Consider the following 70387-nt stretch of genomic DNA (forward strand, 5'->3'; position numbering starts at 1 on the left):
CTGCTGCCACGTCCAAACCACTTTATTGCACTGCCAACACAGCTAAGTTCCCAACGGGGGTGGGGGGGAAATGAAAACAATTTCATGTCTGGGAGACGGAGCTGATGTGGTTCTACATGTAGAACATGCTTACATATGAGCCTGCCAACAGCGATATGAGGCAAATGTTCTTGTAGAGTACAGATATGAGTCAGTGCACACATATACATATATAAATATATATATATGTGTGTAGCTCTGAAAAAAATTGAGAGCACTGCTCTGTACCCCATTGAATACTAATGTTTTCCTGTGTTAAAACATGAGTATTGCTGTTTATAAATGAATATTAACTTGTTTTCTTTGCATCATTTGAGGTCTGAAAACACTTTTTTGTTATTTTGACCATTTCTGCAAATAAATACTAAATTTTTGCTTGTATTTTCAGAGACATATTGTCAGTAGTTCATAGAATGAAATAACAATGTTCCTTTTACTCAAACATAAACCTATAAAAAGTCAAATCAAAGAAACTGATCATTTTAAGTGGTCTCTTAGTTTTTCCCAGAGGTGCATGTATGCGCTTGCTGTTTGCCTCAAGCCTCTAAAACAGGATGACATACAGAGGACTCATTTGTACCACACAAACAAAGAATGTTACATTGTACTGTCAAAAAAAGAGGAAGTAAAAAGTTGGATGTAAAGGACATCAGTGTTTCAGGATTTTTGCAGTTGTTCAGACAGAGGATCATTGAATTTTATGCTGTTTTTCCATGTTTGGTTCTGATTCTGGGGATGCAGAGCAGACATAAACCTGAAGACCTGAGTGGTCTGGAGGGTTAGTACGACAACAACTCAGCCAATACGTAGCAACTAACGTATTTTAAAGTATATTCTCAGAACTAGAAGCTCTATCTTTTAGTGAGAATATGAGTTGCGTCGTTATGGATCAACTGCAATTTTCTGATTGCAGTTTGTTATAAAAGCATGAATGAGTTTCTCAAGATACTGGTGGAACATTAGTCTTTTACTTTTGGAAATGCTCTGCGGGTGATAGAAGGCCGACTTTGTAACTTTCCTTATGTGTCTCCAAAGCTTCATGTTTCTGGCCTAATCACTAGTTTCTGGCTGTAATAATTAAAGCTGAGTGCTAACTCTTGATTGTTTCTCTTTAGGTCAGAAGATAGTTATTATTTATTCACATGGATAAAGATACATTCACATATCACTTCCTTTAATTGCTTTATGCATCTTGTCAACGCTTGAATGTGTTCATAGTCACCTGCTGACATTTTAATGTAGAGCTTTACATCATCTGCAAAGTTAAAGCAACTTCAATTATTTGCAATAACCTAAACTAGAGAAACAGAAGTATTAAATAGGAGGAACCCCCATAGACCTTTTTCACGCTTCCGGGTTTGAAAGCGGATGTGGGGTTGGACAACTTCCGGTGGCTATAACGTTAGCATTAAAAGGCTAGGAAAATGGCTCAGTCTCGGCGCAGTTGTTTTTGTTCAGTCCCTGGTTGTTCATGTAGAGCAAGAAAACAGCCTTATCTGTCATATCATGCGTTCCCGACGGACCCGGACCAACGGAGGCAGTGGATCCAGGCGATCGAAGAGATGAAGGTCCGGACTTTTGCATAAAGACGGGGAGGACTTTCTATGTAGCCGCCACTTCACACCAGAGGTTTTGTTAGCGGATCCACCACGAGCCGCCTTAAAAGTGGAGCTGTTCCTTCCCTGTTTGCCTGGAATAACTTCACTGCACCGGCAATGAGAGAGTCTGCTTTGGAGAGGACTAAGAAACGTCAGTTTGTCCTCTCAGAAAGCTAGACAGGCTGAAGATGCTACTGCGGACCATCACTACACACCTACGTGAAGCTGACACCCGCAGGTAAAAGATAGTATATTGTATATATTTTCCATGTAAGATAATTTCAGTAAAATATAACTGTTATTATATTAATATTATTATTATTATGATCACATAATAATTATGAGATTATGTGGTTATGTATTTTGTGGAAAGATTAAGTCAATGGCTGTATACATGCATGCTCCGACTCACAACATGTATTGATCTTCCCAGAAGTAATGTTTCAAATATATAATTAAAACTTATTGCTAACTGTATGTTTTGCTATTTTATTTTGTGGTTTTACAGGAGCACTTGATGAAGCTCTGGATTATATCAAGGAGTTGGAGGCCAGACTTCAAAAAGTGGATTTGTCTGCCACACTTTTTAGCCGCTACTGTGCCTCTGATGACCAGATCTGGTTCTACACCAAATTTCCATCTGAATGTGTGTTCTGGACGTTGGTTGGTGGATGAATTAGCCGCTGTGATTTCCTCCACAGCAGCGAAAGAAAGGGCTGGCAAATTAAGTAAGGACTATGAAATGGACCGGAGGAGGAGAGCCATTTTCAGAGTACTTGAATTACAGTCACCAAAACAGGAAGTGCCCAGCCCTATCAGATACAGCTTCTGGTTTCCGTGAAAAAGGTCTATTGTCAATGAAAAGTTATCTAGCCATTAACACAAAGAACTTAAATTCCAAGATGATTCCCCTGTTTGGTTTTGGTGTGTTTTTGTGTTTTTAGGGGTATCTCAAAATCCATGCAGGAAGGCAGCCTGGAAGAACATTAGTGCCCACATCTGAAAAGAAGTCTTGTGTGCAAAATGAGAGAAAATAAAATCCATTATCAGCTGGCAGGGAAAGTGGATGCCCACACTTTGCCTGCAGCAAAACATAGTAAACAAGAGCCATCCAAGTCTGGAGTGATGATGCTATGATCTGCAGCCATGGCAGCATGAATATGACTGTAATGAGTCATCAGTTAAAGTTAAACACATCCCTATGTCCAAATCACAAATGTAGAGTTTCCAAATGATTGGGATGAAGTTTGACGGATACTTCAAACTTTTTGCTTTTTTCGTGTTAACTGATAAAAGGACAAGCTATGAAGCGTAAGTGTCTAGTTTTCTGGATTTGTTGACAGCAGGTCCAGTTGCTCAAAACTGAGTTATTTTGTATATGCAGAACAAAGACGTTATTTCAACATAACTTGACATTTTCACCTTTTTATAGAAGAAAGTCATGCTTTTTAATTACTTAAAGGTTACAAAACAAAGTAAAAGAAGAAACTGACTTCATCAGATAATTTTGGGTACTTGTCTTTCATGCTGATACTAAATCATCTGTAAGTCATCTGCTGTGACCACCCTTAACTGGAGTAGCCGAAAAAAGAAGAAGAAACCTTTTCACATTTTGTGCATTGAAGCCACAAACTGTATGTGTTTTACAGAGATCTTAGACCAACACATAAGATTTTTTTATTAAAACAAATATTAAAAAATGTGGTGCGCGTTTGAATTAGGCCCACCAGAGGGACGTTTGTAGCACCACCTTTTGCTGCAATTACAGCTGAGGGTAACAGATTCTCAGTAGTATTGTTTTGCCACTGGGAAGTTCTTGCACATAAATATGCTTTAAGTTAAACATTTTCATTGCAGTTCTGGTTGCACTGCAATGAAAATGTTTCTTTGCATGTTGGCTAAAAAGTTGAATTTTGATCTGATTTGTACCGATCAGCTTCTTCCACATGTTTCCTGTGACTAGTTTTATGGCAAACAAAAAACCTGATTTCTTCATCATGTCAGTTTTGGATTGAACATGATGGATTGAACAGTGCTTGGGATTTTGCTTTGTGATCTAACTCTAAACATGTCAGCATCTTTCTCTCTGATCTGTCTGCTGTGTTCCTCTGTTTCCATGTTATTGTTTGTTCACCAACAAACCCCTCAGGCCTTCATAGATCATCTGGATTAATGCAGAGATTAAACATCTGAACTATTTTGTTGTGCTTATTTATGAATTGTGGATTCTGTTTTGGGGTTCCATAGTAATGGGAACCAGAATTAGAAATGCATGATACCCTTTTTATGTTTCATTGGTAATTTTGTGTTTTGTGGTTGTAACATGACAAAATGCCAAAAAGATTAAGCAGTAGGAATACTTGGTCTTAAAGGTTTGAAAGATGGAATCATTTAATTTCTACATGCAGCCTTTAAACCTCAAAGTTACAATAAAGAAAACTTTGTGGGGTTTTCTACCACAACACAAGATGTCACTAGAGGACAGTCTGCAGACACCTATTTGTTATCTCACAATGTTGCAATCCAGACATTGTCCCTAATATGTGTAGAAATAATGTTTTAGCTCATTTTGCAGGGATGTACATTTAATTTTGTACTATTTGCAACACATTTAAGAACAGTTAGGTAAAATGGAAATGCTGCCACAGCATAAAAATCCTGACTCATGTTAGGTTTCAATGCTGAAACCTTAAAAATACTTTTTCTTCATGAAAATGTATTGCTGTTGTAAAACAGAAGGAACATGTGATCTGATTGAGGTTGCACTTACAGTACTCGATATAACTTGGCTCAAGAGCTGGCCTGCGAGCCAGAGTCTAATCTTAGCCTGACCTTTAATTCCCCTCTTTGACCTTAAGCTGTTAAAGCACCGGCCAAGACTGGCATGCAGGCACTCAGGGTAGTGGTTGTTCAGCAATGCCAGGACACTGGACAGCTGCCACGAAACCCACAAAAGGTGTCCAGTTTTAAAGGCGAGTAGTAGTTTGGAAACTTCTGCAGAGCTCTGCATGAAGATGTAGAATACAAGTTGTCAAATATGATTATTTTATGTATTTTTTTCCCCACTTACATTAAAGTGTGCAGTGGTTGCAAGACGCCACACTGCTTTTGAAGGTTTCAACTCAGACCTGGCTTAAACTCACATGGTTATGATTCAGGTTTGACATTTTCTAATCTCCTCTGCAGAGCTTTCTTTTCTGATGTCAACAATGTTGCCAGGAAAGAGAGTCAAAAATAGATGTGGAAGCAGCAGCTGACATGGCTGAGCCTTGTCATGTCTTTGTGTGCAGGGGAAGAGAAGTGAAGCAGTTAATCTGGGAGCAGAAGGCACGAACCCCCTGCACACACCTCCACAGTGCCTCTGCATAATGACTTTAAAAGAAAATAAAAGCACAACTTTCTTCCATTGCATCCTTTCAGGTATTTCTAAACAGCCTCAAAAAAAGCCACAGTTCAACTGAGTAAATGGACTCAAGCACGCTCTTGTGCGCTTATGTGAGCGAAATTGAGCAATCAGGTTTCAACTTTTGACTTCTGCAGAGCGGATTGGAGCTGCAGGAAAAGAATAGCAGCAACAGAGTCAGTCAAGTGAAGGGTCATGGTCTTTGGACATTAAATGTCACAGTCAGTAAGACAGAGATTTGATCTCCCTCCCCACCTATTCGTTCACTGCATTCACTGAGAAGGTCAGCAGGGGACCCCTGTCTTTTTTCAGACCACGATGTGAGGTCTTTAAGGTGTGGCTGTCTAAATCAGGACTTCTGAGACTTCACAACACCTTACGCAAATTAAATCACGTCAATATTTAGGCTTATAATGAGCAGGAGGACAGGGACGAGATGGTAGTAACTTAGATAAACGTGAAGTTTCAAACTGTGCAGTTAACGACCTTGACATTCAGGAGGAGGCGTTGGAGGGATCGTTCGAAAGGGGGCGTGGCTTCAGGGCCTGGTCAATCATAAAAACTCAGAGTTAAACTTTGCTCTTCCCCACTCACACCCAGAGTCAAGACAGACTGAGTCATCTCACAAACGGTAAATACCTCCAAACAAACAAGTTATTAAGATGTTTTTGTCAGGAAACTGCAGGAATTTAGCAGGTTGCAGGTTTGATTCAAATCACCTGTTGACGGCATGCATGACTCGGTTAAATGCGTCTAAAAACATGTGGGCATGACATTGTTTGAAATTTGACCTTTTGGGGCTATTAAATATTTAAACTATAATTTTGTTCACCCCAATGTGTTCTTGCAGAAACTCTTTGTTCTTGGTTCATTTAAATAAAAACTTTCCCAGAGTATTCAGCTAGATTGATTGATTTGTCTATTGTTTGTTCAATTTTTAATTTTTTTTTTCTTATGCAAACAATTACAAAAATGCTTCTCTTTAGAATATTACAGTGTGAATTAGATATTTGTGGATTAAATTGCTATTTCTGTTTCTTCTTTCAGAGGACTAGATCCACTCAGGCAAAATGGTGAAAGTCGGTATCAATGGGTAAGAGCACTTTTAAACTTGTCTGTATGAAATCACACCATTTGGCACTTTTAATTAAAACTGCTTTAAACAGGAGTTCACATAAATATGTCAGGAGTTATTAGTGGACAGAGATGTTTGTATCGATACAAAGGTTTGTGCAAACTAAGGAAGAAAGTGAAAGATAAGTTCTAGGGCTTCTAGTGGGTTGCAAAATAATTGATTTGCGTTCATACTCTGGACAGGAAAGTGTCTATTTCATAAAAATGAAATGTAGGAAAGAGCAGAAGGGTCACTGAAAGAATTTTGCATGCATGTCATTTTTGTTTTTGTTTTTAATGAGGTCCACTTTTAAATTGCTTAAGTCTGCAGGGAAAATTGCTCTAGATGTGATTCACTGTTCTGATTACATCTGATTCATAAATCCTGACAGTTCGGTTTTGTTTTAACATCATGCTGAGAGGCCAGAGCCCTTGTGGCAGATTAAAATCAATGATTTGCAGCAGCTGAAGCCACAAGTTTTTTTTCCAATGGAAGACATGCACAGGTGCTCGTTTTAAAACCGACCATTGAGTAACTGCTCAGCATGCTTTTCTTGATCTTTGAACTTTGGCCTTCAGCAGATAACATTGTGGGCAGTAATTTCATCAATAGATGGGTTGTTCAACAGGAGGCTGTTTTTTTTTCCTGCTGATGGAAGCAAACTCAAACGTCGCAAAGCACACAGTCTGACGTTGGATCACGAATCTGCTCTTTTTCCTCTACGTGCTTGACTTCCTGTTCCCTGCAGCTGCAGTGTTTAAGCATGGCATATCGGGCCGGATTCTTGGACCCGGAGGGTTAAAAATTAACCTGGCCATTGATAATGGCCAGGTCATTTCTCAAATGTGGTAATCCTTGTGACGCCAGTCACATTTGAGAAACATTTTGACTTTCATCGACAGAATGCGGTCAGAGTCCCTGCAACACACCTCCTCCTGCCCCTCCTCCTGAACTCTGGCCTTTCTTTGACTGCAGTTTCATGTCTCCTGGGGTGTTATCTATATTCCCACATGGAAGAAAGAGCTACACTAGTAGAGTGAACCAGATCCCTCCAGGGTTTTTACTGAATGTCAAACTGAATCTCACGGACTCATTTCTGCATTTATATGAAGGTTTTCACCTTTAATTTCACTGAAACCAAAGCAAAACTGGGCAGATTGAGGCGGCATCATGTTGCCATCTAGAGGCCAGTCTCAGAAGTGCATTTTTGTTCACCTTTTTACAGATTTGGCCGCATCGGTCGTCTGGTGACCCGTGCTGGTTTCACCTCCAAGAAGGTTGAGATTGTGGCCATCAATGACCCATTCATCGACCTGGAGTACATGGTAGGTCAAAAATATGATCCAGGTCACATCATCATGAACACATGCTTAAGATTTACAAAGTAGAGGTAATATTTGTGATAAGCAGTGGTTATTTTCGATATGGCTGACTATGACTCCCTGCTCAGGCTGCATTGGCCTTGGGGGAGTCAAAACAACTTAACCAGATGCAGGGAACAACCACATTTATGCAATAACAGCATAAATGTAGTAGTGATTACGGGAAAATGAAGAGAATGGACAGGCAAAACTGACACTTTAGTGGATTAAAAATTTAATACATAAACACACCCATCAAAGAAATTAGAATATTATTAAAAAGTCCATATATTTCAGGAACGTTAACACAATAAGCACATTTTATAGATGAATGTTTGAAAATGTTGTTTTCCACTTGCAGATCATAACATTTAAAATTAGAATATTGCATCAGAAATGTCTTGATGGAAAGTATATCTGCAAGTACTTCTAATCTTGAATGCATATTCTAATTTACTGAATATGACTCGAGTTAAATTCTGTCCCTTCTGGTCTTTTCAGGTTTACATGTTCCAGTATGATTCCACCCACGGCCGCTTCAAAGGTGAGGTCAAGGCCGAGGGAGACAAGCTGGTCATTGACGGACACAAAATCACAGTCTTCCACGAGTGAGTTCACCTCACAATTTCATTGTTTGCTTAGTACAATTAGGTACACACCAAAAAAAATGTTCTAAAATCAGCTTGAAGACGTGAGTGGCTGAACTTTTGTTTTGTTTTTCTTTCTATAGGAGGGACCCAACCAACATCAAATGGGGTGAGGCTGGTGCGGAGTACGTTGTGGAGTCCACTGGTGTGTTCACCACCATTGAGAAGGCCTCCGTAAGTGCTAACCCCTCTTGAGTGCCATGCTGCTTTAAAGATGAAAAATATTTTAAGGATAGTCGATCACTATGCTTGAAACATGCATGGATAAAATAAAACAAAATTGAGAATCTCATTGGTACTGGCCAAATACTGTTGTTTCTGCCACATTAAGTAGCATTGCTAGAGTTTCATGGGGAAAAAATGAAGGAAAATTTTGCACATTTGGATGAACTCATGACATGTCCAGGGTGTATCCCACCTCTGGCCAGCACAGATGAGCTGGTGTAGCTGATAGATGTTTTATAAAGCGCTCTACTGCAGCAAGCCAGATTCAGGGTCACATTTACTGGATGTAGTGTGATGGGCTAAAGCTGATTTTGGTGCCCCCTCTTGATCTAGTTTATTGCATGTGCAACAGGACATGTAGGTAAACTTCCTGTCTCCATGAAAATGGATTTTTCCAAAATAATCTTCATATTAGTAGGTTCTTTTTCATTAATTTTTTTTTCTCAAAAAACAGAATTTGCAAAGCAGAGTTATTTACACAAATCAACAAATTAAGCTCTCTTGGCACAAAACATTATTTCAAAATGAGAAAATATAAACAATCTATTAATTGACAATTTGATGACCCCAAAACCTAAAAGTCTTAGACTATTGAGGTACTCATTGCTAAAATCTACCCAGTTGCATTTTCTTTCTCAACATGCCATTTTACATTCTCCAGTTCATTTTTGGGGACTTCTGTTGGTTTAAAAAAAAATGCATATTAGCTATTTTCTCCCTGACCAACCAGCCTCTGACAGTAGAGGCTGCATGGCTCTTGGCAGCGTCGCTTGTTAGTCTTGATTTCTTACACATTATTTAACAGCTGTCAGTAAATGAGTCGTTTCAAAGACATTATTGCAGTCTCAGTTGGAATAGGAAGCCCACTGTCTTTTATGCTCAGATTTTTGTCTGTGGTTAAATTTTTGCATATTTTGATTAAATCGTAGTAATCACTAATCTAAGGCTATATAAACACCTTTTGAAATGCTTTTAAAAAAGGATGAATTCCTAATAAACATGACTACAAAATTGTTTAAGATGAAAAACATTTTTGCAGGGCCATCAGTCCTTGATAGTTGCTTGGGCTAGCTTGGTGTGAAATGCCTTTTCTTCTTTCCACACTCCCAACACTTTACTTTAGGCTCACTTGAAGGGTGGTGCCAAGAGGGTAATAATTTCTGCCCCCAGCGCTGATGCCCCAATGTTCGTCATGGGCGTCAACCATGAGAAGTATGACAAATCCCTCCAGGTGGTCAGGTGAGGATCCATGTGAACAGTAAAATAACTTTTACCAGTCGCCACTACTCCTTAACCAGACTGATTGTTCTTAAAATGTTTCCTTTCGATAGCAACGCCTCTTGCACAACCAACTGCTTGGCACCACTAGCCAAAGTCATCAATGACAACTTTGGCATCATTGAGGGCCTAATGGTGAGAATTTGACTTTATCTCTGAACAGTTTGGCTGACAGAGCTGCTTTAAGCCGCTTCCTGTTTTAAATAGAGCACAGTCCACGCCATCACTGCCACACAGAAGACTGTGGACGGCCCCTCCGGCAAGCTGTGGAGGGATGGTCGCGGTGCCAGCCAGAACATCATCCCCGCCTCCACTGGCGCAGCCAAGGCTGTTGGCAAGGTCATCCCTGAGCTCAACGGGTCAGTCTCCAAAATAATCTTGCCGTTTAATATAGTGTGCACCTGCAGCAAATGTATTTATATGCTTAAGTGCATCTATTGTGACTTTGTCATTTTCCAGTAAGCTGACTGGCATGGCTTTCCGTGTCCCCACTCCCAACGTGTCAGTGGTTGATCTGACCGTCCGTCTGGAGAAACCAGTAAGTTGTAGCAAATGGAAATTTCTCCTTTTCAATTTTTTTATTCTTCAACATAAAAGGAATAGTGATGAACAAAAATGACCTATTGAGTCATTTTACTGCTAAATATTTTTGTTTAAAGAAATCATTTGATTTACATTAAAATTAATAAATGAATGCACTTTGCTCAACCATAATAAATTTTCATTTAGGCACCAAAAGGCTTTAAGTTACTCGTCTTTTACAGGCAAAGTACGATGACATCAAGAAGGTTGTGAAAGCCGCAGCTGAGGGTCCAATGAAGGGCATTCTGGGATACACTGAGCACCAGGTCGGCACTCTTTTCTCTTTTTGTTGGAATCTTGACTTTTGACGAAGTACAGTGAACCTGATTACCTTATAATGTTGGATCAGATTTGCTCAATAAATTAGGAAACATGGCTGATCTCTTTGTGCAGTTTTAACTGACAAGGCCAATGGGTCATAAATCCCAAAAGAGCAAAATATGAGCTAAATGTTCTTACTGCACCCAAAGGAATATCCTCTAAATGTAATTAAAATGTGTCTTAATCTTGCTGATGGGAGTTAATTGGCTCACTTTGTTCTCGTTGCTCTCCTGCAGGTCGTCTCCACAGACTTCAACGGCGATTCTCACTCCTCTATCTTTGATGCTGGTGCCGGCATCGCCCTCAATGACAACTTTGTCAAGCTCGTTTCATGGTGCGCTTTTAGCAATACTTGACTAACCTGCATCTCTACTACCGACAATGCTTATGACTCCTTTCCCTCTGCTTTAAGGTACGACAACGAGTTCGGCTACAGCAACCGCGTCTGCGACCTCATGGCCCACATGGCCTCTAAGGAGTAAAACAACCAGCTGATGGACCGTCACAGTGTTGCTTTCATTCTCCTTTCTATACAGAGTTACAGATGTATGATCTGTGACTCTGCCTAGTTCCATCAGATGGTCGACCCTTACCATCATCACGTGCCTGAGGAAACGTCCCACATGACAAACGAGTTAATCTGTTGACCAATTCTTTCTTTTTTATTTGGTAAACTCCCTGTTCTGTTCTTGTGTTGAATGGAGTAGAGGTGTGGAAGTTCTCCTGTCTGCAGTGGACTAGAGCTGCAGTCAGTGGTGAAATAAAGTCCTTTGTTTGTGAGATTTAAGGCTCTCTGTGTCCTTTCTTGTTGCAACGAAGTTTAAAATGATCCTCCACCTCCAACTTAACTCTGTTTCTCCCACAATTAATGTACTTTTTGTTCAAATTCAAGATGAGATGGTTATTTCCACAAGGCCATCCACCAGCTCTTTAGTGTGGTGAGGAAACGATCATAATCTTGAATGTGACTCATCTAAAAATCTCTGGATTAGCAGGACTTGCAATTATGTGTTTAGTGTCAAATGTATTCTTTCTGTACTACTCTCATGCAATAGTGTAGGAGGATTATGAATATGCAAATTATGTGCAGCAGGGTTTTCATTTCTTGTGTAAAAATATGCAAATTGTGAGTCTTGCACTGATTTCAAAAAGCACATTGTTTCGGCATCTATTGGACATTTTTTTACTTTTCTGACTTTGCATACAAGTTTGTTAAAAATATTGAATTTGGTGTTCAATGTCCTTTCTGAAGCCTTCGAGTGTTTTTGTAATGAAAAAGCTCAACCAGAAACTGGACCAGATCTACAGAACATCAGCTGAATGTGTAATTTCACAAACTGTCCTACTTCACTACAGCTCAAAATTAGATCATATTTTCCTTTTTTGAAAAGAAACCACATTTTCCCACTCTGAAAAAATGAAATGGTTGTTCAGACTTATTGCTGCTATGAGAAATGTATCCAAATTTTCAAAATGATGCAGTTAATCAGATTAAGTAAAAACTCACAAACCAAATTTGACAAGTTATGTGTTGCACAAAAGGGACTGCTCGTCCCTGGCCCATCATAACTCCAAAGCATACTTGGTTCATCTATTCAATTTTTTTCATGCTTATGAAACCAATATTCATTTTACAAGATCCTTAAAATAAGTTGACTAAATTGGTGACAACTGTCTAAAAAAATGCTAAATAAGATCCATAAAGAAATAGAGCTGTTAAGAATGACTAGAATCAGCTGTAACCAAAATAAAAATAATTTGAGAAAAGGCCTCCAACCAAATTTCTTCTAGCATTGCCCTGATTCACCTACCTTCTAATGAACTCGTTTGCTTCACTGTCTCTGCTCAAGCATCTCCACAGCATGCTCAGTGTGTCACTGTGTGTTTATTTTGGGAAACAAACATATTGTGCTTTGCAGGTTTGTAAAAAAAAACAAAAAACATTCAACTTTGGACTCTTCTGTTCAGAACTGCCAATTTCTCTAGAAATGCCTTTTCCTGCCACTCTACTTTTCCCCATCGATACTATAGAGTTTTGTGAGACGTTCAACACTTTGCATATGTTCAAAATGTTATTTATGGTGTGATGTGAAAGAAACTGATCATAGTGGACTAAAGGGGTCTAGATACAAAAGTACAATCTTTGTTTTGTTTTTTTCTTTTTAAAAAAGGACGTTTCTAAAATCCTGTATCAACAAAATAAAACAAATCTCGTTGAGAAGAAGTTTGTGGTTGTAACGGGCCATCGTGAGGGGCAAAAACATTTTTTGTAGCGTTGTGGACTTCTATTCGTGTATTTACGGTAGGAGGATCCTCCAATCCCGCAGCACTTGCTCCTGCTTGCGGTCGCATCTCCCAGACTGAGCCCCATTAACGCGGAGAAGCTGGATTCGTTTGTTGTTCATTCATCCTCTGCGTGTTTTCCGCTTCACGTCGCTCGGTTTATGTTGCAGCTCATCTCTCTGGTGCTTGGTGGAGTATTCCTCTGCTGGGTTTCGGCTCCATATTTGCTGTAGTTGTGGACCGTCAGAGATCAGGGATCCAGCAGCAGCAGCGGCTCCAGCCACGTTAAGACCTCCGGGCTTTAAGGATCAGGTTTTTATTTATAAACGCTTACATAATCAGGTAAAGCAGTGGTGTTTTACGCTGCTTCTGCTGGCTGCGCGCTGCTGTTAAGTGAAGTTTATCTTGAAATATTATTCTGCTGTCGCAAGACATTTCTCCGCCCGAGTTCATGCCAGATCTGCAGCGCTTTAGTTTTAAATACCATAGCATGAATCCTTTGTTGGGGGCCAACACGCATCTCCAGCAGCACCCCCAGCAGAGCCAGGCCCCCGGACACCCGGACTCCCCCTCCGTCCTCCTTCCCGAAGCCGCGTTCGGCGCACCGGACCCGGCCTCTCTTCTCCTGGGTGATCAGGCCGCCCCGGGGCCCGATCAGCCGGGACATCCGCAGACCTCCTCTTACCTCCACCACACCCACAGCGGCCCCTACCAGCACCGCGCAGCCCCGCAGCAGCAGCAGCAGCAGCAGCAGCAGCAGCCGCACCCCCCTGCAGCCATGGCCCTTAGGAACGACCTGGGCTCCAACATCAGCGTCCTCAAGACCCTCAACCTGCGGTTCCGATGCTTTCTGGCCAAAGTGCACGAACTGGAGCGCAGGAATAAGATACTGGAGAAGCAGCTGCAGCAGGCGCTGGATGCCAACAAGGGCTGTCAGAGTGGATGCTGTGAGAACAAGCTGCACACCCAGGAGGCCGGGGTGCAGACCGGGTTTGTAGGGACCATCCCGCTCAGGCCGGGCTCTCTTCCCTTCCACAACACCAACAACTCAGCAAGGAGGCCCACAAGCCTGTTCCCACCTTCATTTGCAACAACCTACCTACCAGCAGGCTCTGAAAACTCCAGCTCAACCCAAACCAATGGCACCTGTAACCCAGCCATCACCATCAGCCAGGCCTCGCCGTGTGTGGACTCTCCAGGGTCGAATAAAATAACCCAAAGCTGCTCCACCAACCCTCCTCCACGGTTCCTCCCGGGGACCATCTGGTCTTACAACCACACTCGTAAGTTTGGCCCCGGGGCAGAGCGCCTGCCAAGCCCCGGGGTGTCCTGGATGCACCCGGATGGAGTCGGGGTCCAGATCGACACCATCACCCCTGAGATTCGAGCGCTCTACAACGTCCTGGCCAAGGTGAAGCGCGAGAGAGACGAGTACAAACGCAGGTAAACAGATTAAAACACTTTTATTTAACTGTCATACTACAAACCCTCTCATTGCAGAATTATATCTTGAGTGGGTTTTTTTTTCTCATGGTCTTCATTGGATGAGTGAGCAGGACTGCTAAGCAGCTGCAGATCAGCTGTCTTCAGCAGGAGACAGCTGATCTGCAGAGTAAGCACAAAACCTGCCCATCCTGCACCTCCAGCTTGGTCTGCGTTCACCTCATGCTTTCACCACAGAGGCAGGTGCTGCTGCCACAAATGCCCAGGAAAAAATGCACATGTGAGGAGCTAAATATAAATCTGATTGACTGTTAGGACTGCAGAAAGGCCAGGTGGTGGCACTCACTTCCTAAAATGCAGACGAAGTTCATTGTTATTGAGCCTGAGACACAACAGAGGCCGCTTTTGGTTCTTTTTGCTGGTTTGAATTCTTCATCTCTGTTGCTTTAATGTTTTAATCAGCTAAATGTCATCATCATCATTATCAATATGATCATCATCATCATGTGGGCTGGATTTAGGCCACAGCTGTGAGATGACATCACTCTGCAATGTTCCTTTCAGAACAACAGTTTACTGCTGCAATGCGTTCAGTGTGACTTTCCCTTTAAAAGGATAACTCAGGATTTAGCCATATGGGGTTCTGCTGGAAGGGTGTAAGTTGTTAATATCTAACCCACGGTATACAACTCTTAAAGCATCTTGGTTTAGTATAAATTCAGATTAGTGAGAAGTATCAGATGCTGTTCTGTGGACTCACTTAACAATTCAGACATTTGTTTGAGAAGTTGAACTGCATATTTTGCAGAGATGCAGAAAGGAGTTTTAAACTTAGAGTGGTGTTGAGTTTGCAGCTACGTTATGTAAATCTGTTGGTGTCAGAGCCTGAAGGTGAAGTAGCCATAGGCAATATAGACTTAAAGTTTTATCACAATATTTTGCGACAGTAAAAGTGTCAATTAGAACTTTTATTATTTCTTTTTAGATGACTGTGGTTCTGACCGCATGACACGGCAATCAAATCCCCACAAACAACGGTAATAATGCTTCTTTAGAACACCAGTCAGATAAAGACGTGTGACTTGCATCACTAAGCTGCTCACAGTAACTGCATTTAACCATATTTTTAAGATTTGTGATATTCTCATTGAACAAAAGGGGGAAAACGAACAATGTAAATCAAATCGCACAGTTTTGGCGGTGTATAAGCGTCATTACTTAGAATTTGTCATGACAACTATGAATCAAAATTCTTATCATTATAGAAATTTATCACGATAACTGATAAACAATATGAAAACGGCTTCCCTCAGCTGAAGCTAACGGTTAATCTGGGAGGAGCCCAGGCCAAATCAAACTTCTAGTGTCTTAAAACAACTTTTAATAAAAATATTTCTGCAAGTTCTATTTATCTGACCCGTGATGATGAACCTGATGGTCTCCCATCTACTTATTAACGCACATAGTTCTTAGGCTACAGCTTAAACAGCTTCCCTTCCTGTGTGGGTTCAAATCTGTATTTCTCCAGCTGATGTTGGACAGAGGCCAATGATTATTTACACAGGAAATGGACGTAGGAGGAAGTGCATCACCGATTAGCGTTCTGCGTCAAACTCCTACTGATGACTGAGTATGCAAAACATTTCTGGTTGGAGTAACTCAGAGGAAGCAATAAAATGTAATGAAATAGCTTTCATATAGACAACTTCCAGTCGTTGTTTAGGTGAAAGCCACTTTAAATAATATTGTGTTCACATGCTAGTCATGTTTATGTGTCCAGGTGCAGCCGTGGAAAAGATGGTGTCTGGTGCAGGAATGTCAGGCTCCCAAATTTGCTTATTTAAGTTGTTGACCTTCATTGTGCACTGGTTCACCATTAGGTGTTAAGTAGCCAGTCTGAGACCATAAAGTATCGTCTTCTCCCTGTAAGTCGGAGGATTGGTTTGCCGTTGCACCTTCCTAGTATCAGAGTCAGAGCCACGTCATAAAAATAAGTCTCATCCAGTAAATATTTGACCCTCTCCCCGTTTTGTTCTGTGTGTTTATGAAGGGTCACAGTGCATGGTGACAGTCTGAACACGCTAATATCGCTCGTCCCTTTATCTCGGCAAACAAATGCTCTAATAATGTCACCTGAATGTAACACCACTGTTTTAGACACCCAGTGGTGTTTGTGAAGGCTTTAGTATTAACAACACCAATAAAAACCCGGTAGTTTTCAAAACCAAAGGTTTTTATTGACTTAGTGTAAAGTAATCAGCTCTGAGAGCTGCTGTATGCAGAGTATTGACCTACGTAAACTGAGTAATGATGCTAATTTGGCATTTTATTATAAAGCTCTGTAGTCTTGCAGATTTTAGTTGATGGATCAAAAACAAAAATCAACACAATTTGTTTTAGAAATGCTGCTTACATTTGATTGCCGGCCCAATGAAATTGTTTCTTTTCTCTATTCCAGCAGCAAACTAGTGATGGGTTAGTACTGTTCTTTTAGCTATAGCTAGAGTTCATGTTGGTGGAAACGCCAAGAAATGATGCTAAGTAGGTGCATCACCAGTTAATCACTGGATCCTGGTTGGTTTCTGGGAAAAACTCTTGTATATTCCTTCTGCTTGGAAATGCTTTGGAATCCTCCAGTTACCCCATCTGGCAATAGACAATAGATGGATTTGCTTTTTTAACATCACTGGAAATACTTCACTGTACATGTTTCACACAGGAAGGTCGATGGTGATGCACTCATATCCCATGTGAATTATGACTTCTCTGTTATAAATCATCCAGTGTAAATGGGGTGAGAGTTTAAAATTGGGAAAGAGATTGTTAGCATAAACCACTATGATGCCAGAGGCTTTTTAAAAATAATAATAATTTTGGCTGTGTCCCTTGTGCATTTGGGGGTTGGTTTGTTTTGGATTTTTTAGATTCTGAAGAGAAATGTTAATTTTATATTGATTTAATGGACAATAAAATAGCTTAACTTTCAGAGGCTAAAGGTCTGAGCAGCCTGTAGCTTTAGCCTAAAGCAGAGCTAATCTGGATCTATGCTGAATGAAGATGAGAAGAGCCATTACTTTCTGCTTCTAACTTTCTAGCAAGACCTCACTGAAGTATCCCTTTAAGTCGATAAGCTTCATTCTCCAACATGAATGAAAAAGACACAGAATGAAATTCCTTTTTCTGGAGGTAATACACCTTTAAATCCTCGTTTTCAGTAAGGAACACAGTTAGTTATTGTCTTCTCTTAGTGACCTTCAGCAGGCCTCATGTCCCTGCGCATTCATCACCGCATGCCCTCGCATTGTGTCCGAGCGATCAGCACTGCATTCTTCAAAGACCATCCTAACCACGTTATAGTGGCTCTTTGTGGACGAGGCGGAGGGACGACTGCAGCCGCTCAGGAATGCGACGCTGCACTGACTCCTGCTTTCTTTGCAAATTGAGACTAAAGACACTGAATTAACACTTCTCCAGCTGAGACAATAAATGAATCAGTGTCTGTGCATCTGAGGAATCCCTTAAATTTCTCCAATTGTAATAATGTTAGTTGTCATTTCTAAATAGAAGCAAGGTTGCACTGATCAAAGCCTCTGTCACCCATGTCTTTTTGTTTTTCATGTAACTTGTCTTCCACTTTTACTTCTTCTCAGTTGGTGCCCCTCACCTTCCTCCTCTCTGGTAGCCACAGTCTCTATCTCAGCTTACCTTTACTTGAATAACCAGAAGCAGACATCCCACTTCCTCTCCTTTGCTCACACTTTCTTCCATTGCGCAGTAACCCTACACACACACACACACACACACAGTATCTGCAATGCAGCATGCTCTGCAAAGCTGTAGCAGCTAAAAGGAGGGGGCCTCAGCACTCCTCGACTTTGTGCACCTCGCCTATCAAGCAAGCATCCCCCCTTTAGCGACTGGAGCCCCCTGCTTCATGACTCAGATCCTTTCAGATTTAGTATTCCCTGATGGGTTTGGCGTTTTGCAGCGTTCTGCAAGAGTTTTTCGCAGAATGCAGAGCGTGGATTTTCCCCTTATGAGTGGATGGTATAAGGCCACATATTCGTCTCGCAGCTTTTAAGTGTATTAAAGTTAAGATTTAAGAGTCAGTCGTGTGAGCAGCTGCATGAGAATCATCTGTCAGGAAGTCAGCAAAGTGCTTAGTTTAGTTCTCACATGTTTCCCTGCAAATGTTTCAGCTGTTTGCTTTTCTTTCAGCATGAAAGCGAATCAATGATTTTCAAGCATTAGAGTTGTTCCTCTCCTTTTAGAAAACTTTGTATTTCATCTTGAAATTATATTACTTCAATGTCAAAATAAATTGGTCCTTATGAAGAGGTCTGAGGATGGTGTTTTAAAACCACAAGCAGGTACAACTGAAATGAAAAAAATCATACATGTATATTTCTAGCTTTATTTCTTCAGTTTTCTTTCCTTTGTTTCGCCCACACCACAAGTGATGTCTTTCAGACCCTGTAACACATGTAGGAAAAACCTTCTGTTTAAAGTTTTTCCTTCTCAGTAATTTTTTGCCTTTCCTTTACACCTGAGGGACAAAGGAGTCGATTTGAGCCAATTGTAGTATGTAAGTCTAATAATTGCCTTTCAAAATCAAAAATAGTTTGACTTTTACAAATTTTTATATATTACAACTTTAATAAAAAAATATTTCCACTTTTAAAATGCAAAAAAAGGTTAATGGTTTCCACTTTTTTCCATCCGTCTATCGTCCGATTCAAACCCAGGACCTTCTTGTTGCAAGTCAACAGCTGTGCACTGAAACCTTTGTTTTCGTTTCTTCACAAAGCAAATCTTAAAAGTTTTGATTTGTATTCAGTTCTACTGATTCAAACATTTGTAGAACCACCTTTTGCTGCAATTACAGCTGCAAGTCTTTTGAGCACATTTGCAGACGGATGTTTTTACCCATTATTTATTCTGAATTAGCTCAGACTCAGTCAGGTGGGACAGAGAGGAACTCCTAACTCTAGTTTTCAAGCTTTGCCCCAGATTCTCTATTGGATTCAGGTCTTGACTTTGACTAAATGTTCAGGTTTTCCACCAAAAGCAACACTGTAGCTAGTTTCCTCCAGCTACAGCATATTTGCTGTGTTTCCTACATGGATGTATTCTTAAGATGCCATTCTATGAAAAAGGCTGATTTATGGATTTCAGGCTTGCTTGTTCTGCAGAAGCTGCAAGGATAATCTTGTTGATGTTCATATCCTGATATGACCACCAACATCTCTCTTAAAATCCTGGGATGTTGTTTTCTAATCCAACCTTCCTTTTAAAGATATAAACATCTGAGTTCCTTGAGCTTCATGATGCTCTTTTATCTCTGATGTTCTTTAATAAACCAGAACATCTGGATTTACTCACACTCAATTATACAAAGATAAACTGGGCTTAAAAATCAGGAGACTTGTCAAGTTAAGTAGAAACACTGGAATTTATTTATGGTTGCTGAATCAAATGGTTGCCACACTCTTCAGGTTTGTATTTGTAAAAACTGTTGCAAACACTGCATCTTTGTTTTGTTTTATCAAATAAATGTCTAAAGAAACATATTGAAGATGGTGTTTGCAAGAAATTGTTGCTGCTTTTCCAAATTTCTTTGCACTTCACCTTTGGGACGATGTGAACAGTCAGGAATGCTTGTTGAGTATCTCCATCTTCTTCTTTCTATTTGCTATAACTCTTTAGTGTGTCCACAGCGTGTTTTGGTTTATTTTTATTTTTGAATTGAACATCCATCTGGCACCTCTTTGTTCTGCGTTTGGTTCCCATTACTTCTCTCCGCTATACAGCACAACCTGAGCTGCTGCTGAATGACAGTTCTTGATGTGGTGCCATCTGACCACTTGGAGATCATGAGTCTCCATCTCAAGCTTGCATACAGTTTTCTGTCAAGCACAGAAAATGCTCCGTCAGTAACTACATATGGAGTCATTAGCAAATCTTCTGCAAGCTCAGTTTTTAAACATTTATTTCAATATTTGATATTTCTCTGCTCATCTTGCAAAAGAGTGATGTTCATTAAAACTTATTGTAAGCTTGTTAGGACCTTGGACTATGTGCATTGAAGTTAAGTCATTTTAAATCAAATTATCATCACATAATTTATGTAAAAATATATGTTTGACTTGAAAAACCATCTTTTTAAAACAGATTCTTCTTATGTTTGATATTTGTAGAGATGAAGATCATTTTTCAGGTTTACAATGTTGATTGCTTTAGGTTTTTCAGGAGTTTTGTGTCAGCTGGTTCAGAGGCCTCCAGCTGTGCAGCTTTAGGAAATGTTCCCTCTGTTGCATTACATCTGCTATGGCATGTGCTGTAATGTTTCTCATAGCCAAAATTTTGAATTGATGCTCAGCAAATATTTGAGGATTCATAGTTTACGTCAAAGATGGCGCAATGATATGCACTTTGCATTGGTCTGGATTCAGATGCAGAAGGACAGTCTGGCTGAAGCTTCTACTTACCCTGAACATGTGTGTTTTTAGATGGGAGGAAGAATACACCATGAGGATGGACCTGCAGCAGAAGATTGCAGATCTTCAAGAGGTAACACTGTCTGGCAGAAGTTCCTGCATGGACATTTTTTATTTTTTTTACCATGAAAACTTGAACTGAAGGGACTTGGTTGTTGTGGTTACAGGAAATGTAAGGTAAATCCTGGTAAAAGTCGTGTTGGCACCAATCTTCTTTGAAATGCCAGTTTTCTGTTTTGTGAGCTGTAATATAATTAATTTGAATTGATTTATTGAACTGATTTATTGATTGGAGTGATTGCACACAGCTGCAGTATGAACCCGATGAGCAAGAACCTTCACCCTTTTTAAGCCACTCATATTTTCCTTAGTAGTGCTTGATGATGCATGCTGCAGCCATTGATCTCTGCTAATTATTCATTTTTAAATCAGTTAACATCTTTTCCAAAAGAAGGCATTTTCACATAGGAAGTCCTACTACTAAATTAGATACTTACCTCTCTGAGTGTTAGATTGCCTTATTTGTACTTCCTGCAGTTGTGCTTCGATCTACGCACATTATGTCTTTGGTTTCCTGTGTGTGCATGCTTTTTTATACTTACAAGCAGCAAGCATTGCCAGGAATCTCTACCTTGACCCCGTTTGCATGGCAGATTCACATAGCCAGATTGACCGCAAACGGCAAAAAGCACAACTCCAGAGAGATAAGAGCCTGACCATCGTTGCTGCGCACCTAAACAAGTTAGAGGAAAAAGTCATGTAGACTTCCCCAAAACTCAATCTGCGTCTGGAGTGTCACTGAATGCTCTGCAGAAGAAAAGAAGCTGTTTTTAAGTGTTGTGCTTTACAGCCAGACGTCTCTGCAGGTGTTTTCATAAATCTTGTTTCCTGGTTACTGTTTTGTGAGCAGGACCTGCAGGAGAGTGAAGGTTGTCAGGACGAGCTGGCTCTCAGGGTGCAGCAGCTCAAGGCGGAGCTGGTTCTCTTCAAAGGCCTCATGAGCAATGTGAGCAGAGCGAGCGCAGTCACAACATGACCATCTCTTTTATTGTAGCACCAATAAATGCTTCCTCATTTGACAGACTGCAGCTTTTCTTAAAGAAAATGTGCAAATTTATTATTCATTAAGATTTTTAACATGGAAATAAATTCGGTGAATGTTCGCTTAGTGTTCCAAGTTCTTGGCCTTGTAAATATATTTGTACCTCTTTGATTGTTTGATGTTTGTGCATTTGCAAGCTCAGACGTTAATGCATTCTATGTGATAGATCAACAAAAAGGTGGAATACATGGAAAGATTGTTTTAAAAACTTGTTGAAAATACAACCAGTGTGGTATATTTCACTCTGTGAACAACAGTCTTTAAATTTCGCCACCAATTCTGAATTAAACCTGGACTTTGTTTGGATTTCTTATTCTTCATGATCCTGTTTGTCCACTACTGTTTTCTAGCAAACAGTAGTGGACAAAGAGCTGGAAAAGAGCTGCTGATATTAAATTAATATGATTACATACTAACTATGTAAGATGCAATAGATTTTATAAAGCAGTATTGAATTTAGGGCTGGAGAGTTAAACAGTAACAGTATAGAGATCTGGAAAAACAAGTTAAGAGATCACCTCAAAATGATTAGTTTCTCTGATTTTACTCTTTATTGTCTTTTTGTACGAACTACTGACAACATGTCTGAAATTCAAAAGAAAAATTTATTAGCAGAAAATGAGAAATGGTCAAAATAACAAAAAAGTTGCAGCGCTTTTAGACCTCAAATAAATCAAAGAAACAAGTCAATATTCATTTAGAAACAACAATATTAATGTTTTAATTCAGGAAGAATTCAGAAATTAATATTTGATGAAATAACCAGGAGGTTTTCAATGGGGTTCAGTGCAGTGGGGTCTTCATTTTTTTGGATACGTGATCAATATCAATACGTCTGGTACATTGTTCAATAGTTTCATTGAACTCCAATTCAGAACTCCCATCCACTTAACCAAGGTCAGAGGTCAACTGACTCACTCACTCTTTGGTTACCTAGCAACAACTTGTTGAGTGACTCACGCAGCAGCAGCTTCAAGTTTTGCCATTACGCCTCACAACTGCTCAAAAATAAAAGTATAAAGTTGAGGAGTGAAAGGAGAAAATGAGTTAAACAGCATTTTCTGGTGAAACCAGTTTGGCAGTTTAAAACAACAAAACGGATCAATAAATATCAACTAATAAGAAACCCTGACAGTGTGACACGTTTTCCAGCCACACTATCCAGCCACATATGGAGTAAGTGAAGTTAAATATAAATGCACGCCACAGTTTTCAGATCATATTTCTAGAAATTGTTGTAAACCATGTATGACTTAATTTCCACTTCACAGTTATACACTTGTCGTCTTATCACTGAAGAGGCGAAAATATACATTGAAGTTTTTAGTTATAACATGACAAAATGTGGAGAAAAAAAAAGGATGTTTTTAGTTGGCTCTCCTGCTGTCTTTTTTTTTTTTTCATGATTTTGAAACGTGATTCTGTCCTCTGCAGAATTTGTCTGATTTGGACACCAAAATCCAGGAGAAAGCCATGAAAGTGGACATGGACATCTGCAGACGAATCGACATCACTGCTCGACTGTGTGATGTCGCGCAGCAGAGGAACTGTGAAGACGTGATCCAAATGTACCAGGTACTCGGGGTGTTCGCTTTCACTTAACAAACGTCGACTGAGTTTGATCTCCTGAACTTAATCTTGTTAACGCCACTGCAGGTTCCAAACAGCCAATCATCTCTGAGTATCCGGCGCAAGCCGACGCCCCTCTCCTTTAACGGGAGTGAATGTGATGAACCCGTCAGCACCTCCGAAGGCGAAGTGGGCGTGGCTAAAGAAGAGGAGCACTTTGGATCTTCAGCCAATCAGATCAATGAGGAGATGCAGAGGATGCTGACTCAGCTGTTAGTGGTCTGCTTGTAACCACAAAGACATTTATCTGATAAAAGTTCAGTCTTTTTTTAATAACCACTAAGTGCACGTGTGTTTGTGTTGTCGTCACAGACGCGAATGTGAGTTTGAGGATGACTGTGATAGTCTGGCCTGGGAGGAGACTGAGGAGACTCTGCTTCTTTGGGAGGATTTCCCAGGATGCACTCTGCCTCCAGATCCGACCCATCCCCCAGGAGAGGTAAGCTGTACCAATGTGAGTTATTTTTAGAAAGCGATCCTGTGGTGTCGGCCCGAATATGTGGTGCATTGATGAAAAATACCCATTTTCAAAGCACAATCAAAATAACAACGCTCTTTAGTCATGGAGGTTGGGCTGAAAAAGTGCAAATAAAACTTTGACAGACCTTCAGAAATGTTTCATATCTGTACCCATCAAGACTGTTTTTAAATATTACAAGAAAGTCTGCTTAGAAAAAAACAACGAACAAATGACACAGTTGTCAGTTTATGTCTGGCACGCTTAAAATCTATCCTCACATTTTGGTATAAATTTCTCCATATTACAATATTCAAATAGTATTACTTTTTTACGCAGTTTCATTAAACAGTTTTAAGCTCTACTGACACTGAGGAGATGAATTTGTTTTTGTTTAGTATTATAAAAATCATCAGTGCTTTTCTGCGCTCTGCTATTGTCAGATTTTCTTGTGTCGCCAGAAATTCAAAAAGCTTCGTATGTTGAAGTTTTTCATGTTTTTCGAGTTCTGATGTCGTTTGATGACTCTTCTAACACCAGGACTGTTTACAACCTTTCTTGTGTGTTTGTTCCCCATGCAAAAAAAAAATGCATGTAGGTGCTTGATGTCATTCAGCAGCTGCTTCATTGTTGAATAGTCTGTTTGAAACGAACAGCTGCGTTAGTCAGTGAAATCTGAGCATAAAACAACCATGGGCGCTATGGTTGGATTGTTGTCTCTCCTGTGTCGGATTATGCAACAACAGTCTCATTTTATGCTTACTACATTTTATCATCTCTACATATTTATTTTCTTGTTCTCAAACTGTCACTGCTCTGTGTTTGTCTGTGGGAGGAGGACTGTCTGGAAAAGGTGATTAATGACACAGAGTGTCTGTTCAAGTCCCGCGAGAAGGAATACCAAGAGACAATTGACCAGATTGAGGTCAGACATTTTTTAAACTTAAATAAGATTCCTGCCCATGTGTGTTACCTTTCTTCTTTCATTTCTTTTCTTTTTATTTACTTACATTCTCACCTCATCTGAACAGTGATCTAACACAGCTTTCCATATGTTTATGGATGTGTTGCATGCACATTTGGAACTTGCGGTGTAAAATCTTTTTCGGATGTTTAATTTGAATAATGAAGCTGGGTTTTGAATCCTGTATTTTCTAATCTTTTAAAGTTGGACTAAACATTCCTGTCTGTGATTGTATGGATTTGAATCTTTTGGATGTGTTTCCAGCTGGAATTGGCCACAGCCAAGAGCGACATGAACCGACACCTGCATGAGTACATGGAGATGTGCTCGATGAAGAGAGGCCTGGATGTTCAGATGGAGACCTGCAGGAGGCTCATCACTCAGAGTGGAGACAGGTACAAACACACACACAAGCATAAGCAGCATTTCTTCTATTTTTCTAGTTTTAGAACTTTTCAGGTTTTCTTTGTATGATATTTGTTATTTTAGAACAAACATAGAATCCAGAAAAAAATTCTGCCAGAACAGAAACATTTAGTTTTCATTACTACTTAGAAACTCTGGAGTACTCATTACTTTTACAAATTTAGAGCACACTTAGAAAGCCCAGAGAATACTTACACTGATTTAGCAAAACAGAACAGGAATTAGAACTACGAACCTTAGAAACTAATTTTTAAACTCCTATTCTCCCATCCCAGAAAAGGAATTACACCAGAGGATACTTACTTATACTTAACTAGAACAGGAGTATCTAGTTTATTTACTTTGGATCAATATTATTAGCTTTTTATTCTTTGCTCTTTCTTTTGGTTTTGCTATTTTGTTTGTATTTCCTTTCAATTCCTGTAAAGCACTTTATATTGTCTTGTTGCTAAAAATGTGTTATATAAATAAAATTAACTTTACCTTTTACCTTTATTACAATGAAGTTTTAAGCTGTTTGTTTGTTAATCCTGACTGTATAAATATTAACCAATTTGTAGTTTGAGACCTTCATGAATATGAAAACCTGGAAAACAGACATTTATATTTGCATATGTCCATATTTAAAAGCATGTCACATGCATGATTTTGAAAATTGTGATTAATCACATCTCTAGAGTATGATTAATCTGCTTAAATCTTTAAATTGATTAACAACACAAATTTTTATACACATTTGCATAATGTTAGGATGTTTATGTTAGCTATAAAGGTTTTAAAGTAAGTAGACAAAGGAAGACAAAACTCTAAGAGTCTGAGTCTGTTAGTTGTATGTTTAGAAATATTTTATTTTTCAGTTCATGAAACATATCAGCTCAAGAATTACTCTCCTTTATTTTCTGACTTGTTTCTGTTTGTGTGTTTTCTGCATGCAGTAATCCCGTTGTACCGTCAGAGGAGAGCGACCAGAGAGACACCGACAGATCTTCCTGCTCTCCGCCCTCTTCGTCGAGCAATGGGAGATCTTGACACTTCGTCACTCGGCCGTTGAAAGACGCTGCGTTCATATGACCTCTGCGACAAACTGCAACAGTACCACACCGTATACATGTGAAACTACGGCAACACCGTGTTTACATTTGAGGAAATCCATTGAAGATATTCTATAATTAATTGATGATGTGTTGCCCGTACAGATTAGTCTGAGGGGAACCTACAAATCAGACTGATTGATTTCAGACTTTAAGAAAGTTAAGATCCTGAACTGATTGTCAGAAAAACAAGCTGCTGTTAATTATTGTGATGCAGGGAGGTAACAAAAACTATAAACTAACTTATTTAATCTTCAAATCATCATACATTTCATCAGTGATGATATATGAGCAATATTTAAAACTCTTATCCTCAGTAAAGTTTCTATAAAAACTGTAATGTTCACTCCTTGTGTATTTACAGTCTTTTTGCCCATAAATATCCAGCTGGGGATAAGGAAAAGATAACGAGTTGTTTTTCACACCATCAGGTAGTTTCTAATCAATGTTTGTGTTTGAAATATAATTAGATCCCCTGAGGAACAATTTATTTGCCTTCCACACATCCTGATGAATTGAATCTCACAAGGTAATTTTGTCAAATCAAAGAAATAGATAAACACATAAAAGTATCAAAACAGAGTTTGAGTTTGTGCTGAACGTCATACAAAACTACATAAAGTACATACTCAGTACATATCTCATCCATCTGGACAGTTTAAAGTGCAGTCACTCTGAAAAAAGTCATATATATATTTGGACATATTTGTCCACTCATTATTTATAGGCTGTGAATCATGTCATCCTCCCACCCTCCGCTCAGGCTAAAGATGGCTCCTTTCAGCAAGACAGCTGCAAAGAATTAACTCGCAACATCGCTCTTAGTTGCATGTTGATAATTTTGGAGTCAGGCTTTAGGGGAGGAAATCACACTCTGCTTTCAGAGGACTTTAAGCAAGCGTTATTGTTATTGTACAACAGCAGAGCAGCGACATGATCACTGAACGTCCCACATTGTTTCAAAAGAATCAAGGAGGCAATGAAAACTGGATGATTAAATTCTCAGGAGGATTGCCTTTAAGATACAGTTTATGGTCTACAGAGGATGTCAAAGTAAGCAAAAACAAAGGATTGCCTTGTTTCATATAAACACTACACATCTACAGGATCTGGCAGGAATCTACTTTGAAATCCGCTAGCTTGACTATTTGGTAGGAAACAATCTTTACTTCTTCAAACTGAGATAATTGAAACTTATTAATTATAAATCAGGAATTTATTGCTCAAAAACCCTGTCCCAAACAATCTTTGTTTCTCCAAACTCGAGTAGTAGAGTTTTTTCATTGCATATAAGAGATTAAGAAGAAAAAAACATGAATGCAATAAATATTACACAATGAACTCCTCTTAAGAATGCTTAAGGTTTGATGAGCTGGAGAGTAAATAAACGTGAAACAACTCCTCCTTGGACTTGGTTTTACTCTGATTAGCTGTTAGCTTTACTCACCTGCAGGCTTCTCATTGCTCACAGTGTCTCCTCAGAACCCCACTCTAAATAATCCACCTCCATTTTTAAACTTGGAGCTGTTTTGAGGCAACAAAAATCTAATTTGATCCTTTACAATGCAATGACTCACTGCTAGCTTTTCACAAAGGTGGACAAATATCTGTCATCTTTTTGTATTATTTACAGAATTTGATGGTCCAGAAAGCTGCATGAAAGATACTGACAGCTAATTGCATCTCCACAGAATTTCACTTTAAATAATTCAAACTATCAGCTTAAGGTTGAAGTTGTTCTGATCTTTTTCTAACTACTCGTTAGCTGAAATCAATGGTGAAATCTAATCTCTGTTTTTCCAAATTTAGGTTGTTTAGAAAACAGCAGGTGATCTACTGACAGCAATTAATATATATTCAGAACCCCATTTAAATAATCCATGGCAGTGCTTTAAATTAATCTCTGGAAGAAAACGTCTAACATAACAAGCAGCTTGAGCAGCAAAACAAGTGGAAATCAACAGCAAGCATCCCCAGACAAGCCTTTATCCAACTTTTATGGGGTAAACAGAAGTACTAAACACAAATATTGCGCCACTTTAAACACTGAGAGAAAGAAAATGACAAACTTTCAGTTTAGCCATGAAGTCTGCATACATTACAGCAATATTACTCCTAACGCTTGCCTGGAGTTGGGAGTTCAAAACTAAAGATCACAGACACTGAGCTGTTTGATGATGAGTCTTATTGCAGCTTCCTTAATAGCTTAGAGTGAGCAGCTTGTTGAAGCAAAGCTGCATGGTGGAGCAGAACATATGTAAAGACAGCAGAGGAACCAAAATGGTCATAAATTCATGCAAGTTGTTCACCGAGTGCCAAAATAAAAGTCAAGATTATGACTCATTAGGAAATAGCTGAGAAAAAATAAGTGGTTATACAGTAGCTGTGGAAGCTATGTCACAAAGGTGCTTGATGTACACAACTAAACCTATTTTTGAGCCTAGAAGCGTTTGCACATAGAAAGGAAGCAAAACTATATGAATCTTATGAAGCAATCAGCGCTGCTCCTTGTAAAACAGATGACACTTGAAATAGATTTGTTTCCACTTCCTTGACATATTTCAGGTGAACTTATAACACATACCTCATGTTTAATTTATGCTTTTTATGCTGCATTTGAACACCAAATGATACAGGAAAGCATCACTGGCTACCATCACTGTCAGGGGGAGTAAACCCCACATCACTGCTGTACAGTACTATCATGAACTCCTTCTAGTTTCTTTCAGTCGCATTGAACCAGGTGAAATGTCACAATTCTCACTTCGGTGCTTTGTTTCGGTGACGAAAGTCGGCAGCTTTCAGCGTTTGCATGTGAGGCTGTTTGGGTCAGCTGCTTCGAGTGTTTTTTCTGCCATTTGAATCCAGAAGAAAGATGTGAAATTATGTGCCGTGTGAGGCCCAGAAGCCATTTCCTTTTACTTTCAGACACCGAGTGAGTCTCTACTGTATGCATGTGCCGTGTGTCTGTTTTTGAGTCTTTCCAGTGGGTGTTTTTAAAACGACTTTTACTGGCGCAGATGCACAGTGTTGTAGAAAATGAAACAGAATTACTAAAGGGTGACATTTTAGATTAGACTGTCTTTTGTCTGTGGTCACCATGAAATTCAGAAGCAAATGAGCTATTTTCCATTACTAAACTTCCTTTATGAGTCTATGTGTTGGCCAAGTAAAGTCAATTTAAAAACAACTCAAGTTCAGGAAAATGAACCAGTGAAAAACCAATGCTTTTGCAAAATGACTGTACAATGGCTTTGAAATAGTAATAATGAAAAAATAGCTTTGAATATATAGATGAGCTTCGAAGAAGCGGGTCCAGAGTCACACGCCTGAAATGAAAATTAACTTGAAATTTGAATGAAAATCTGTTTCGATTAAATATTTGGCAATCAAAACATAAAAGTGTTTTTACAAAACAAACAAAAAAAAGCAAACAAAAAATAACCTTACCTCAAGAGTTTAATACCAATTTGTGTCACATAACATTTGGAAACTAATCCTGTGGACTTTTTGGGAAATTTAAGTTCCCATTGTGACTTTGTGTCAAAATAAAATATTTTTTTGGCTTAGAAGCTTTTCTGCAGAGCTAAAGTATGTAATGTAAGTAAAGAGAGACTGAATGAATAAAAGATACAACTGATGATCAACATTTTGTCTTTCCTCTTGTAAAACTTTTTATTCTGATGTTTGTACTGAAACTTCTACAGTTCAGAAGATAATTATTCATAACCTGGGCGAGTTTAGGTTGAAAGTAATCTTATACTTTCAGCAACATAATATTTCCTCACTAGTGGAAATATTAAGTGTGTTAGAGTCGCCTTGAGAACTTGTCATATGATTTCTAGCAGCTCATCAAAGATAAATCATCAAAATACCAGTGGAAACACAAAAAAGCTGGTCAGAAATTATAAACAAATACTTGAATTTTCTACTGAGTGAGTTTGAAATGTAATTTTTTTTCTCAAAAATGATGCTTCTTTTAGATTATCTTTTGAAATATGTGTCTCATTTTCTCTGAGAAAATGAATGAATGAGTTTTAAATCAGTAAGTGCGAGGTGTGTGAACCATTAATGACCTGCCTGAGTGTGCTCAAATTTTATTCGATTCGAACTGAGTAATCAGGATAGTGAGTCTGTCACAAAATATCAGGAAGGTTTGCTGAGAGGATCTATGACATTCTTGACACTTCTCTTTTTTACATACACAAAATGGAAGAGATTGGTTCAGTGTCATCCAGAAATTGACATCCACCTTCAGTACCAACATGGAGAACATGTTTTTTTTTTTCTTCCAAATGTCTGGTTTGAATCATTTTTCTTCTGGGTACAAAGTTTTGAGTTTCCAGTATCAAAACTCAAAACCTGCTCAAATATGGACAGATTCCCCCATTATTTGGTTAAATGTCTCTGGTCAGATGTATCTCAACCACATGCTTCTAGTTGACACAATTTTAGTTCTATATTTGAACTGGTAGAGTTCCCTTACATTGGTTTTGGGAAGAGCCTGATTATTCCCCAGGCAGTTTAGATGTGTGTTTGGAAAGCCATTTGGCAGAAAACAACCCCACAGTGCAATGCTGCCACCAACATGCTTTAAAGTGAGAAATGTCCTTGTGGAGAAATAGACATTGTTTTATGTGCGCTATAATGCCCCTCAGCATGATGCAACCACCACCATGCTTTGCAGTTTGTACAGTGATGTTTTTGCCTCACCTCAGTCTTATTAAACTTTTCTTTAGAGGGTGTTTTTCAAGTTTATTTCAAACCTGAAGGTGGGTGTGGCGCTGGGACTTAATTTCCTTATATGCGCACTACTATGGCTTTAATGTGGGCACAACACAAGTTTTCCAGCAGCCTCCAGTTCATGTTAGGTTTGAGTCACCGTGGGTTTTGGGCTGTTTTTGAACAGTTTAATCATTTTCCTGACATCTGATGTCACCAGTTTCAGATTAAATTAAACATTTCAGATGAGTTTACGTACTTCTCACTGGAACTGTGCAGGAAGAGTCTGAAAATAAAGAGCATATTGTTAGACCTGTGCTCACACCCTGTGGGACAGCAGGGTGTGAGCACAGCAGCTTTATTCATGGCGACAGATTTTTATTTTTACATGACTTAAGAAGTTTTTATCTTTGCCAAGAGAAAGATCTCTGACCATACTTTCAGTAAGAGAGATGAATGATTAGAAAAAATATGTATTGTTGTCACTATAATGACTAATTTGTTATGTGTCACTTCTTGGTGAATTCAGGGAACTATCTGAACACTTCTACCTCTTTTTACACCCATCATTGTCTTATTTTTTCCTTGAAATTCTGGGAGTTGGACATTTTGGTTGCTTTCTTTTTTATTTAATAAAGAACTGAACTCAACAAAAAGAAGATGTCTTCTTAGAAAACAACAACCAAGACAGACGTGAAGCTCATGTGGATATTGTGAAGATCAGCTCCTTCTTCATGTTGTGGTTGAATCAGATCTTAGTTTAAACGGAAAGTGATGACACTTTTGAGGCATAAAAACTTAAAGACAGTTGGCTCATGTGAGAGCGCTGAAAGTATAAACACCACAGCAGCAGCAGTGAGGGGCGGAGGAGGCAGGGAGGCAGGAAGACAAAACCAGGTAAGGAAATAATGACACAGATTATGGTTAGAGTCTATGAGAAGACAAACCGAGGCAGACTCGCCTACAGGAAGTTTGACAAAACAATAGAAGCAGAAGACAGGGAGAACTTCACCGAAGGTAAGGTCTTATCATTTTTATTGTGTATCATCAGGAAATAAAGAAAAATATGTATAAATGTTATTGTGCGTTTTTAAAAGTAACAAGAATGAGCAACACATATAGAGCAAAACATTTTCTTCAGTACAATATAGTCACCTGCATATCGTCTAATTTCTCGCCTGCAGAATGGGGACTGTGCAATACTTCATGGCTGTGCTGTTATCTGCACAGTTGGTGCTCAACTTTCCCACGGTAAAAAAAACCATTTCCTCATCTTGTTCACCTTTACTCATGACTGAAAGAACCATTTTTCATACTTAAAAAATATGTCACGTGTATGAAGATATTCTTCTTATTTGTACTTAATAATCAGAGGTTGAAGAGGATGGCAGATAACAACCGTATTGTATGCTCTGCAGGTAAAATTACATTTTTATGTGTAGTAATTTTTTTTTTAATGTCTTCTTTACAAAGTTTTAAACTCACTTTGTGATCATGCATTAATAATGTTTGTTAGATATCTGCATTTTGTTTGTGCCCTCTTGGCAGAATGAAAAAAGTTACACATACTGCGCCCCGCCATCTCCACTCTACAACCACATCCTTGATTTATATGCACTACAGGTCTGCAGACACTCATCCTGTTGTTCTTACTTGTTTCTCTCTCTTCTGCCAGGTAAATTTCTAAATTATCATGACAACAAGTGCGAACACTGTCCTGAAGGATTTTACACCGAAAGGAGCAACCAGGAGCCTTCATGCCATAGCTGCTTCAGAGACTGCATACCAAGTAAACAAATCTGCATCAACTCTACCCTGAATAACTTGATGCATGCATGTGAGATCATCAGCAGAGACTCTGCTCTCATGTCTGGCTTTTGGCTCCTTTAGAGTATCATCTGAAAGAAGTTCAGAGCTGCACAAGTAAAACCCCCTTAAAATGCGAGTGTGAGTCTGGTTACCGATGCATAGACATGGATCCCAAAGGGAACTGCAAGCAGTGTGAAGAAAATGAACCCCCACCAGGTAAATCCTGACAAAGTCCTATTTTAATTAAGACTAGACAGTTAGAAATTATATATTTTAATAAAAAATTACACAGACTGATCAAATACATAACAACACAACACAGTTTTAGGAGTGATCCAGCCCAAGGTTGTGAAATGAAACTCGATGTCTTTACTCAGTCAGGTTCTGATAGTTATCAGGAGTTTTTGCACAACCTCAGTTTAGAGAAACGGAAAGAAATCCCGACCAGACAGTCAAGCTAATGGTTTGTCTGATCTAACCGTTCTACCACATTGAACCACTTCAGCCTTACAGGAATGATTCAGATACAGAGATTTTATGAGCAGTCAGTATCCAACCTGCAGCAACCAGCTCTGTGAAGGAAACTGAAGGAAGCTCTTTCTGGAGAGTCAAGGACATAACTAATGAATAGTTAGATTATTTCAAGTGTAGGATCTAAGAAGACACATTGTTTGAGGAAAATAAAAGAAGCTGTAGGATGAAATGTTAAAACTTTAATGTATCCTTATTTTTAAGTCACAAAAACATTTCCTATTAAGTGAAAAACTTTACGTTTCACAGGATGTGAGATCTTTATAAAGATTCAAACTCACATTCAGTCCTGTGGAGCTGTGTGTTATAATAAACAGATTGGTTTATTATGGTGACAGACTCTAAATTACTGTCTAGGTTTACCTTTACTGACTAGCATAGTTTTCAGCTTTAGTTATGATATTCAGACATTTCTACTTATCTGCTCTGCTTCTCTGTCATCCATAGGTTTTAATTATTAATTAAATTTAATTAATTAATTAATTAATCTTAATTAATTAATTTTAATGTATCACCTTCTAATGTGCTCTTAGTTGTTTTTGTTTGTCTAAAATCTTATTGAAATTATCTTTAAAAGATAGTTTAAATCTGCTTGAGCATGACTAGTGAGAACCGATCTCTGTTTCTACAAACTAGATGATACTAAGTGAAGGTAAAAGAAAAAACCAGCAGTTGGATGAAAACATTTATCCCCTTTGGATCAACATCAAACCATTATGGATGCATAAAACATGGTCTTCCTGGTTTGATGATGATGTAAGGCTCAAACTACTTATTTTTGTATCACTTCAAATGACATCAGAACAAAAGAACAAAATAAGAATGTGATGAAGCTGCCAGAATTGCCTCTTACTTAGTTTGACCTTCATGGGGAAGTTTGAAGATTAATTTTAACATTACATGATATCTTTATGCTGAAGAGTGAAGACTGGTTTGGTTTACACACCTCAGAAGATAAGAGCGTGTGTGGGCAGCGTGTGAGGTGCTGCTGATGCATCTACCTGTCACAAACCTCATTGTTGTGTTCACTGCCCCCAAGTGGCTGAAATATTGTTACTAAAGATTTTTTAAAAAGACTAAGAAACATGTGGGTTTGAGTGTCTGGGGCTTTTTTTTTTCTTTTTTTTTTACATGTTATTAACAAACACAACGAGAGAAAATAAGACAATAATGTGATTATAGGTGAGCAAGGAAACTGGAGTCGCTCAGTCTTATAAAAGTGACATTTTATTTCATCTCAAGAAAGAGTGAAAACAAAAAGTGATACTTTGGATGCTTTTATTCTGGTGAAAGCTGAAACAAAGGTGTGATGTTTCTCATCTCCAACAGCGACTGTGGGCAAAGACAGACAGACTACCTCACCTCAGGATAAACCCTGCAGCTCCTCCAGGTGAGTCCTGGTTTTCGCTGCATCACTGTGAAAATACTGAGGAATAGAGAATCCGGAATGGTTCTGGAGGTCCAGCTCGATGATGACGCCTCTTTTTGTTCTCATATTTTCCTTTTCATCCCTCTCAGGTGCAGGTCTCCTGCTCCGACCCCCGCTAATCCCAAAGCAGGTGAGTGTGTTTGAGTCTGAGGGGAAAATTTGACAGCTGTTCATTATGTTTAACAAGTGTTGTAGTTTGGACCAAAAATACAGTGCTTTTCATATTAACAGATATCTGATTATAAGTTTTTTGGTACATTTCAGTCTATTCTGCTTGTCAAAACAACTGAATCTTAGTCTTATTGGAGAACATTTGTGAGTTTTTTAAAGATTTGCAATTGATTCTCAGCTGGATGTAGAAAAATTCAACATTTCAAAGTAGCTGTAGCTGTATTTTTTATTTTAGTTCTCCTGGAAGTTCAGCCTTTGCCTCAGTCTTGTGAGTTTTGCAGCTTCTGTCAGATTTTCTCCTGTGGTTCCTCTGTATTTGGCTCCGTCTGTCTTCCCATCAACTCTGAGCAGCTTCTCTGTCTTTTTGAAAGAATGTGGGCCCACAGCATAATGCTGCCACCTCTCTTTTACACAGTCAGAAAGCGTTTTTTCAGAATAAACATGCCTGAAAACTGGATACATCTGCTTAATTATCTAAAAAATACTAAGTGTCAAGAAGAAAACCTTAAATTTACACCCAAAGTGACAGTAATGCTTTTCATAAATTTTAATATATTTTGTTTATTGCTGATCATTTTGGTTGTAACTCAATAAATCCCTCAGATAAAAAAAAAAACATCAAATACCAACGTATCCTTCTGAAGGGAACAAAGGTTTTTTCTTGGTGGTTAGGTTATGCCACACCAACTTTATCTCTACAGATGGCGCTAAAGTGCCTGACAAATACTATCAGCTTGTGTCGGCCCTGCTCCACTCTGGTCTCTGTGTGTTACCCCACACTGGTTGTTTCTGGTTGGGTTTTACTATGCAGATCAGTGGGCTGTCTTTTAAAGTGTGTCATCAAGTCAGTTTCTTCCTTGTTGGCTGATCTGATGAACACAAACCTGAATGAATATTTTTATAAGTTTAATCAGACTGGCCTCATAATGCTGCTGCAAGACTTTGAACCAATGCACGAAAAGTTTTTATGTCTCTAAGTTTCAGAAAAAATGTTATTATTTACATTCTTGTAGTCAGAGATTTTCCAGTCAAAGACTTTCAATAGATCCTAAACACATTTGAAGAAAAGAGGCAATAAATCTTTTAGGCTCCCAGAATGAAAAATGTCTTGCCTCCATCTTTGAACCGTTTTGATTCTTTTAAGAAGACTCATTCATTCAGTCTGGCTCTTCACTAGTTTCATGCTGTATGATCTTTATTGTGCTCTGTTTTTACTGTTTTATGTTTTCATGATCTGTTTTTAATGTTTGTTTCGATCGTTTGTGGTTCTCTGACCTCTGAAAAGTGCATTATGAATAAAACTGACTTTCTTACCTACACAAAACACAGTCAATGCAACAAATCCTGATTGTGGAAAAGAGGTCAAATAAATCACAGATGATGCAGAAAATTAGACATAAGATATGAAAATTGCAGCATTTTTAAATCAGATTATCCAGGGTTTTATTTCTTATTTTGTCAGAGAATAGTGAACTCAAATACTAAAAATAAAAACCGGAAAACTTATCATAATTAGTTATATAATTAGTCTGACATGTTCTGTGCTTCACTTCCCTATTTTTATATACATGCTTTTTCTGAAAGTTTTATGTTTTATAGCTTTTGGGGATTTTTGTGTTGCTTTTAGTTTTCACCATTTTTAATTCTCTGTCACAGGACACACAAGTGCTGAGCTGGCGGCCATTTTGGGCCCGGTGGTCTTCATAGGATGTGTGGCCCTTATGATCATGTTCTGCATCTATCCGGCCCGGGATGAAACGTGTTTCCGCCAAAGTAAGCTGTTCATTTACATTCAGGACAGTTTCTGTGGCCTGGGCTGAACTTTGTAATTGAATCAACTCAGAAGAATAATAAACACATTTAAACTGAACAGTGCGGATATGAGTGTGGCTGAGGATCTGTCGTGAGGTTTCTGCTACATGAATGATGAACATGTAGAGTCATCACTGAAGTTCTGAAACTAATTTTATGTTACTCATCATTCTGTTTTTCAGTTATTGCAAAGCTGTGTAATGAGGTATGTAAGCCAAGGTTTCTGCTACCTTTACGTACAGTCATAATAAAAACCCCGTCCTTCAGTTCTTCTGTTTTAAACCATTATATAGTCGAAATTATCTGATCCTAAAACTATAAGGTGAGCTGCACAAGAAACCAGACAAGATCCAACACTGACATGACTTTTAAACAAAAATGAACTTGAAACAACTAAAAAGTAAGTACGTGCTGCTGCTGAAGACTGCTCTACAAGATACCAAGCCATAGGTATCTTGTAGAATAGCACCATGACTCAGATTATGTCAAGCATATGGCTCCACAGTTTACTATCAAACTTTTGTGGTCAAGTCTTATGACTCCAAGTCGCCCAGCTGCTGTGGGTTTAAGATGGAGGGGCAGTTTCAGCTGAAATGCTGACTGTTTTCACCCAATTTGGCACTTTTCATCTCCAGACGTTCTGACTCACTGCTAACAGTTCTTCCAAACAAGTCACTTGTCATGTTTTTTATTATTATTATTATTATTACTATATCAATTGTTCATTTGAAGTTGAACATTTGATGTGCTAAATAAGGCTGGTAAAGTCTGAGTTTGAGATTTTCAGGGTCGTTGAACTTCGCACACTGCACTGGTTTTACAAAAATAAAGGAAACTAACATGTCGATGAGGACGTGTCTTTTGTGTGTTTTCCCCTTGAAAATATACTTTTCTCATCGTAGAATGATTCATTTAAAATTATTTGGAAATTACTGTGTACCCACTCCAAAATTTATGGACAGCAAAAGCTGATTGTCCATGCTCACGGTGCTTTAAACTTTTCTCTTGTTTACTTCCCACTTTTTATTAATAATATTGTGTTATATACTTAATTTCAAATAATATTAGGACATGGATCAACCTAATTTTCATCATGTATTGATGCATAAAACCCCAGAACGGTGAAGGAGGGGATTTTTTTTTTTTCTTTACCAAAACTAAACAGATTTTTGCATGATATTTCTTGCTGTTCTATACAAATTGATGACATGGTTCTTTTTTAGGAAAGGCAAAATGGTAGTCGGAAGGCAAAGGAGTCGACTCATCAGTTCCCCAGAGACACTGCGAAGCAGCAGACGTCTCCTCTTTCAGATGCCAGTCTTGGTACTGCTGAGTGAAATGAGCCTTTTCAGATGAAGAAATTATGAAGTGTTTGAGAACCTAATGATTACACTGAGCTCCTATGTGTTTTTTTCTTCTTTTTAGGTCCAGTCCAAGTCCACAATCCAGGCACGGTCATCTTCAGCTTGCTCAGCCACTTCACCGGTCCGGTGGGGCCGACAGATCTGAACGGAAAGAGAGCGGAGAGGGCGAGCCACGAAGAAGAAGACGAGAGAGACTGTCCTGTGTTTCATCCCACGCCTTCTCCGACTATTCACCTCTCTAAAGAAGAGGGCGGCGGTGAGACGGAGGATGTTTTCTTCCCCTCCCAGGAGCAGGGGAAGGACTTCCACGTGTCGAAGGAGGAGGCGCTGTGATGTGTCAAAATGATCCAAGATTTGTTCTGGAGGACATGCTGGACTCTTTTAAAGAGAGGAAATGTAAACCTTGAAAACACAAATAGAGGCAGGAGGAGAAAAAGATCCATCTTCTTCTGGCAAACTGTGGACGGATCACAGTTGTATTTTTTTTTCCTGCTGGTTAAGGAAACCAACATCACGCCTAACTTTGATGAAAACGGGAATTGTGATGTTTTTGTATTTTATAATTTAAAAACGTTTGTAAATATTATACATATTCTGTTGGATATAATACAAGATTTGACTTGAGATACTTTGAGTGGAGCATTTGTTTTATTTTGCATAAAGAAAAATAAAGAAATGCTGAGGGTTTTCAAAAACAAATTTAGTACTTAATATACATGATTTGATATTAAACAGCAGCTCTAAGAATATTTATATACATTTATACACTATATATATATTTATCCCTAAATATATATACTTAGGAACAAGTTTAAACACAACCATTGGAAAAATTACTGAGTGAGAATCTCATCATGGGTACTTAAATATCCTTGTCTTATTATGTAGTATAATGTACTATAGTACATACCTATTTAGCGAAATACCAAACAGCCCATGCAGGACTATTATAGTGTCCCACTCTGTGTGTTAAGGTGGAATAAATCTTCCAGTTTTTGTAGGGCTGGTTTTTTGTGTATTGAGATATCCTGTAGTTTTTGAACAACATTAGTAGCTGAACCATCCGCTGTAGTCCTCTTCATTATAACGTCTGGAGCCATGTTTGTCTCCATCTGTCTCCAATATCCAGGAGATGTTTCTTTCTTGTGGCAGTGAAGTTTTTGACAGGTAGTTTCATTTTCCAAATGCAGGATTTAATCCTCAATACATAAATCAATGCAATGGTCACATTTTCCACACACTTCCTGGACCGGCTTGGACACATCGTCATCCACTGTGCGTACAGGGGCTGTCACAATTTTTTCAGGCAAAAAATAACCTGAGAAGAAAATATATACATATTTTTAATTAGATCAACAAAATATGACGAACATAAAAAGATAACTTATTTATATTTTTGGATCCAAACAATCAAAATTGGTCTATTTTGATTAGTTTGTGAGCAACATTTATGTGCAGATTTAATTTGCATGGTCAGTTTTGAACAATCAGCCTGTTTTCTAGGGATGCACCGATTTATTGGCCTGCCGGTTGCCTTCATTTTGGGAGATCGGTGAACAGCCGATGCTTGCATGTAAAGCCGATCTTATCTACTTCATCAATGTTCATGTTTGCATTTAACAATAGTCACCCCACTGTTACCAACTCAGCAACTTTATCGCTGTATTTAGTGACATTTCAGACAAAAAAAATGGCCGAAATCAGAATTGGCAAGTCAAGCTTTTTAAAGATTTTTGTGTTTCTGGCTTTCCAAAACCTGTGTATTGTTTGTGCAATGTTTTATCAATTCTAATATAAACTGTTATTGCTCCTTTCGCCTGGTGTGTTCAGAGTGACACAAGTAGACAGACTGTGTGTCTGGGTCATGTGACCCAGCTGCCCTCATTTATAAACCAAACTTTAGGTGAAGCACATGGAGCTCAAACAGTAATGAAAGCTTAAAAATAAGTTTTCTGAAAAACAGAACATCCTAAATTTAGTTTTCAAAATATGAAATTGAATCACAATAAAATATGACATTTTATTGTCAAGTCTCCAAAACAAAGTACATATTTTAATGTTAGTGTTTTAAACATGAGGACACAAAGGGTTTTTTTCATGGAACAAAAAGGCTCATCACATCTTTGAAGTATGTGTGTCACCTTGTTGCTCTCCATTTTTGAAAAACATTGTATTTTGATCAAAGGTCTGCTATTGTCAGCTTTCACTTTGATTGTGGCATCAGTCCAATTTGATTTTCATAGATTTTCCACACTGATAAATTTTCTCTAGGAAAGAAATTTCAAAGGACTGTGAATGCCAGAGTGATCAGATGAAACATAAAGTGGAAAAGATTTTGAGGATCAATTGTATAGGTTGTTTTTTTATAGTTATTGTCATCTTACCGTGATTGGATCTGATCCAGTGCAGAATTGGTTTGATTTTTGTCATAACAACCAGAGCAATTCCAGCACACAGAAGGGCGATTATCACCAGGAACCACTGAGTATCTGCAAAAAAATAAAAACAGATATATATATTGAAATAATTTACATCTGTAGCAAGTAAAGGAAAAGCTGGATAATTTCTATTTCATATTACTGTCGGCTCACCGTACCTCTGATTTTGTTATTTTGTGGTGCTTGTGGTGAAGTTGTCTTGGTTGTGGAGGTAGATCCAGCTACTGGAGCATAGAGTGATTCAACATTGATTAGACATTGCCATTTCAATCATTAGTATTCATCCACAAAACAACATTGATTCATTGACATGTTTTCAACTTTAGTTAGTTTGGTTAATTCAGTGATTAGTTGTTTGTCGACATTGACAAAAAATTAACTTTTTTGACCATAATTCAACATTAAATCAGCATCTTTTGCCATCCAGGATCATTTATCCTTTTAATATTCAGATTACCGTAAAAACCAAGCCAATGTCTCGCTGCAAGCCTTTTTCAATTGACTTTTTGATAAATCTTAGATTTTAATCAGTTTAATTAGTATTTTGATTGTTCAGTTCCCAATTATAAAGTTTTCCTTGTGGATCATATAGCAGCTGTTTAAGAGTATATAGTGTTAGTATTTGTTTGGTTATTTCTTTATGCTGCTCAAATGATTTTAGTTTGACACATATTCAATGATTTTGTTTTTATATAAGACTCTTCATCTTAACTGAAGTGTAATCATTTTAGTGTTAACAAGTAATTGGCCAAAGATCTCTACTGATGTAAATTCTTCATCAAGATTGCTCATCTGGAATGAATCAATTCATTATTAATTTGGATTTTTGATAGTTAATTACATTTATCTATACTAAAAAATGTAACTTGCTGGGTTCTGCCCCGAAATGCTGATTTCCATATACCGCTCTGGAAAAACTTCTCATTTTTTGCTAATAAATACTAAATTTTTGCTGTGAATTTCGGAGGCATGTTGTCAGAAGTTCATAGAATAAAAGAGCAATGTTTATTTTACTCAAACATATGTCTATAAAGAGTAAAATCATTTTGCACTGGTCTCTTACTTTTTCCAAAGCTGTAGATATTAGAAGAAAACTGCAACCAGACAATAAGTGAGTAGTCTGGCTTAGTATTAAACATTTAAGCTTAGGTGCTACAAGCGTTACAGAAATTGGGGTGAGATTGCACAAACACCACATTTTCTGCCATGTCAGACTTATTTTGGTGCCACAGATGTGGAAAGAGAAACTATTCGTAGTAAGACATAGGAAACTTATCTACATATTGGGGTTAGAATAGTTTCCTATATGATAAGAAGAAATTGTTTGATAAATTTGCATCTTTGTGTGCAAAAGTTCAGAAGGAGCCTAAAGTCTGTAGAGTAAAGTTTTAGTGTCCAGCTTGGTTGGATGTGCAGGGAAGCTTTATTTCACCTGTAGTGGACGGCGGCGGCGGCGGCGGTGTGGGCTGGGTGGTTGTTGGGACAGGCTCACAAAATCTGCACGACGAGTCTTTGCACCTATAGCCAGCTCTGCACTTGCAAACAGTGTTTTGGGTTTGTGTGCAGTTTGACACAATCTCAAAGTTTTCTGCTAAAGACAAAAGAAAGAGCAATGTTTGAATATACATAGACTATTCAAGTTTAACAGGAAAGTACTGCAAGAGAGTGACTTTGTACTCTTTGTATGGTTTTATAAGATGACTCACAAATTTTAGTTTCAAGTTATCAGACAGTTTTATTATCACGTTTTCTTTAGAAGAATTGATGGCTGGTATTTCTTAGTGAAAGCATCGTTTCGATTTGATGAAACATTTTCTTTCTTTCAAAGAAGCCACAGCTTGTATGTTCAAAATTAGCAAACAGAAAGTTGCCTAAATTACTTCCACAGAGCTAGAGTCATAACAAAATATGAATGTTTATGAGACATTTTCAGTTACAATGTGTAAAAAACAAGGAGAGCTAACAGGACTAAGGAGATCTTGATGATACCCTCATTCATAAGTCAATTATTTTACTGCACAAATGTTTAATATAAAAGAGCAAAACTTCCACCTGGAAGATTTTCTGATTTCACTTTAAAAGACTAACCTTTCAAAGCCTTGTTTACGAAATATTTGTGATTTAAAACTTATTACATGCTTGTCAAAGAACAAAACCTTTCAATATATTACTTGGTTTTCTGAAATATTGGTTCCATAATTGATACATTTAACTTTTCAAGTCAGACAACTATAACAATCTAATGTAAGGGGTAAATGTGTCTCAGGAGGAAGAGTATAGTTGTTTTGCAATCCTGAAGTTGTAGTTTTGAAAGCAGCTTCATCTTGGCAAGTCTATGCAGGTTTACTAGTGTGATCATGGTGTTAGCATAACACCAAGGCTTTAAGTCTTATGTGTATGACATTAGAAGCATTGTAAAAGTTAAGTCCACGTTGAAAACATGAACAGTTGTGTTTAAAAATGCTTTCCACATTATTTATCTTATTACTTTTACACAAATGTTTTAGCTTTGTGTAAAATGTAAAGGTCTCCGATAAATGAATTGAGGTTTTTCTGTCATTAAAGCGTTAAAGGTTTTTATAAAACCATCAAGAAGCTGATCTTTGGGCTTTTTTTTCTCCTTCTTTTGCTTTGCAGCCTGCAAACTGTTAACGGCGTTAAAGATCCAAAGCACAACAGAAACAGTCGTGCTGCAAGGTCAGCAAGTGAAATCTTTCTGTGGGTTGAATCATTTCCACCTAAATTAGTTTCCATTCACATTAATTGACATGGAGCCCCTGTGTGTAGTTTTTTGACATTTTCAACACCCACCTTCCTCTTGCTAGATTCTAAAACAGATAAGATAAATGAGGTTTTAAAACGTTTTCATGAAAAACACATTTCACCCAGATTCTCCTCAAAGGAAAAAAAACTTGCAATATTAGAAAAAGAAAGCCTCCAAATGTAAACAATGCTATTTCAGACTGAGAACAGAGAATATGTTTTCACTTTGATGCTGATTCTCTTTTGTGTTTTCCACTGTGACATTTAGAAATCAGGCAGACAGGTTATTTTTGCTCACCTGTATCAGCGGAGAGACATTTGCATTGGTATATTTTTCCATTTGCTATTTCGGTGTAATTTATGTTTTTTACTTTTCACTTATGTAAAAACGATCTGCTTCTAGAAGGGCTGCAAACATGACTCTCTCTCCTAGCCTTCATTACAGATGGTTTCACAGACCCCCCATGTCTCTCCGTTTCATCTCTTTCTGACTGTCTGCCCCCCTTGATGCATAAACAGGGAAATCCCCTCAGATATAACAGTTTATTTCTGCTGGTAAGTTTCTCTGAAATCATGATCCACCGCCAGAGCTGAGTAAGATTCAACTGTCTGACTTCTACAGGTCTTTTGCAATGAAACTGGTCAAATTTTGTGGTAAGAGCAGCAGATTACTCACTCTTACACATCACGCTCTAATCGCAGAGTCAGAGTTCAGACAGAGAAACCTGAACCACAAGGTTGTATGAAGAAGAAGAGACAGTGGAGTGTGTAAAGCTGTGAGCATCTTTACAGTAATGCTTGATCATGCATATGTTCAAAACAAAACCAGGCTATATCTGCTCTGATTGTCTGCCGATAGTGTTGTAGTCAAAGCGGATCCTGCTTTGACTACAACTGAGCTTACTAACCAGTTTTACGTTTTTACTGTTTGACACATCATTTATCAAAGAAAGTAATTTCATTATACATGGACATCAATAGCTCAGATTAAAATACTGCAAGCCTTCCCATCCAGACAGGACATTTACTGTAATGCTTCTTACCTTTTTTGCAAGCATCACAGACATTGCAGTTTCCTTCCAGGTTGTACATATCTGTGAACCGATTTTCAACGCAGGGCTCACATTTGATATCACAATTAGTTTCTGAGCGACTAATGTAACGATAACCTGGAGTAAATACAGAGCAGTTTATGGTTAATGACATTGACACCAGGCACTTTAAAATCCATAAATATAAAAGCAATGTCACGCTACCTGGCGGACACTTTTCACAACAAAACGTGGGTTTGCGTAACGGCCATTTATATTGGCTGTCGTTGCACTGGATGGCGAATCCAGAGGAGAAGAAACAGAAACTCCACAGCAAGGAGAACGTGAGATTACAGAGATGCAGCATCTGGGGAGTAGCCAATAAAAGGAAGAAGAAGAAGAGGTGAAGGAGGCAGGTTGTTGATTTTGTTAGACGTGAGGAGATGCTACTTCAGAAAGGTTGTGAGAAAAAGAAGATGACTTTTTTTGGTTGGTTTCCTCTACATAGAAACAATTAGTATTTTAAACTGATTTTGTAAAACCTCTGAATGTTTTCTTTTGTTTATCAAGCCATCTAAAAAGTTAATGCATCACGAATAAGATGAAGATATGTTGCCTGTACTCACCATGAAGGAGAAGCTGACAGAAGATGTTGCCTGGGACCCTCTGACTGTAAGACTGAGAAAGTAGCTGAAGTGTGTCAGGGGACTCTTCTCTTAAAATGTCACAAGTGACTCATCATGAAACCTGTCTATTCAGTCTGTTTTCTTTTGCTCTCATCCTCTGGCTGCCGCTCCTCCCTGGACCCTCAGCATCTGTACACAACAACATGCACCCCCAACCGAGAACAGCCTCCATGTTTTTCCATCTTCGGTCTCGTCTCGTCCAAATACGAACGTTTGGCTGAAAACATTCTGACACTTTACCCTTTTTTATTACTTTGCTTTTCTGTTTTTTTTTTTAACTTCCTGGTCATGTTGCTTGATGATGAGTGTAAATGATTGTGTACTACTCATCTAACCCCAAACCATTTGATTATACTTACAAAGAAGTGAGAGGAAGATAAACATTCAAAGAAGTGACTGAACTTCATGAACACTTCAGTTGACACTAATTTAAAGCATCTTAGTCACTTTTAATTCATAGAGTGAGTGAAATTAGTATTGAACATTGTCAGTGTTTTCTCAATAATTAAAAAGTGCATCATAAAAGTTTATGGTAATCCCAAAGAAATACTAAACAATAAAGAATACAACAAAAAGACATAAAAAGCCAAGATTTGCATTGACATTTCTAATCATATAGAAAACAATCTTGTGCCCTGTTCTCAATATTTTTGCATAAACTGGTTTAATTATTGACTGGCAAGAAAAGGTTTCTCATCTTTGACGTTTTGCAGAAGAAGTATTGCGTAACGGTTAAAAGAGCTTGACGATCTCTCAACCTTATTGTTGCGAAACACACTGACGCTACTTTCAGCAATCAGGCACATTGAACTGTCTTGTTGCTGAAAATGTGCTGTATAGATAAAATGACCTTACCTTACTAGTTAGACACATTCGTGAGCTTCTGAATGTTTCACTGAGCACAAAATCATCTTACTTATCTGTTTAATGACATATAACTTAGTTGGTGGAGTCATTAATTTTTTTATCTTTGAATGTGTGGATTGGTGAGATTTGTACAAACATCTGATGTGATTTGATGCAATTAGAAGATTATTAATGTGTTCAAGTTACTTTCCTCAGCTCAAATGCTGAACTATAGCTATGTTTGTTATCCATGGATAGAATATTATAGTTTTTACCACTAAGTTAGATGAAAAAAACAAGTCTTATTAGTCATGGGGTTTTCTTTAGTCTGGTGTATTTATTTACTTCTTTGCACTGCCTTTGATAGTTGCCAATCTATGCAGAAACAGAATCTTGTCAGACTAAGTTACCAAATAATCTGATGGTATTGAGAATACGGCACAAGCAGACCTGTCAGCCAGCAAATGCAAGCAGACAAACACAAGGTTAGATGTGTTTTTACATTGCATTTTGTTATGATCCTGAGGTATGAGTCTTTTTTTCTAGTGAATGTGAGTCACCGGTTACAACACCAGTCTTCTATCACCTGAAGAATATTTCCAAATACTGAAGGACTAATATCCCAGCAAATCTGGAGAGGCTTGTCCATGACTTTATCTTTAGTCACATTGATTATTGCAGTAATAATAAAAAAAAATCAGACAGCTGATCCAGAATGCTGTTGCTCCCGATTTGACTCTTTATACTTTACACACATCGCAGCTCTTTGAGCTACAGTTTTCCTGTAGCTCACAGTTTTCCTGTAGCTCAAAGAATAGACTTTAAAATACTTTAGTTAGATAATAAAGTTGTGAAAGATATAGCACCTCAATATATTAAATATTTCCTGCCTGTTCTGCACCCCAGAACTAGAACCAAGCATGGAGAAGCAGCATGCAGCTTCTGTGCACCAAAAATCTGGAGCAAACTTCCAGAAAACTGCACAACAGCTGAAACACTGAGTTCCTTTAAATCTAGACTAAAAGCCCAGCTGTTTAGAGTTGCTTTTGAAACATAATCATTGGAACACTGACCAACATATTCAACATGCATTGTTGATCTTGATGATGACTTTTGACGAACTCTAACTTTTGCTTCTGGTTTCTGCACACTGCTTTTATGTTTTTATGATGTGAAGCACTTTGACTGTCTTGTTGCTGAAAGGAGCTACATAAATAAAGTTTGATTTGATTGGATTTTACAGTTTGAAGGAAGGAGAAGAGTGTGGAAACAGGGTAAGCTGAGACTTGATAAAGTCCTGGTCAGCAGATGTTTCTGGTGTCAAGTTGGGGGACATATAAAGGTCCAGATGAGCTTTGTTTCAAATGTGTAGTTACGGTATTTAATATTATTTCTTGTTATAATCTGAGCTAATGGGAGCATGCAGATGTTAAATTTGTGGGGTCCCAGGACTGAACCTTGGGGTACTCCACATGTGACTTCTCTCCACTTAGAGGTTACGTTGACACAAAGAAATCCCCGTTTTTTTATTTAAGATTCGTTTCAATAATCTGTAATGGTCAACAGCGTCAAATACTGATATCCAACAGAACCAAGACTGTGGTTCTTCTACAGTTTGTCTTCATGTGGATGTCATTGACAAGGTCAGTCTCAGAACTGTGGTGAGACCGGAAACCGGACTGAAGGACAACAAAGCAGTTAGTCAACAGATGTTCAATAACTTTACTGATGTATTAAAGGTTGGAGATTGGTCTTAATTCTCCAGTAGAGATTCATCCAGATTGAGCTTCTTTTTTTATTAAAGATGATTCTTTCCTTCAACAATTACTCCTTGCCATGTTTAACATGCTGTCCTCTTCCAGACGCTGCAGAACCCTGAACCCAAATGCTTTTCTTGTGATTAAACTCTCAGTCTGTGATTCTGGATGTGGATCAGAAAACTAAACATTAGCTGCTCTTGAGGTCTAAAAATAAAATAGAAATTTTTCACGTAAAACCCATTTATAACTCAGTGTAATCGTTATTTTTGACGCAGCTTGTTAACTACGTATCATTTCATGTGTTTGTGTCTGTGTCAAGATCACACAATTACACACTGACATTTTTTTTTATAACTATCTGGTGTATTTCATTTAGTTTTTAATACAGTGGAAAAGGGAATCAGCTTAAGAAAACACAGTTTGCTCAATTTGAAGATGAACTTTCCAATTAAAAGTTTGAAAACAAAATAAAATTTCCACCCAAGTCAGAGACCCTGAGCGATCCTCAGTTTAGTATCAGATATGACTTCTCCAGATGTAAAACATAGCTAAAGTTACTGTAGTAAAATTAGTTTTTTTAATCTGCATTTCTGATGGTTTGAACCAGTTTTAGACAGAAACAAGACTAGTCACGCAAGTAACAAAACTGACTTGTAACAGAAACACATTTAACTCCAATATCATTCTCAGATCTGACTTTTGAAACAAATTGAACATAGCATCATTCTGTTTCTGCAGTGGCTAAATATCCTGGTATGCTTTATATGCAAATTTCTAATGGCAGGGGTTTCAGTAACCAAATAAACTAGCAAACAATCAATCATGTAAACCTTATTGGTGGCATTTGAAAACCTCTGGAGGGTGCTGATACTTTTGTAGTGTGCAGTAGTTGTGTTGAGCAGCAGTCCTACAACATTTTAATTCTTCATATTTCACTCATATTGCACATGGCGTCCATCAAAAATATTGAGAATCAAAGTGTGACCATCATTTATGAGACATTTACAGATTTATGGCAAATCCTCCCAAAGCAACAAGGAAAGAAAAGCTTAACTGTTCATCAATTTAATCAACGTTTTAAACTTTTTGCTTCTTCAAAAGTGTTATTGAACAATAACACTATAACACTATATATAAAAACAATAATAAAAACAATAATAATAATAATGATAATACAGACCTTTGGGCACTTAAATAACTTAGAAACATCATAATACGTAGGAGAAAACATAAAATACTGGAACCGGAAGGATTCAATAAATTCAGTTGTTTTAGAGCGTTCCCCTCTCTGTTCCGATAAAAACGGTCTAGGATTGACGTGTCAGTGACTTATCAGTGTAGTGAGTGACTAAATACTGCAGCAGCTTGAAGGGCAGAAACATAAATGCTGCTTCTTCTGGCAGGACTGAGAACTATGCACAGACTGGGCCCTCTGCTGGAGGAAGGATTCATCTAAGTGAAAGACATTTACAGAAAGTTTATGTAAAGGTTATTAGTTTATCTGTATTCATTTGATGATCAATACAGCTGGGATTTTGGCTCAGATGCAGTTTCTTCACACCGAAACTGTAGAAAAGATGTGTATGTCTTAAACTTAGACATGCTTTTCAGATTAGTATTTGTAAAACTCTTTGAAAAGCATTATTATTTTCCTTCCACTTCACAACTCTGACATACTTTGTGTTAGTTAGCCACACAAAATATGATTTGAATATATTAAAGTTTATGGTTGCCATATGGCAAGATGTGATATAATTATCAGAGGGTTGGAAATTTATAACAGGTACATAATAAACAAAGTTTTATGTTTAGCAGACTAAAGTCTGGTCGAAATTATTCTCCATTAATAGCAGTTTGTTTAAGATGCAGTTTGTCATTCATAAAGCTTCTCCATTTTGAAGTTTTTGATTAAATAATCCAAATCTTTTCTGATCTCATTCTCTTGAATCCTACATTGTCGTTATTGCATTTTGAGTCTCTGCTCTTGAGACTGCTATCGCTTTTTGATTCAGTCAAGCTTCTCTCTTAACGAGTCCATCAACTGACTCCAACTCTAACAGAAAATGAGTGTGAGTTAGAAAAATCAGATCCAGAGTGAAAAGATCACATGGTTACCACCAAACTTCCTTCAATGACGGGGCAACTTGTTGTAGGTGTGAGAACTTCTAGAGGTGAGCAGTGGTCGGCAACAGATTCTCTACTCTGTTCACACCCTTTCCGAAAACCAGGCCTGGCAGCTGCGTCTTAGTTGGATCTGCGAGAGTCTTTTTTGGGCACAAGCGGGTGCCAACTATCAGCATCATCAAACTGATAAGAGGAAGGCATGGATGAGCTAATTTTTCACAGAAGCCAGGCCATCAAACGTGACCTTCTTTCAACCATAACTGTGGCCCAGAAAGTTTTAAAGGGGCTGCCTTGGGGGCTCTGCGGCTCTAAACCAACAGTAACATTCAATCAGAGTACGCAGATGAGTGGATCGGCGATGACTGAGCATTAAACTGCTCTGAAGTGACTGGGAGCTAACCAGCTCGTACTAATCTAGAGGTTTCACTATTACCAACTGCTTGACCGTAAGGATTTGTACTTTTGAACAGTATTTAACATTGTGCCAGGAACATGTTGACATTTCTGTAATAAAGTAAACAGTCAATCAAAAGCCACAGTTTTACGCCAGTCCCCACAGCTTTCTTGAAGTGTGACTGTGTGGGAAACTAAGCACTGTATTTTTACGCTGCATGCACCGTGCCTGAATGCTAATAAGAGCTTAACCTGAAACCAGTTAGAGGAAGAGCTGAGACGAAGAGGCCTTTCTTTCTTTGCTAAGGAAGGATGTGGTTTTTCTGATGAAGCATTCTATTTTTCTCGGTTGAATGATCTTTAATTTTTCCCTCCCGTGTAAAAAGTGTCCTGTCAGGAAAGTTTACTCTGATTAAAAATACTCACAATTTGTACGGCTCAGCGACACATCGCTGCACTTTGAACCTTCACCAACTCATTTTGTATTGGCTGGTGAAATAAAAGATGTGGACAAACATTTGATATTTAGTTAAATCACATGAACTAAGTTTAAAATACATAATTTTAATTTTATTTTGGTTCTCTTGGAGTGACCATTTTTGAGATTTCTTCAGAATGTTGAAAGAAACCACTATTTTTACACTTTTTTTTTTTTTTACAATATTTCCTCTTTTTCACTTTTTCCACTGAATAAATTAATCGAGTAAGATGGTCTATTGAGTAACATGTTTTACCCAAATTGGCCACAGGAGGTCAGTAAATTTCTTTTTACTTTTATAAAACTTGCATGCATGAGAGGAAGGAATAAAAATACTCAGAATGTGGGATGGATTTAGACTTTGTATCCACTTAGCAGTAACTCATTGTGAAAGTGGATTCTATAAATGTTACATAGACTCCTCAACTGTTATTTTTATGCAGGAGAAATAGCTTAACTAATATCCACAAACATCGAAAGACACTAAAATTAGAACTGGAAGTCCGAATCTCATGTTTGTGTAAGCCAAAATAAAAGTCATAAAATTCTGAGGACTGAAAAAGGTAATGCATGGTTTCATTTTGCTGTCAGAAAGAAAAGTGCACAGACAATTATACAGAGCTGAGTTGTATTGCTGGGTGTGGCTTATAAACCTCTCATTACAGATGTTGGTGGATGTGTAGAAGCTAAGTAGTGCAAAGTTTACCGGCAATGGTCTCTATAGTGGAAAATGTTATGATTCATCTGCATCCAGTTCTTGTTAAAAGATTTATCTGCCAAATGTAGCCGTAGACATCTCCAGGAGGTTTTCACACTGATTCTGGAGTGGCAAACAAAAATCAAAAGTCAAAATGTAATTTTAGTTTAGTTCTGCTTTCGTCATTTATAAAGAGGTAAGGGTGTGGCTGACATTTCTTTGCTGTGCAAGGTTTATTTACCTTGCACAGCACCTGTGCTGTGCAAGGTAAATAAAATACATAAGCAAAGATCAAAGAAATATATGCCAAACAAACCAATTGTTTGTTTGGTACATTCAAATTCATAAATTTGAATGTACTTCACATGATGGTGAAACTTTATTTCACCAAGAAGTTGAGAGCAATAGATTTTGTCCAGTACATTTAAAGCATAATTAAAATTCTGAGTTGCAGAGGTCACACTTAAAAAATGAGAACCTCATTGTTTCATCATATCACAATAAAATGAAACTTATTAATTATATGCGGAATCATATATTTTAAGTGTGGAATTCTGTTACTTTAATAATTGCAGTTTAAAGTGAATGGAAACCCCCAAAATTACTGAAAACAATGTTGTTTAATGCAGAAGTTTCAAGAGGAATTACATGTACTTTACAGCAGTCACTGCTTGGTTGTTGCTCCTTTTCATTAGTTACTGCATCAATGCAGAATGGCATGGAAACGTTCATTTTCTAAGGTGGTAAGAAGGTCCAGGTTTCTTTAATTGTGACATTCAACTTGTTTTGTGTGGCATGTAGCATCAGATTTCCCTAAATGATAATTGTGTGTTGTGTTAAGTACAGCTCTGGAAAAAAAATGAAGAGCCCATGGCACTGAAAACCTCCTGCTTATTCCACCAAATGTCGATTTCTGAACTCTTCCTGAGTTAAAACATTTGTGTTGTGCCCATTTCTAAACGAACATGAACTTGTTTTCTTTGCATTATTTGAGGTCTGACTGTGACCTCAAATAATGAGGTCATGTTAAACCACCACCAGTAGAGGGCGTAGTTGCTCAATTCAGTTCCTCTCCTCATCTTTCTCCAGTCTCCAAGATCTTGATTTCCAAAGAAAATGTCAAATTCACCATCATTTTAGAGGAGGTTTTTGATTAACTATTAAGCAATCAGGTCCTTTTTCTCCTTCGTCCAGAGTGTAAGATGAATCTGACAGCGTCTCTGACTCTGCACTTTAACAGGTCTGTGTGGTGGTTCTTCAGAATCGACTCCACCCGCAGGTACCATTTGTGAATCACCTTTTAAACCTTTGAATCAGCTGTATTTCACAATCCTTTGAGAACTGCAGTTACCGCTCCTGCTTGTGCAATATCATGATTGGTGTCAGCCGGCACCTGTACACAACAACCTAGTTGTTGTTGTGTACAGGTCACAACAAGCCCGTAACATCACAGTTTTAAACTGCTAAATACTTTTTAGTTCGCATTGATCTTATGCCAAGTCAATGTGTAGCACATTTCAGCAACAAATAAGTTAAAAGTGATTTTCATAAATAAATAAAAAAACATGAAATCAATTATCAAGCAATACATTAACATTTTCTGAACTCAATTTGATTAATTTATTGTGAGCCATCGTCAATACTTAAAGCAATAATATTTGATGTAAGTTATTAAAACATATCACTTGTTAAAATAAATTATAATTTTATTTTTGGCCACATCCAAATATCTGTATGTTTATTTTGCCCTGGGATTTTTGACTGACATTTGTGACGCAGTCAAAATACAAAAGGGTACAACATTTAGAGAGAATACCCTGGAAGATTTTGTGATCGTTATCTTTTTTTTTTTCATTTATATTCCTATTTTAGTCATGGGATTATCTGACAGCAGAAGCTCAGTGCATGTTGCGCAACCACCATGTAGCCACTCTTCAGATAGACTCGTGTTTTTTTTTTTTTTTTTTTTTTTGGCCTTCTTGCCAAACTGTCTCACTATTCCTTGAAATACGTTCGTCGCGCAGCCATTTCCCGGTTAAACACGCCTCCATCCTCAGCAGCGAGCCAAGCAGCAGCTCTGATAGTGCTGAGGGTTAAAGAGCAGAAAACTGGATTTTTAAAAGAAAAACAAGCCCTGATCTCTGATGTGTGGAGGAAAAGCACCGAGGGACCCTTCGCTCTGTCTAAAGTTCCTCAGGTAAGTCAGTAAAATATTTCTGCACGTTTGTGGGAACAGCGATTCATATCGTGAAGGTGCAGTGGGCGTAATGTGGTACCCGAACCGAAACCATAGGGAAAACAGTTATAATTCTTACATTTTAGATATTCCCAGCGGAGTTCGCGGTTGTGCGAGTAGTTTTAATGCGGCCGTCTGAAAGATTTTGGAGTTGCTGTTGTTTTTATGATAAAGTTTATGATGAACTTTGCGCGGCGCGACAGGGAAGTGACGCTGCCAAACTGGCGCAGAAGTGACATCTACTGTAAAACGTTTTGTCTCTTAAACAAACATTGTAAATAGAAATCTACGGATAATTTATGGCATGAACAATTACGTGGTTAAAAATAATAATTAAGTTAACTTTAAATTGAATTTGTTTTATGACTTCTGAGTTTGTTGTGCCTGATTTTCAATAAAAAAAAAACACCTCTGACTTATCAGATCCAGTGTTTTGTCATCAGCTTTGATTTGGTCTGAGTCTTTCCTGTTTCTAGAGAAAATAATAATTAATACTTCAAGTAGACTGAACTGATTCTTTGACTAATCCCACATAAAAACTACACATACTGTATATTAATGAGTACATAAGGCTTTTAATCCACAAGTTACCCTGAAATGACTCTTTTTGGACTTTTCACAGTTCTTAATATCTACATCCACTTGAGATCAAATGGTGCAACAACTAACCAAATTGTCTCAGTTGATTGAAACAAAATCTACAGTGACCAACAGGTGGATTATAATAATATTATTAATAAGAAAAATGGACCCTGGAGTGCTGCAGCAACAATCTGTTGCACACAGTGTTTATTTGAAACAATGTGGTGCTAAAAATAAAAATATGAACTAAGTTGATAGTTTTTCACATCGTCTTTATCAGGTAGAAACTCTGGAAATGTTTTAAATGTTCTGCTTCAAGTATGCGTGACCATCATGGACTCTTAGCTTTTGCTACAGAGAACCAACTATGCTGGCTTTATGCTAAGTGAAGATGCCAAAAGAGTTATATTTATTTTTAAAAATAAAAATAAAGTCTTTTTAGACTACCCCTTAACTACCAGGATAATTTTTCACCAGACTCACCTGAAAATTTGTTGTAATTTTAAGATTCAAAACAAGGTCTTAGAAATGTAACCAAATACAAAATGCCATACAGTCAACAATTTATGCTTTTCTGTTTTAAATGAGGCAAATTTCTCAGTGTACAGTAATATGTTTGCACTGATAAAAGCTTTCTGAACAATTAATTGGCCTGAGGCCAGGCAGCTTGTAACAGTGAGTGGGGGAGTGAATGTTTGTAGGAAGAATGTGATTCTGGAGGGTTGATGGTTGCCAGACATTTTCCCACTCAGCATACAAGCACATATGAAAAAAGCAACACGAATTAAAAGCAGATCATGAGTTCAATCCGAGGCACTAAGAGAGACTTTTGATGTGGTTTATATAAAAACACAGATGTTTTTGTATTGATTCCTGGTAATGTAAAATATTCCAGTGACATTTCCCAGAGCAAAAGGCTTTTCTGTAATTCTTTACAAGCATAAAACACAGTTTGTATTGAAGGTGTCGTTCACAGACTGTTTTCTTTCAGGTGGTCTCAGATGGATTGAATTAAATCCATAGAAATATGGAGGGAATAGGAAACCAAGGAAGACGTACATTCACCTTCCTGCTCCTAATGGTGAGAACGGCTCCAAGTTCATAAAACATAAAAAGTTACACTTTTGTGAAAATGACTGTTTGCAAATTTATGCTTGTTATGTGTTCTTTGTTTTAGCTAATGAGCAGTGGTGTGTTGACAATAGAGATGCAATGTGAACCCTGGTTCTATGAAAATGATGGAATATGTTGCAACAAATGCCATCCTGGTACAGTAACCTTGTGATGATTCAGCAAATAAAGAAATAATCTTATAGTGTCATTTTAGGGTTTTTAACTAGACTTGTTTTTTTTTCAGGCTTTAAACTGGTAGAAAAATGTACTGCCAATAAAATGAGTAACTGCACACGTTGTGGTGAGGATGAATTCTCAGACCAGATAAACTACAGCCCTACCTGCAGAAGGTGCAAAAGGTGTAAAGGTAAAGCAACATTAGCTTTTTCTAATACGACGCGTGTGAATTGTGTTCAGCAGTAATTAAATTGACTCTCATTTCAATCATGTTTGCTTTTTTACAGACTCAAAGAATGAATATGAGGTTTCACCATGTGAAAGACATAGTAACACTAAGTGTCAATGCAAAAAAGGCTACTATAAACATAACATTGATTCAGAAACATACGACTGTGTCAAATGTAAAAAATGTGGAGCTAATGAGGTGGAAATACAGCCATGTGAGTCTTAACATCTTATTGAATTATAAATTAATCTTTCACTCAGTTGAGGCTTTTACCTTAAGCCTTTTTAAATAAATGCTTGTGTTGCACAGGTACACCTGAATCAGACACCGTGTGTGATTGCAAGGAGAACTTTTTCAGAGAGAAGGGCAAGTGTGAGCTCTGCACCCGGTAAGTCAGCCATGCTTTACGTTAGCGCTCTTCGTTCCCATCTCTCTGCTTCTGATGGGATTTTTTTTTTTTTTGTGAACACGTTCATTTGGGGAAGTTGTTTTGTAGAATTGAAACTTGCATCTCACGTCTGACTTTGTTTAACATTTCCATTTGTTGGCAATATAGGAGAAGTTATGACACACTGAAAGTTGCTCACTGGCATTTTTCAAGCCCTTAAAAAGACCTTGGTTTTTAAATGGAAATTAGAAAAATAACCAAACAAAAACAGATATTTGAAAACATAAACAGCTGATAAAAATATGAAGTGTTACATTCACTGTTTCTTTGGAGGTTTTATGTTAATAATGGAATAAAATGTCTAAGCAGAACTCAAATCGCATTCAGGGAATTTAACTTCATGAGCTCTACAGATGTTTTCTGTCCATTTCCTGCCAAGCTGATAGAGCTTTATTTGGCGTTCATTTATGCCTGATGGCATATTTCAAAGAGTACATGCAGAGTTACAGAGCGGACGCTGTAAAAGCAAGTCAGCTTTTATGTTAATCACTTCCTATGAAGATGTGCTACTTCCCCTCCGTGTCCTCAAACATCCTCTTTGTTCTTCACAGTTGTACTCTGAACTGCGCACAACACTGTACAACTCCTGTGGTGACAAAAGGTAAGCGCTAACACAGTCACTGACAACAACTACACCGTCCCACTAAGAGCAGCAGAGTTTCCAAACTTCACACTGAGTCACGTTTTCTTCTCCTTTTTAACTTCTGGCTTTTAAAGTTTGAAAAATTTCCAGAAAACCACTCTTGAAAAAGTTATATCCTAGTTTTGACTCCTTTGTAAGAAAAACTGCATTCTCAGTAGAGGTAGTAGTTGTGACAGTAGTTTGGTGGTGGGGCAGTTCTCCTTTTCTGTAGTTTCTGTCAACATCAGCAAACCTGTGACAAAGACCGTCACTACTGGTAACCTTATACAACACAAAGCATTCACATCTCTTGACCTTTACGTGTTTTCTTTTATGATAGCCACAAACCTCACTGTGTTTCTTTGGGATTTTACTGTGAGAACACAAAACACAAAATTGCACTGGATGTTTTCCTTTTTTTTAAATTGAGCTAAAAAAAACAGGTATGCATTTACATCTATACAGCCCCTTCTCTGATTTCCCTAAATAAAGCTAAGGCAACCAATTGTGTGCAGTTTGAGTCTTAGACCAAGCACTAAGACTAAAAATGAGAGAAGTAGCCAATAGTAGCTCTGGAGAAGCTGCAGAGATTCACAGTTCAGGTGAGAGAATTTGTTGACAGGACAACTATTCACCATGCGCTCAACAAATCAAGAAGAGAGACAAGATGAAAGCCACTGCTGAGAGAGTCTAATGGCTGTGGCATGGCGGTGGCAGTATTATGCTGTGAAGATGTTTTTCTCTATAGGAAACAGGATGCTGGTCAGAGGTGGTAGAAACATCCATAAGCTAATTATACTGCTATCTTGAAAGAAAACCTGGAAAAGTGGAGTTTCACCTAAAAGCAGGAACATAATCAGTGCGTATTTGCGTGTTAGTTTGACCTAGTTAAAGTAAGAGATCTGTGGCATAACTTGATTACAGAGGCTGTTCATCAAATCTCTCTGGGGTTGAAATGTTTTGCTAAGAAGAATGAACAAATATTTCAGTCTCTGAATGTGCCAAGCCGCTGAAATTAAAATAAGATAAATAAATATACATTGCATCTTTAAGATTTATATTTGTAATTCAATGCCGAGTGAATCGTTTTCCTTTATCTTCACAAGTGCACTTAAATATAAACAGTTCTGTGGATATTAGTACATTCACAAGAGTATTAATGACGTTAAAAATCCATAAAAGATCTAATTGTATTCAGCAATTTAAAGAAGAATTCAGTAATCAGATAAAACAAAGTAAAATATGTTATGTATTTAACGAATAATCTCTGGCTCTTTCCAAAGGTCCTGCCCATCATCATCCACAGTTCGTGAATTTGATCATCGGATTTGCAGCTGTGGTTGTTTTGCTGGTTTTGGGGATTTTAATCACCTTCATAGTCACAAAGCGGTCATTCCATAAAAAGATGCTGAGTCTGTCCTCCAAATCATGTGTCCCGCAAACGGAGCAAAGCAAGGTATCCTGACTGTCCTGTGTGCAGCTACTTTGTTTAGCTTTATGTGCGTATATGATTAGTAATGCTTGTTTTCTTGTCTGCCAGGATTTCCTGGTGACTATTACTGAGCCTTCAGTGGAAACCAGTCTGAAGGATGCTGTTGAAACCTCTTTCGGTGAGCAGGAGTTATCCAAGCTGCCCGACTGTGTCCCAATGAGTAAGTCTATTACTACATCAGCTGACTTCAACTCATAAAAGAACTGAAAGAAAAAAAAAACAAAACAACTGTGCTGACTCATTATCTTTTCCCCCGGTTCTGCAGTCCCCGACTTCATCTACTCAGTACTGGATCTGGTTCCCTTGCAGCAGATGAAGCAGCTGGTCCGCTCTCTCGGTGTAACGGACACAGAGATCGAGCAAGCAGAGATGGACAACAGGTACTGCCGGGAGGCTCACTACCAGATGCTGCGGGTCTGGGTCCAGAGGGCGCCGCGGACAGTCAAAGAGGGAAAGGGTGAAACTATACACCGGCAGGTTTTGGAGGAGCTCTTAAGCAAACTGAGACAGCTTCACCTGGGCCAAGCAGCCGAGGAACTGGAGACAAAGTATGCCATTCAGTGATGTAATCTCCACCAACCTGGATTAAAAAAAAAAAAGCTTACAGAACCAAGTATTGTTCACATAGAGACCCTGCAGAAGGTGGATTAAAGTGGACACGGTGCTAAAACCAAAGCTGCAGTTTTATTTCACCTGCAAGACTTTTCCTCGGATCCTCCACACCGTTCACCGTGCCAGCAAAGAATCAAACGGGACTCAAGCAAATGGACCAAACAATTGCAGCTTTATCAAGAACTGTTTTTAATGTGAATGATTTTATATTTACTGAGATGTAGATGAGAAGTGCAGCACAGATTCCCTTCATCAGTTGTGAAGATTTAATGTACTTACTGTAACAAAACTTTACAGTAACAAAATGTTGAGACTGACTCCACTCAGTTACAACTAACATGATCCTCATTTATATAAAATTCAGGTTTTATGCCCTGATCATCCAGAATCTGGCTGCAAGTTCAAGATAATTTATTTCTGAGCATTTTATGCAGCCAAGAAAAGTTGAACCAACAGAGGTTCAAGTAAACGAAAAAGTAAAATATCTGACTTTAAATGAATCAGAAAAAACAAATTTGTGGTTTTCTTGGCTTGCGGTAAGATTTTATAGGTCTTGAAAACTGTGGTTATCTTCTCATCTATTGACTTACTTTTGCCACTGTAGAACAAAATCAAGAAATATTCATTTCATTCAATATTTCAAGCTTTTGAGACTCCTTGTGTATTTTTTTAATTGAAGCAGAACAAAATCCATTAAGTTTTGTTTCAAACTGAAAACATATCCATAATAATTTTTTTAGTTACCTTAGAAATCTACAAGTTTAACAGGTTTTATTGCGTTAGTGCAGGAGAGAGTTGGCAGAGAAGACTGATAATCAACACTTTGGTGGTAGAGTGATGTTATGTCTGAGGTTTCATTTAAAGTGACCAGGTTTTGATTATTTGAGGATTTAAATGGGATCAATTCTGAGTTTATGTTAGTTTTGCACCTTTCTAACTACTTTTTGAAATATTGTTCCTGCGCATGTTGTGCAGGTAGACAATTCAGCCGACGAACCTGAAGTAGAAACAGGAATTTGACACAAAATATTTATTAACAAAGGCTTTAAAAAAAGAAAAAAAGTGTCTTTGAGTTGGTCAATAAAACTTGTACATTTAGATTTTATTTAGAGATGCACCAGTCAGGCTTTTTTCTGGTTCACGCTCTGATTCAGATTCCTTTTTTCTAAAATATTAAGACTCATAAAAGAGAAAAAAATCTGCCGAAGATGCTTTAGTTTTGAAACAAAAAAAAAATCACATTATTCAATTATCTTTTTTATTTATGCTTCAAAGTTAATGATGCATTTAAAGACTGAAAAGTTTTGGAGTTTTTTGTCCTGATGCATATGATGATTAGGAAATGTTTGATTAGAACTGATCAAAGAAATATACAGTTTTGATCTCAAGCTATTGATTGGTGCATCTCTTACTTTATTATAAAAACCTTTTGATTGGTGCTTGTTCAGAAGATAAACAACTTTTATTTTAAACACATTTTACAAAAAATGGATTCAACTAGGTCTGCACTTGTTTTATTGTGATTATATTGTTGGTCTCTTATGCAAGAGTTCCACAGTAGAGAAGTTTTATATCTCTGAAATATATAAAGCATTTTTTCTTTACAAAGCTTTATTATTTTTGTTATTAAGAGTTTAATAGATTGTAATTGCTGTGTCATTTTACTGAGGTCTGCTAAGCTAAATATTTTATAAGTAGTTAATCTTTTCACTGTAGTAAATGAACTTAGACATGCAGATAAAATGTGGTCTGGTCAGATCAAAACTTGTCATATTTTCATAGCAGTTCCCTGTTGTGCAGGACTAGAAAAAAATGAAAAAGCCAGATCTGCTTTGTTGGAAACAATGAAGCCAGGGAAGTGTTTTGTTCCTCCTAAGCGTAGAACAACACTGCTGTGTATTGCAGGCTTTTCACCACCTCAGTAGCATTCTTCTAAGCCCCAATCATGCGAGCATTATCCGTGGCACGCCTTGTCTCAAGTTTGTTTCAGTTTTTATATTCATCCTTGGAGAAGAGCTTGGGATGGAAGAAGTGTAACTCTAAAAGCACTTTTATGTTGCTTGATTCTGTATAATATGTTAGGGTTTTGAATAAAGGTGTTGTGAATTTTTTGCATGTCTGAGTTGTGTTTGAGACTCATCTGAGGGTGCGTGCGGTGTCGGGTGGGGGGAAAGGGGAAGAAAATATTTGAGGATGTGTATTTAACTGCAGGCTTTCAGCCAATTTGCATTCCAGCATGAGAACTTTAACACTTGGTCACATATTTAACCGTAATAGATATAACTAAAAGATTTTTGTCCTTCATGACAGATTGTGATTTTTTTATTTTTCCTCTTCCTGTTTCTACATTCTTGCAGCAAAATTCCTCTTTTTTAAAACATGGTAAACATCCTCTACAGTTTGTTTTTTAATGATTTGACTGAGAAGAAACTCTCTTTGACATGAAACGGCAATTGATCATCGTCAAACAAATTAGGCCCCACCTAAGCACTCTACCTGCGACACATTAACCAGACCTGAGCACTGATTTGTTGGCTGCAGAAATCCAGTTGTTCCCGTTGGGCCAGTTGCTGACGGCCAGCGCGCAGGTGAAAGGGAGGGACTGATCGGGCCACAGAGACATGAGAGGAGGAGAAAAACGACAGAAACCAAAGATGACTGCGTGAAGCAAAATGGATCCAACCAAGTCCAGGTAAAAATTTAGATTTCTTTGTTTATTAGAAGAAAATGGTTTCAAAAAGGATCCTTGTACGGTTATTTTCTTTATATTAAACACAGTCCTGTTGGTGTTTTAGTCTAGAAACCATAACTCATCTTCTGGATTTGGCAAATTGTTTTCAGAGACTTTAAAAAACTCAACAATCCTGCATTAATGGACCTTTATTAATGACTTAAACCCACAAATCTACAGTAGCGACATATTCCTGATGTTTTCAAAGAGTTTGACAGCCACCAGGTTGCTGCAGCTGCTCATAATACCTTTGCGTCGATCACTTTAAGTTTGACAGCATAGCAGCAGCTGATTAGTGCGGTGTACGTGTCTCCATTATGTCTTCTTGTAAGAGTCTCTTTATTTCTCACGCTGTACAAAAATCACAACCAGAGCACCTTGTTTGAAAAGTATTATTTGTCTTATTTGTGATTTGTTGTATTGAGTTTCCTTGTTATAAACAGCATTTATTTTGCAGAAATAGTTTACTAAAATACAGTGAGCTAAAGAAAATGCCTCACTGTGGAACTGGATCTGGATTTCCTGATGTCCAGTTATAAAAGTCTGGACATCTTTTATAACAGATTGGATATGATTTTAATTGCTGATTTTAAAAAAGGCTTACTTGGTTGGAGATGCAAAACATTGTGTGAGTTATTTCCTCTCTTTCTAGGACAGATTGTTATCTCTGTGCCCTACTTCTGTTTTCATGTTCCAACGTTATCTGCTTTGTTTTACATGTAATTCTACCATCAGACAGAAAAATGTACTTTTAACATTTTAATCCCATTATTTTTGCTGGTTTCCAGAAAATTACAGGATACAATATGTATCCCTAAAAATGTTTTTCATTGAGAGGTACATTATTTCAATTCATATAAGGCAGTTCTAGTCATAACCAAAGCTGTTTCACAGGCTTATTAACCAAACTGTACTCATATTTATACACTAACGCTCAAATTAGAGAGCAATTTGCCCCCAAAGCATCACAAGCCAATGTTCATCAGACATTTACTTACAATCATAGCTGCACCCACAGTGGTTTTCCTTACAACTGTAGCTTATTAAACATGAAGTTTTAAACAGATATCCTGTAGGATCTGTCTGTGTTCATGAGAAATGAATCAGCATTTGCCAAAACAGCTACTTTATTGGTCTATAAAAAAAACTAGTACATATGTTCCAGATTTCTTGAAGGTTTTCTGGCTGAGTCACATCACCAATTTGCCAAAGCCAAGCCTTGAAGTTTCATCTCAAAGCATTTAGACTAAACTAGCTGAATAATTTCACGCCTTGTCAAGTCATGTCTTATATGAACCTGCGTTCGCCGTGGGAACTGCAGACTAGCTCAGGCATTAGACGGTGCTATTGTGAATAAAACAGAACAGTCGTGTTGTTTAATATGTGACGTGACGATCACATGTGGCTTTTTAACAGAAAGTTGTAAACAGATTCAGTTGAGTAATATGGTGTCTCTGTGTGGATGGTGCACAAAGTAGCAACAAAATCAGACTCAAATGTCTGACTGTGTTCCTCAAGAGGAAACTCAACAGTCACAAAGTAAAGCCAAAACATCAGAGCAAAGATTCTGCATTAGTATATTCAGCATTATGCAAAATGTATTTTTGACTATTTATTTTTAATCAGACATAAAAAGCTTATAAACCCACAGGAGGAACTAAAAGTGTTTTTACACGTGACAGACGACTTGGTACAGGATCCATTTTAAACAGGATCTTTTGATTCCAGTGGCTTCTTCTTTGGCTGAATCTATTAAAAGTATGAAGATAACACTGTTTAAAACAATATCTTTTGTTTAAGGGGATCCCAAAGAAGCAATGAGGAGAAAATTTGGAATCAAAAGATGAGCAATCTAAAAAGATGCACTTCTTAGCTAAATGTAATCATTTTCTCATCTACTGTATTTACTGTAAATAGAGATTTTTATAAGTAACTTGGTCTATAATTTTTGTTTTAAATATTGAAATAGTAAACTTATCTAGTCAAGCGATGTAAAGATTAAAATTGTATAGTTTCCGGCATGTTTGTGAACATATATTAAAATAAACCAGTTATCTTTTATTAGAAGTTTTAATGCTACCATCTGTTTCCATTTGCTCTGAAATTTGAAGCCTTCGTATGTCTACGTAGAAGCAGACATACCAGAACTGTAACAAACCACACGTCGACCCACCATCATTCTTTCATAAGTTAATGAAATATCTGCAGCCTTTAAACACCACAGTCTGTCAATAAGTAACGCTGTGCGCCTTTCTTCAGCCTGTCCACAAAAATGCCGTATGTAAACAACGGGGAGTTTGAGTCAGTAATGAAGGAGATGGTGCAAAGACAAGACAGCCTGAATGGAGAGAAGCAGAAAGACGCAGAAATGGATGTTGTGGATGGGCTGCCAGCAGACGTAACGCACCGCAGGGGGTCTGCAGATAAAAACAAGTTCAGCACATTTAGCCACCAGGCAAGTTGAAAATATCAATACCAGCTTTTTACTTGCATATCTGTAATTTTCCTGTAACTTTTGATGGAGGTTTTTCCCTTCCATGTCTGCTACTTTTGATCCTCTTCTCAGTATTTAATATATTGTATGATTTATATGAAAACAAATTATGTAATTGTTTTATTCTAAAAGTATTTCTGTATTTATTTAGTTTAGTTAGTCTGTTTTTAAATTAATATAAAAAATGTACTGAAATCCAAGTATTGAAATGCTCTTTCATTCTTTACATTTCATTCTTTGCATCAAAGTTGTTTAAACTTTGATGCATCTTGCAGCTCTTTAATTTTCAAACTATATTCTCTTTATGATACTTGTATGATCTGATTACTTTTTCACATTATAGATATTGCTACAACATTAAAGTGTAAAATATGAAATCCTTGAAGATTTCATATTCCATTGCAGAGTTGAAAGTGCAAGTCTTTAAGAACTATAAGAAGCATTTAATACTTTTAGACCAATTGTGACGCACAAACATTGCCTAACACAAGAATTCAAAAACATTTTGTTTCATTACAAGAATGAAATTCTGGATGTTTGTATGTAAAAGGAAAACATTGTTAATTTTTTTATGCAGCACCTTTTACTTTGACATCTCTGAATAAAACCTAACCCTCTTAAGTAAAAGAATAAAATAATTTAGTACATTAGGAATTCAATTTATCAGTTTATGTCTAAATTACACTGCATAGAAATGCAGCTGTTCATTAAAGGCCTCGGAGGTTTTTTTTTAGAGAACATTAGCGCAAAAGCAGCCGAATTAGAGAGAAAGTTGAGGAGAAGTTAAAAAAGTTTAACATCTCAAGTTTGAACATCTGATGGATTCCTGTAAATAGAAAGAAAGTGCTACATCTGCAATCCTTCCAAGAGATGAATATCCACCTGAACAGACAAAACAAGCCATGACTATAAATCAAAGAAACAGCCAAAAGGCCCATGGTTGCTCTGGAGGAGCTGCAGAGATCCACAGTTCATGTAGGAGAACAAATCTGACTATTATGGAAGAGTGGAAGAGCAGAACATCGTACATACTAAATACTAGTATGTAGAACAGTAACACATCAGATCACCTTGAACACACTGCAGTAAAACATGGTGGTTGCAGCACCATACTGCTCACCTTCCAGCTTAACAATGACTCCAGAAATACAGTCAGAGGCATGACGAAGAGCGCATTCATGTGTTAGAATGGTCTAGTCAAAGTCTGGACTCAAATTGTGAATCTATGGTGAGTTTGAGCTATTTAGAAAACAGGAATGGGCAGATATTCCAGTGTCTCAATGCTTAATGCTGGTTTAGACAAACGTTTCTCAAAACACCTGCAACTGCAGTCAAATGTGTTTCTACATTGGTATTGAAATCCATCCCACAGGTTTCTGAACTTTATTTCCACAACTTGTGTTTTGCAAATGCATAAGTTACTCTTTGTAGAGATGGACATTTATCATATCGTTTATCATTTATTGTGAGAAATGTTATGTTTCCATGTTAAACTTCAGTTGTTGAGGTTAGATTTAAGACAAAACTGGTAGCTACTGTTTGTTCCATGAGAGTATCAATAAATATTGGTACATTTAAAAACATGACTAAATGTTGTCACTGTGAGCAGCTTCGTGGTATAAATAACTCTTGTTTAAGTAAGTGGCATTCCTGTTTTATATGGGAATGCTTTTCAAGCAGTAGATTGGTGTTCATGGGGCAATGAATCCTGTGTCACACAGTCAGTCATAGAGTTGCCAAAATAAATAAATTCCACGGGTTGTAACTCACTAACTATTATTTTTCTTTTTCTAGAGGAAAAGCAAGATGAAAGTCGTGACTGACTTTGCAACCCTGAGTAAAGTAAATTCATCAGGAAATAAATCCAGAACGCCGCTGAAGCAGGTGTTTGGCAGCCAGGGAGTGTCAACGTCTGAGGTATTGTTTTGTCTCTTATTCATCAAGCTGCATTTCTCACACACCATGAGACAGATACAGATCTGCTCCAGACGTGTCCACCCACACCAACACTTAAAACAGTGCAGCGCTACTTGTTCTGCTTCTCTAGTTTTCTTTTTATGTGACCACAAAAATTCACAACATCCTTTATTTTCACAGGAACTGCTGTTGCATTCTAGCCTTAATGTTTTCTGCTCCTTTGTGCTGTCCTGTTATCTCCCCCCTCATAAACAACATGGCAGGATTTATTAGCCAAATATCTGGAGGCATTTACTGTTCCTGCTGACCTGAGCTGGAATTGGATGGAAGAAATTCAGGGAACAGCACTGGAGAGCAGCTGGACAGAGTTGGTGAAGTCTCACACAGTAAGAAACATTTTTATCTGACTGTTTTTCCTTTCAACACGTACACAACTCAGGAGTTCTGCAGAACGTTATCTGAATAAAATGTTTGCTAAATTCAGTCCTCCTGAAGCTTGTTTGTAGAGGAAGTAGGAGTGTTTTGTTTCCCCTGTATCCTCATTGCCTTCTCTGCTCCGTCTGCTCACGGCACACATTCCACAAATGTAATTAGCTGCCACTTATTTAATCTGATTCAGACAATGGCAAAGAAGCAGAGACACCAGCAGGCGGCGCTGTGGGAGTTTGTACAGACTGAGCTGATCTACATCAACAAGCTGAAGATCATCAAAGACGTAGGATGTCGCTCTCCTCCTGGTTTTATCACAGTGTGTGTCAGAGCTGAGGAGGGATTTTCTACAGGATGTTTAACAAGTGTGTGTCTGGTTTTCACAGTTGGTTATTGCCGCTCTGGTCCACCTGCACCAGAATGACTTTCTCCAGGAGGTTAGTCTGCAAAGCATGCAACTGGAATATTATATGCAGGCCTAGTTTCCACTGCTGTGTTCTGCTGAGCAGCAAAATACACAGGTTGATCTGAAAGAAAACTCAAAAACATCAGCAACAGGAACATTGGTCTCCACAAAGTTTCCACTGAGAAGACGGAAACTATCACAAAGGCCAGAGAGTTAAAATTTAACTCTGGTGTTTTGGTTCTACTTCCTCCAGGTGAAACCCAACCAGCTTTTCTCCAACCTGCCCTCCATCCTGCAAGCTCACCAGCAGTTCTGGCAGGAGGTGGTTTATCCCATGTTACAGGAAGTTAGAAGAACTGGAAAACCTTTTGACCCCATGATGCTGGAGGCCGGATGCCTGCAGGTACGGACTCATTGTCTGCAAGTCTACAGTGACACACAGTAAATGATGTTCCTGCCCAGTAGCTAAATAAATGACTTATCCCCACACCTTCATTTTTCCACAGGTGGTTTATGAGTAGGCTCTTTGCTCATGGTGCAGAGATGGGTTTGATTATTTCAAATAAGTTTGAATCCATGTGATAAAGTCGACTTATTCAATGACGTGCAGTGCAGAATTAATCTGTTCAAAAGTTTGGTTTAAATCAATGCTGTTAAACTCAGTTTCAATTTGGGACATATAAAATATATGAATGTTCTTAAAGGGCCAGTTCTGCCAGAATATACTGATAAAAGTCATTTAACTGCTAAAATATTATTAAACAGCAGTCCCTCCAGGATCTTGGGATTGTTTTGTGGCTTTTTGTATTCAAAATGTTATATTTTGTGGTGCTAATTTAAAACATTTGTAAGGAATTTTTATACTTTTGCTAATGCATGATGCTAAATGTGACCTTTTTCATTACTCACTGTATCGATCACAGACTATAGCTTGACATCAAGTAAGACTGAGTCAATTAAATTGTTTTTCTTTACCAATTTTGGAGAAAAAAAAGTGCAGTGAAATCAGTGGGGATTTTGTGTGAATTTAGAGGATTTGTGAAAAACTGGAGGGACTTATTTATGTGATTTGGAGTCTCTAGGGCCACATAAAAAGCTACAGCAGGCCAGATTTGACACATGTGGTTTAAATTATGTTAAGTTTGTTTTCATGGGGTTCTTTATGGCAGTCAGTATCTTACCTGCAGTAGAGAAGCAGTCAGACTTAAGATCCTCTCTAAACCTGTTTTAACTGCACATTTTAATAGATCAAACATACATTAATATACACAGTGTAAATCATCTCAATACTAGTGTAGAAGCTAATATTCAGACTTCCTTATTTCCACTCTTGGGGGTTCAGCCAGTCAACATCAAGAAAAATAAAAGGCTCTCATGGATTTCTCTTTTGCAAATAACCAACAGCTTGTCAGCTAGATGTGTAACTAGATATTCTAGCTTTCCCAGCTGCATTTCATACGGACATTTTAGATATTCTTACCTTCCTAAAATAATAGCACAAGTCACTTTTGTAAAAAATTACTTTAAAGTCAATTTTAAAGTCGTTTTTGCCAAATGATGATTTAGTTTAAGCAAAAAAAAAAAACAAAACAAAAAAAACACTTTTGTCAAAAAGTTGCTTAGGCCATTATTTTAGGACAGTGGTGCCCAAAGTTGGTCCTGGAGGGCCGGCATCCTGCATGTTTTAGTTCTCTCCCTGGTTTAGCGCACCTGGATCAAATGATGACTTGTAAGAAGGCCTAAGAAGAACATTGACAACTTGCTGGGGAGGTTGTTGGTTCTACCAGGGAGAGAACTAAAATGTGCAGGACTGACTTTGGGCCCCGCTGTTCTAGGAAGATGCTGATCTGCTCTATAATCTTCCAGTAGGAAAGTTTCCCACCAATAATTTGAAGTTACATTACACGAAAAATCCACAAACATTCATCTGTGTAGGCATATTTTCACCAATTTAACAACAATCTGAATACATGATGCAGTAATAGGGTCTATGATGCATTTGTGCAAGCTGCATATCAAATTAGATTTGTATGTAATGCAAAAGTGCAGGCAATAAACACACTTGAAGTTAAGATTATAATCGCTTCTTCATAAAATAATGGATGAAACAAACCCATGCATGCTTCATGAGCAAGACATTACTGGAAACTGGTGCCTGTCAGGCCCAGTTTTGCTGTGTATGGAGAATTATAATGAAGTAGAGAGGCAATGCCAGCATTTAAATCCAGATATGAGTTGTCTTCTGCTTTTGCACCAGTTCCACGATCGCTTCTTGGCCTACCGTCATTACTGCTGGGAGGAGGAAAGCAACATGGAGTTCGCACGAAAGCAGATGGAGAGCAACCCTCATTTCTTTGCTTTTGTGCAGGTAAAGCAGCACCAGTATCTATAGAGAAGACAAACAGTCACACCAACACTGAGAGAAAAACTCCCACACTTAGCAACTTTTACTTTGGTGAGATCCATTTTTAAATCAGGTAATTGTGGCGCTGTGGTTACTGACGTTTTTGTAACCTAGTAGGAGGCCAAACATGAGAGCTTTATGTCAACCAAACCACTTTTCACACCAACATCTTCTCTGAATGATTCAGATTTCTAGATCTCCAGCAATGAGTCCTGAACGTTCAGCTGGAAAAGGGACTTCAGGGTCAGAATATGACATGCTGCAGCTCTTCTCAGCTTCATTTTTCACACCTTTGGTTTCCAGGCAAACCTTTACTTCAGCAGGAAATAGTGACTGAGAAGTTTAAAAAGGTGGTCTAAGTGACACAGAACAGGAACCACTAACACTTTACATTATCATAAACACTTTAACACCTTTCAACTTTAATGCAAAGTTGCATCAAAACTTGCATTAAAAGTCAATTAAAAGACGTCTTGCATAAATTACTGCATTACTGCAGTGTGTCAGAGAGACAACCAGTCTGCTGAGATGCTAAAAAGTCAATTTTGTTTTGAGTGCGTCGTTCAGCTCCTCTGCATTTTTGAATTTTCTGTCTTTCATTTTCCTCTTGACAATCCTCCATGGTGAGGATTTCAGGTCAGACCAGTTTGCTGGCCAATCAAGTGCAGTCATTAAAGCAGGTGTTACTAGTTTTGGTTGTGTGGGCAGGTGCCAAGTCCTGCTGGAAAGTTAAGTTATAGTTTCCAGGAAGCTTGTCTTCAGATGGAGAAAAAAACAGCTTTTCCTTTTCCTAGCGAACGTCTGTGAAGTTTTCAGACCAGTTAAAGCTTAGTGGACCAACACCAGCAGATGACACGACTCAACAAATCATAACTCTCTGTGGAAACTTCACACTGAACTTGAAGTGATTCTGTGCCTCTATATTGCTCATCCGGACTCAGATATTTATTTCCAAATTACTTGTAAATGCTATTTTCATCT

General features: G+C 37.9%; 5 protein-coding genes across 7 annotated transcripts in view; all 5 read left to right on the plus strand.

Annotated features, from left to right (window-relative positions):
* Positions 1-5583: 5583 nt before the first annotated feature.
* On the plus strand, positions 5584-11350 carry gapdh (glyceraldehyde-3-phosphate dehydrogenase). The gene is made up of 12 exons (XM_055047625.1): positions 5584-5671; positions 6088-6133; positions 7380-7479; positions 8017-8123; positions 8246-8336; positions 9511-9626; positions 9719-9800; positions 9873-10024; positions 10125-10203; positions 10430-10513; positions 10805-10902; positions 10981-11350. Exons 2-12 carry the CDS (start codon positions 6111-6113, stop codon positions 11048-11050), a joined length of 1002 nt encoding a protein of 333 aa, XP_054903600.1. The 5' UTR covers positions 5584-5671; positions 6088-6110; the 3' UTR covers positions 11051-11350.
* Positions 11351-12879: 1529 nt separating this feature from the next.
* Positions 12880-30109, plus strand: LOC129371186 (non-homologous end joining factor IFFO1-like). Of its 3 annotated transcripts, none has more exons than XM_055047627.1 (9): positions 12880-14294; positions 20804-20864; positions 21702-21797; positions 23328-23468; positions 23550-23734; positions 23835-23961; positions 24815-24904; positions 25208-25338; positions 26305-30109. In XM_055047627.1, exons 1-9 carry the CDS (start codon positions 13303-13305, stop codon positions 26396-26398), a joined length of 1917 nt encoding a protein of 638 aa, XP_054903602.1. In that variant the 5' UTR covers positions 12880-13302; the 3' UTR covers positions 26399-30109. The 3 variants fall into 3 exon arrangements, with proteins under 3 accessions (XP_054903602.1, XP_054903603.1, XP_054903601.1); XM_055047628.1 differs by having other exon boundaries at positions 24818-24904; XM_055047626.1 differs by having other exon boundaries at positions 23835-23960; positions 24811-24904.
* Positions 30110-31870: 1761 nt separating this feature from the next.
* On the plus strand, positions 31871-38922 carry si:dkey-260g12.1 (uncharacterized). Its single transcript, XM_055047444.1, has 11 exons — positions 31871-32199; positions 32367-32433; positions 32555-32600; positions 32858-32971; positions 33073-33207; positions 34852-34912; positions 35041-35081; positions 36779-36895; positions 37117-37139; positions 38158-38257; positions 38360-38922. Exons 2-11 carry the CDS (start codon positions 32368-32370, stop codon positions 38629-38631), a joined length of 975 nt encoding a protein of 324 aa, XP_054903419.1. The 5' UTR covers positions 31871-32199; position 32367; the 3' UTR covers positions 38632-38922.
* Positions 38923-53539: 14617 nt separating this feature from the next.
* tnfrsf1a (tumor necrosis factor receptor superfamily, member 1a) lies at positions 53540-61136 on the plus strand. Its single transcript, XM_055047725.1, has 10 exons — positions 53540-53711; positions 55324-55413; positions 55510-55600; positions 55690-55812; positions 55910-56065; positions 56161-56239; positions 56851-56900; positions 58205-58377; positions 58462-58573; positions 58679-61136. The coding sequence occupies exons 2-10, from the start codon at positions 55360-55362 to the stop codon at positions 58975-58977; spliced, it is 1137 nt and encodes a 378-aa protein (XP_054903700.1). The 5' UTR covers positions 53540-53711; positions 55324-55359; the 3' UTR covers positions 58978-61136.
* Positions 61137-61454: 318 nt separating this feature from the next.
* plekhg6 (pleckstrin homology domain containing, family G (with RhoGef domain) member 6) overlaps positions 61455-70387 on the plus strand; it is a 17793-nt gene continuing 8860 nt past the window's right edge. The window contains exons 1-8 of the mRNA XM_055047727.1: positions 61455-61717; positions 64016-64211; positions 66045-66167; positions 66431-66553; positions 66787-66882; positions 66983-67033; positions 67256-67405; positions 69260-69370. Of these exons, the coding sequence (XP_054903702.1) occupies positions 61698-61717; positions 64016-64211; positions 66045-66167; positions 66431-66553; positions 66787-66882; positions 66983-67033; positions 67256-67405; positions 69260-69370 (870 nt within the window). The 5' untranslated portion in view covers positions 61455-61697. The remainder of the gene's footprint in view (positions 61718-64015; positions 64212-66044; positions 66168-66430; positions 66554-66786; positions 66883-66982; positions 67034-67255; positions 67406-69259; positions 69371-70387) is intronic.

The sequence above is a fragment of the Poeciliopsis prolifica genome, unplaced genomic scaffold (genome assembly GCF_027474105.1).
Source record: "Poeciliopsis prolifica strain line A6 unplaced genomic scaffold, Auburn_PproV2 SCAFFOLD026, whole genome shotgun sequence".
In the NCBI taxonomy this organism is placed as follows: domain Eukaryota; kingdom Metazoa; phylum Chordata; class Actinopteri; order Cyprinodontiformes; family Poeciliidae; genus Poeciliopsis; species Poeciliopsis prolifica.

What these genes read in the sequence shown, in the direction of transcription:
- gapdh (XM_055047625.1), top strand. Translation starts at nt 6,111, where the DNA reads ATGGTGAAAGTCGGTATCAATGG. An exon ending in GTGAAAGTCGGTATCAATGG is followed by an intron (nt 6,134 to 7,379) that starts GTAAGAGCACTT and finishes ACCTTTTTACAG; the next exon opens with ATTTGGCCGCATCGGTCGTC. An exon ending in TCATCGACCTGGAGTACATG is followed by an intron (nt 7,480 to 8,016) that starts GTAGGTCAAAAA and finishes TGGTCTTTTCAG; the next exon opens with GTTTACATGTTCCAGTATGA.
- LOC129371186 (XM_055047626.1), top strand. Translation starts at nt 13,303, where the DNA reads ATGCCAGATCTGCAGCGCTTTAGTTTTAAATACCATAGCATGAATCCT. An exon ending in ACGTGATCCAAATGTACCAG is followed by an intron (nt 23,469 to 23,549) that starts GTACTCGGGGTG and finishes ACGCCACTGCAG; the next exon opens with GTTCCAAACAGCCAATCATC. An exon ending in CCGACCCATCCCCCAGGAGA is followed by an intron (nt 23,961 to 24,810) that starts GGTAAGCTGTAC and finishes TGTTTGTCTGTG; the next exon opens with GGAGGAGGACTGTCTGGAAA.
- si:dkey-260g12.1 (XM_055047444.1), top strand. Translation starts at nt 32,368, where the DNA reads ATGGGGACTGTGCAATACTTCATGGCTGTGCTGTTATCTGCACAGTTG. An exon ending in CCGTATTGTATGCTCTGCAG is followed by an intron (nt 32,601 to 32,857) that starts GTAAAATTACAT and finishes CTCTTCTGCCAG; the next exon opens with GTAAATTTCTAAATTATCAT. An exon ending in TCTTTCAGATGCCAGTCTTG is followed by an intron (nt 38,258 to 38,359) that starts GTACTGCTGAGT and finishes TCTTCTTTTTAG; the next exon opens with GTCCAGTCCAAGTCCACAAT.
- tnfrsf1a (XM_055047725.1), top strand. Translation starts at nt 55,360, where the DNA reads ATGGAGGGAATAGGAAACCAAGGAAGACGTACATTCACCTTCCTGCTC. An exon ending in TTGCAACAAATGCCATCCTG is followed by an intron (nt 55,601 to 55,689) that starts GTACAGTAACCT and finishes TTTTTTTTTCAG; the next exon opens with GCTTTAAACTGGTAGAAAAA. An exon ending in AAGGTGCAAAAGGTGTAAAG is followed by an intron (nt 55,813 to 55,909) that starts GTAAAGCAACAT and finishes GCTTTTTTACAG; the next exon opens with ACTCAAAGAATGAATATGAG.